At 43.9% G+C, this 64,260-nt stretch overlaps 4 protein-coding genes and 1 non-coding gene across 12 annotated transcripts; 2 read left to right on the top strand and 3 right to left on the bottom strand.

Moving 5' to 3' along the window:
• Nucleotides 1–5,976: 5,976 nt before the first annotated feature.
• LOC102456670 (uncharacterized) lies at nucleotides 5,977–20,902 on the bottom strand. Of its 5 annotated transcripts, none has more exons than XM_075921120.2 (6): nucleotides 20,779–20,902; nucleotides 19,850–20,234; nucleotides 16,406–16,577; nucleotides 10,992–11,170; nucleotides 7,918–8,014; nucleotides 5,977–7,071 (listed from the first exon to the last, which is right to left on the bottom strand). In XM_075921120.2, exons 2-6 carry the CDS (start codon nucleotides 20,229–20,231, stop codon nucleotides 6,918–6,920), a joined length of 984 nt encoding a protein of 327 aa, XP_075777235.2. In that variant the 5' UTR covers nucleotides 20,232–20,234; nucleotides 20,779–20,902; the 3' UTR covers nucleotides 5,977–6,917. The 5 variants fall into 5 exon arrangements, with proteins under 5 accessions (XP_075777235.2, XP_025045881.3, XP_025045880.3 ...); XM_025190096.3 differs by lacking the exon at nucleotides 20,779–20,902 and adding an exon at nucleotides 20,623–20,748; XM_025190095.3 differs by lacking the exon at nucleotides 20,779–20,902 and adding an exon at nucleotides 20,630–20,747.
• On the bottom strand, nucleotides 19,249–19,439 carry LOC149525312 (small nucleolar RNA SNORD17). The gene has a single exon (XR_016349001.1). It is a non-coding gene; the product is annotated as a small nucleolar RNA SNORD17 (small nucleolar RNA).
• Nucleotides 20,903–28,641: 7,739 nt separating the features above from the next.
• Nucleotides 28,642–31,094, top strand: LOC149525311 (uncharacterized). The gene has a single exon (XM_089776352.1). It carries the CDS (start codon nucleotides 29,178–29,180, stop codon nucleotides 30,606–30,608), a length of 1,431 nt encoding a protein of 476 aa, XP_089632478.1. The 5' UTR covers nucleotides 28,642–29,177; the 3' UTR covers nucleotides 30,609–31,094.
• Nucleotides 31,095–34,956: 3,862 nt separating this feature from the next.
• Nucleotides 34,957–48,763, bottom strand: LOC102453456 (uncharacterized). Of its 2 annotated transcripts, none has more exons than XM_006134015.4 (6): nucleotides 48,630–48,763; nucleotides 43,034–43,418; nucleotides 41,739–41,910; nucleotides 39,005–39,183; nucleotides 36,320–36,416; nucleotides 34,957–35,592 (listed from the first exon to the last, which is right to left on the bottom strand). In XM_006134015.4, exons 2-6 carry the CDS (start codon nucleotides 43,413–43,415, stop codon nucleotides 35,436–35,438), a joined length of 987 nt encoding a protein of 328 aa, XP_006134077.3. In that variant the 5' UTR covers nucleotides 43,416–43,418; nucleotides 48,630–48,763; the 3' UTR covers nucleotides 34,957–35,435. The 2 variants fall into 2 exon arrangements, with proteins under 2 accessions (XP_006134077.3, XP_006134076.3); XM_006134014.5 differs by lacking the exon at nucleotides 48,630–48,763 and adding an exon at nucleotides 48,451–48,611.
• TXNL4A (thioredoxin like 4A) lies at nucleotides 48,712–63,870 on the top strand. Of its 3 annotated transcripts, none has more exons than XM_075921116.2 (4): nucleotides 48,712–48,847; nucleotides 50,806–50,978; nucleotides 60,725–60,828; nucleotides 63,287–63,870. In XM_075921116.2, exons 2-4 carry the CDS (start codon nucleotides 50,826–50,828, stop codon nucleotides 63,456–63,458), a joined length of 429 nt encoding a protein of 142 aa, XP_075777231.1. In that variant the 5' UTR covers nucleotides 48,712–48,847; nucleotides 50,806–50,825; the 3' UTR covers nucleotides 63,459–63,870. The 3 variants fall into 3 exon arrangements, with proteins under 3 accessions (XP_075777231.1, XP_089632481.1, XP_014434470.1); XM_089776355.1 differs by having other exon boundaries at nucleotides 50,806–50,984; nucleotides 60,731–60,828; XM_014578984.4 differs by lacking the exons at nucleotides 48,712–48,847; nucleotides 50,806–50,978 and adding an exon at nucleotides 52,305–52,384.
• Nucleotides 63,871–64,260: the final 390 nt, after the last annotated feature.

The following is a 64,260-nucleotide window of genomic DNA, read 5'->3' as shown; positions in this document are numbered from 1 at the left end:
GTGTCAGGGCCAAGGAGGGGTGAGATCGTGAGGGTGAAGGTTGGCTGTATGGCACCATAGTAAAAACTGAAAAATGTTTCATGACCATTTTATTTGATTTAACTCATGTTTTAAAATCACTCAAATTAAAGTTGGCTACTCAAGCCTTCTATGAAGCACTACGTCTACATCCTTCTTGGTTTCTTGTTATAATTTGGCACAACTCTGTTAATGAACTTCTCGAATGCAATGCGTTGGTGGCTTCTCGTGTGTCCGGTACTTCCATTCCTTCAACTGATATGCTCATTAGTTCATTCACATGATCAGAAAGAAGGTGACTTCTTTCAGAACAAAATTCTATTCAATGATGAAAAAGAACACTCAACTGTAGCTGTTGTGACTGGGAGTAGCAAGAGATGAATTCCTACTTCTTTCATCCCAGGAAACATAGCACAAAGATCCGGTCGAGTGATGATAAAAAAGAACTTGAAGTCAAATCTTCATTCATTCATTGTACGATATTCCACTCTGTGTTCAAATTCTCTATTCTGTCCTGAGCACATGGCAGCCCCATTGCAGATAGTGCCTCACTCCACTTAACTCTCGGTGTTTTATAGGACAGGCATCTGTAAAAGCTACATAGAAGTTGAGTAGAATCTAGAAGTCGCTGTTGTAGATTTTTAAGAATCAAGTCTGTGTACTTTTTCAGTTTCTTAACAAACATTTCTTGTCCTCTTCACTTAAGGATTCAATATAAATGCCTCAATTAGTCAACTTCTGGACTGAAATCTTTGCTTCTTCCATTACTTTTTCAATGGATTGATCCAAATGTAGCTTCTAGTGTTGGACAAAGATCTACTACTGTTGTAGCAGATGCCTGGATGGCATTGTTTAATGACCCAAGTAGTTTCGACAGTAGATTTACGAGTGAGAGAATGGCAACAGTAGCAAAAGTAATCCACCAGCCTCATTACTTAGATCCATCCCATCTTGGTAGATACTTTCCAAAGCCAGTAATAATGGCTGACAAAACTTCTGTCGACAAAGAGCGTCTACACTACATTCAGTTCTGTCGACAAAGCAAGCTGCTTTGTCGACATGGTAGTGTAGACGCAAAGGTCAGTTTACATGCAATAACACCTTCTGTCGACAGAAACTCTGTCGACAGAAGGCGTTATGCCTCGTAAAATGAGGTTTACCAGCGTCGACAAAACTGCTGAGTTCTGTCAACGTTATGTCGACAGAACTCAGCAGTAGTGTAGACGCAGGTATAGTTTTGTTGACAAAAGTCCACTTTTGTCGACAAAACTCTGTAGTCTAGACACACCCTTTAAGACAACAGCCAAGGATAACTCATGAGAAAGCCAGCGGGTTTTCCCAGGTTGGATTAATTTGAACTTCAGTCCCAGTGTATCTTCTATATTTTCCAAGATATTCAGTCTTTTTGGAGTCTTGCTGAAGAAAGAATATAATGAAGACATTAAATGTATAGCTTTTTTAATGTCTTTTGAAGATTCTGCAGCTCGTACTAGTGCTAGTTGGAGTAGAGGGCCTCTGCAGTGTGTATAGGAGAGATTAGGGTTACACTTTTCTCTGAGCAAATCTTGTACTCCACCATATCTTCCAGAAAAGTTTGCAGCTCCATCAAATGCACAAGCAACCATCTGTTTGGGGTCCAATTGACAAGCGTTTAATTCTTCTAAGATGTGGGTTGTCATAGATGCAGCCGATGTGTTTTCTATAACTTGAACATCTAGAAATGCATCTACTGGCCTACCACTGACATCAAGATAACATACACAATGACTTATTTCTTGATGCCCGTTTGTATCAGTGCATTCATCAGCCATGTATGCACATTTTTTGAATGTGGTGAGAGAGTTCTTCACTTTTTCAACTGTTGAGTCTTTCACTGTTGCACCGCATGCTTCTAGCCAGTCAGTTGAGTTTCTTGCAGAAAGATAGTGAGCATTTGCTGGTCTTGTTCAGAACCAGTGTTCAACTTCAGGATGAACAAGTGACAATGCATTTTACATTGGCCTCCAGTTTGTAGTGTGTGGTATCTCTTGCTTAAATAGAAAGTATGATGCCACAGCCATGTTTGTTCGCATGAACTATGTTGTGTCTCCAGCATTCTTAACAGCTTCATTAAGTACTTCTAAAATTGTCTTTGAAAGTTGGCTTATAAGCAGGGCTCGACAAAGTAAGCAATCTACTCACCCGTGGCGAGTAGATTTTAGCCTGGTGGGGCCGCGCAGCGCAGTCAGTGTATGTGCAGTGCGGTCTGTGCATGCACAGCGTGCGCTTCCGCATGGATGGCAAGCAGGGCTCGCCGCCACTTGGCGAGCCCTGCTTATAAAGCTTTCTGCATCTTGATGCAGTCCAGAGGCCTGGTGTTTTGCTGCCTTTTCACATAGTTTGTCAGCATTGGCTTTGCTGATCGGTCTGACAAACCAAACTCCTCCACTTTTACCAGTTACAGCATTGGAAAGCTTTCCTTCTTCGTAAGCTTTTTTGCAAGGGGTGCACCCATAGCCATCTTTTGTAACTTCAATAAATGGAAACACTTTGATCAACAAACATCGGGAACTGCATTTAGGTTTTGGAGACACTGTTTCTTCCGTAGGTAGCTATATTTGTGCTTTGGACTGGTCGGATGTCAATACACCACTTGACCCTTCAGGTGACATGTTGATATATTCTTGGTTCTTGATGTGTTCTTCACCTCGGTTAGTTTTTGAGGCTTTTGAGTGGAAAAATTGTTGTATTGTTTTTTGTCTTTTCATTTTCTCTTTGACCTGCAACGTATAAAACAGATATGAATAAATTAAATGTTTGTTAGGGTAATACAAATTTAACAGAAGGATAATGCAAAATACACCAAAACACATAACAGAAAATATCATATTGCCTCCGTGTATGTGCGGATCTTGAATACTGTGTGGAGATCTGGTTACCCCATCCCCAAAACTATATATTGGGATTGGAAAAGGTACAGAGATGGGCAACTAAAATGATTTAGGGGTATGAAACAGGAGGAGAGATTAAAATGACTGGGAATTTTCATCTTAGAAAAGAGACGACTAAGGGGGGAATAGAATGGGGGGTCTATAAAATCTTGACTGGTGTGAAGAAAGTGAATAAGGAAATGTTATTTAATCCTTCACATAACACAAGAACTAGCAATCACCCAATGAAATTAATAGGCAGAAGGTTTTAAAAAAACAAAAGGAAGTACTTCTTCACACAACATAAAATCAACCCGTGGAACTCTTTGCCAGGGGATGCTGTGAAGACCAAAACTATAACAGGATTAAAAAAAGAACTAGATAAATTCCTGGAGAATAGGTCCATCAGTGGCTATTAGCCAGGATGGTGAGGGATGCAATACCATGCTCTGAGTGTCCCTAGCCTGTTGCCAGAAGCTGGGAATGGGCAACAGGGGATGGATCACTTGATTACCTGTTCTGTTCATTCCCTCTGAAGCACCTGACCTTGACCACTGTTGGAAGACAGGATGTCGGGCTATATGGACCACTGCTCTGACCCAGTATGACCATTCTTAGGTAAAAATTAATTATAATAATAAAAATGCTTAGTACAGAAGCTCCCCAATATAATGACCTCTCAAGATAGCAAAGATGTGGGATAACGACCTTGGCAAATAATGCATTTTAAAAATCTTGGCCTACTAGGAAACACATTTATATAAGTTTCCATTCCCAGTCACAAATCTAGCATTCTGGAGCAAAGTCACTAAAATATAGTCCAACAAACAAATGTTTATTTAACGTGCCCCTCATTTTTCCCTCCACCTCACCCCACTCACCGGTGTTGTCCTTGGTCAGTGGAGACTCAGAGTTCAGAGGTGCTTTCATGTGAGTACACCTCCCACGTGGGAGGCAAGAAGGCACTTTGCTTGTTCCTCCAGCTGCTCACTGTTTGCTCTGGCCACTGTTGTTCGTTGTGCCACCGTTCACTCCATCGCTCTGTTGCCAATGGCCCTGCACCGTCACCTTCTGCTGCCACCTGCCACTGTGACTTCTGCGAGTTGGTCTCTTGAGGTTCCACCCAGCTCTCAGTGATTTCAGCTGAGCTCTCAGTGGGAGAAACCTTGCTGCTAGTGCAATCTGGGCTGTCTCTTATAGAAAAACACTGTACCCACAGAGCAGTGGTGGCCCGTCAATACAGGAAACTAGGCAGTCGCTGAGGGTGCCAAGATAAATGGCCGTTGAAGGCTATGGAGGTGGGGACGCTGATCGCCTGCCAATCGCACGTTTTGCTTAGGGCGCCAGTTGCTGGCAGCTTGTCTAGGGCCACTCCTGCACAGGAACACTCTCCCCACAGCAAGACTGAGCACTTAGACCTGTTATCAGTGATTTCAGCTGTAGTGGTCACTTAACAAAACAAAAGACTATATATGGAGCCTAATCAGCTCTGTCTTTAAACAGTGGAGAGGGGCAGGTAAAATAGTACTTGTGACTCAGACAGACCATCAAGCAAAACACCTCTCCCCACCCTCTCTCTTGATGCCCTCAATCGGTACAGGTTAAGTACAGTTCTACTGCCCTTTACTCATACAATAAGAACAACAACATTTCATATTCCCTCCTCTCCCCCATTCAAGTGACTTGTAACCCAACCCCAGCCAAAATCTATCACTTGGGCAACACAGCTCTGTTTGCTGGATACCTAGGTAGATTAGGTGTGAATGTAAATATAATCTGGTCCTAAAGCCCTTCCTTGCAGTCCCCAGATCATCACTAGCTGTCAGGGAGAGCTCATTTTGACTTTGCTTACAAATCATAATGTGAAATTCTTTGGTTGGCCAACATGACCAAAATGAATGCACTGACATTGTCATAAAAAACAACAGCTGTATAAGGAAGCTAGTCTACATTCATACTTTTCAAATCTATTATACTTCTTCAGATACACATATCTTATCACACACTGTATATGCTTTTAAAGTGTGTATTAATGTTTCAATTTCAATTCAAATTTCCAAACAATCACTAAATTGGCATGTAACTAGTTCACAGAACTGGGGGGCCAAGGGGTTGGGGAAATTCAGGGGGGGTATACACCCCCATAGGGGAGGTGTCGGGAAATCCCTGCAAAAGACTCAAAATAAGTTGGACAGTTTCTGTTTTTACAGAAGCTGAAATCCTGCCCCCCTCCTGCAGCTACCGGGCCTGGGAATTGCCCTCCCCCACTGCTATGGGGGCGGGGTGATTTCCCACCCACTCCTCCTCCTAGGGAGGCCTGTACACTCCCCATCCCCCATCCCTCCTCATGGGCACATGGAGATACTCCTCTTCTGTGAGGCTCCTACAGGGCCTAGTGATTTCCCCTTCTCCCCACTTCACCTGGGCATGGGCATTCCCTTTACCACACAGGGCCTGGGGATTCCCCCCTCCCCTGTGGCTCTTCACAGGACCTAGGAATGCTCTCCTTCTTCTCTCCCCTTACTTCTCCTCTCAGGCCCTGGGGGTTCCCTTTCCCCCTCCTGCACGGCTTCTCATGGGGTCAGGCCATGCCCTCCTCCTCCCTTCCTCCCTCCACCTCTCCCCTGCACCACTCCGCCTCTGATTTCCCAACAAAACCCAACCAACCATTTCTTGAGTTACATATCCAAGCAACACCATGAAAAATCGGCTAGTGTTATATAACAGCCATTATTATTATGTATTTGCAAACCAAAATGAAGACTGAGGTTCATGTCAAAGATTTCACACCTCTGTAGTAACAAGCAGTGTTCCCTGTAAGCTGAGTGCTTGGGCGGCCACCCAGGAGAGGTTCAAATGCTGCCCAGCTTATTAGCAGAGCTCCCACAGTGCCCACAGCCAGCAGCATGTATTTCTATGGGTGGTGCGCATCTGCATATAGAATTAGACTCGCTCTGACTAGCTGTTAATGATCCCTGACCCAGATTCGTCTGGTAATCCATACCTCTATCACCGGCAGACTACTGATCCAATAATCAGGCAACACATGTTTTAGGGACAAATCATGTATTTTAGAAATATAAACAGCAAAACAAGAGCAATAAACACAACCTACCCTATCCCAAGATATAAAGAAGATTGAAAAGAACCCAATACAAAAAGGTGATACGTTACAAAATGTCAGGCGATCAGCGCCCGTGACCTTCTACTTCTTGGCTAATTGTAAGCCTCGAAGGAGGACCAGTGGAGAGATTCCCTCGATGCAGTATCCTCACCTTCTGGCCTAAGGCTGCTGGACGATCCTCGATCATTGGCTAGTGGTTCTCTCAGGATCCAGAAATGGATGGCCTATCGGCGAATCCGTCCGGTCCGGAAAGTGGGTGGTGATGACGGTTGATAAGTCCAAGACCAAAAGTAATGACTGTAGCCCAAAACTCTTACATGGGATGATTCCACACGTGAGTGGCACACAAGTCAAAACCAAAAGACTTTACCACAAAACCATTAATCCAATGATGTTCAATATGACAGGAACAAAAAAGGGTGTGGAACCTAAGGAACCCAAAGAGCAAGAGGGACTAAAGGAACTCGAACTCTCCTCAGCCCAGGCCTTTTATTGGCCTTGAGGCGGGAAAAGGGGTTGACGTGCTGAGTGCAACAACTGTGTGCAGATGATTAGAGGGATGAGTGCAGCTAACTAGAGGGCTGAGTGCAGCTTTGGTGAGGGGTGCAGCACTGTAGGGACAAGTGCACATGATGTTGAGATGAGTGCATAGGTAGAGTATCGTGTGCAACACCGCTCTTTTGGCGGGAAGCTACACTTGTGGTGATAAAGCCAACCCTTATACAAAAGGGATTCACAGACTCCATTTTGTGTACCCTTATTCATAGAGATTACACTCAGGGTAACAGTAACATGTCTTCATTCCTGTAAGGAGAGTTGTAGAATAATATTTTTTTATAGCTGTGATGCCCTTTAATATCTCCCAACTAAGGAAATACTTCATTGGGGATAGAGAGACCATTAAGAGCTGCCAGTATATTTGCAACTGCTTCCTCCGTTATCATGCGAGTGGCCTTGTCTGTTTTAACACCAAGATGAGGAGTTATGAGAATGTTCTTTAGTTTTAATAATGGATGATCTCTGAAAAAAAAAGAATAAAAAAAGCAAGGCATGGTTAAGACAACTACTGGCACACATCCTAATCAATAAAGGCCCTGTGTCAGCAAAGCCTTTAGGCTTGTTCTTAAATTTATGCACTTATTTAATCTCATTAATGTCAATGGTATGTAGATATCTGCTTAAGAGTCTGCTGCATCAAGTTCAGTTTGTTTTGGGTGCCAATGGAATGTTTTAAGATTTTTATACTTTCTTTCAGGGAAACACAAAAACTGATTTTCATAAACAGCAGTCTGTGCCGTGTGTTGAGGGGAAGGATTAACTCTATGTGATGATGGAGTCTTTATCTACCTAGCTTTGATAATCAACATCCCTGCCCATTTATTTAGTGCTCTAAAGTTTCATGGGACAATCTATTCCATGAGGCATAGCAGCTTTTAATTTTTTAGATGCTAAAGAGCATCCATGACCAAGAGACCTGTAAAACATCAGTAAAACTTGCAGCATTGTACTGAAGAGACAAGACTGACAAGGAAGGGGAGAAGTGAGGTTGCTAAATGTTGTCTGGACAACCGTGGCTCATACAATGTCTATCCATCGCCATCATTTCTATTGCCCTGGGACTGGTGTTTTCTCCCTTCAGATAGAATGTTTGGAACCACATCTGCTTCTGCTTCATGCTCTGATTCTTGGGTAGGCATGGGCCATAGAGTAGGTAGCCTGGCACATGCACTGCCCTCCTACTATTTACTGCAATATGTGCCTATCTCCAGCCTCTGGCACATCCCCACTGGCTGGGCCTTTTTGAGTCCTTATTTCTTGTTCTTTGTGACTTTAAATACTTTTTGATAAATACACACAGCTGTGTACCTGGGCAAAGGTTCAGGGTAAGTGACATCCAAAGCTGCAGCCTTGATAACACCATTCTGAAGAGCTTCCACCAGTGCATTTTGGTCTACCACTGGACCTGGGTTGAAATAAGAGGACACTTTCTTAATGCCATATATAAATAATGTCAGGATGAAAAGGAAAAAGTATAAAGGGAAAACTTAACTAATTGCTAATTTAGAAGAGAGATTTGTATTTTAATTTTTAATATGTTGGGGTCACTGGGCACGATCCTAGGTAACTCGGGGGAGTAGAAGATCACAAGGATCGATGAAGCCCCTCCGCTCTAGGCCCAATATTAAAATGGATTTACAGCTCAATCTCAAGAGCTCTTGGTTCAATGGGTAACAAACTAGTATTCAATATTTGTCATGTTTTTCTTCTTCAAAGTGCTTTGGAAATATTAATCAATCTTCCAATGACATATCTCAATGAAAACAAACAGTTAACAAAATTGTTTCAAATTGTTAATTTTGTTCTTATTTAGGGAGTCACATGTAGAGAGAGCCAGAATTTGAGGCACTAATTTTAAACAAAGAAGAGAGAAAAGTTTACCCTGTAAATGCAGAATATGAGTGATGTTGCCTGGATCTGGTCCCCCAAGGCTCAGGGCTCTCCCCTCCCTCAGCATTGGGGAGCCTGTGCTGGTGCTCCAGCCCCCTGGCCGCCTCCCCATGGGGCTGGAGCACACAGTCTATTAGCCTGGGCCCCTGTAGGCTCTGGTATAGGAGGGAATATGAGGAGTGTCTTTTTCCTTCTAAGTTGGGGGCCACGTCAGGATTTTATTTTTTGTTTTGCTTCTCACTTGGGTGCGGTCCCCGATTGATTTTTTTGGGGTGAGGGGGTCAGTGGTCCCTGACCCAAAAAAGGTTCCCCATCTCTAATGGACTAGAGTCAGGAAATTCTAAATTCTGGTTACCACAGTGACTGTAACCCTTACCCCACGGCACATACATACATATATAATAGTTTGTTTTATTATACATAGTTAATAGTATATATACACATCTATAATAGCACACTGTATAAATTTAAACACTGTAATATATTTCAGAAACTTCATTGTAAAAAGCTGTTAAGGTTTCTAGGTAAGAACATTGCTGTCTGTCACTCACCACATCATTTACAACACTTACGTGCTTAAAAATAAGGAAATGAATAGATACAACATAATAAAATGTATACTGCTCAGTTCATAACAACTGTATACATTAATCAACTCATATTCTTCACTGAGAACTACACATGTCACATTTACATATTTGAATCTAATGTAAATTATTGGGGTGTAAAACAGCTTTTTTTTTTAAAGCAGAAACATTTTCAATCACTTTAAAGAAAAAACAAAACAAAACTGCCAAATGGAGTTTTATCAGATTTAAAAAAAAAAAAATCTTTCTTGTGAAAGGGAAGAGAGAGAGACAGACAGTTGTTACTTATCACAGGAGCTTCAATTCCAGCAGCAGTGTTTTCCACCATTCCAGTTAGTTTTTACAGTTTTCCTAAGCAGTTCACCAGCGTCTCTGTTTTCAATCACTCTCCAGCACACACAAACCAAAAGTCCTTCAGTTCAACCCAAGGTTGAGTCCTTCAACCTTGTTGAAGACAGGAAAAATGCCTCTAGCAGCATGTCTACACTTATGAGAAGATTGACCCTCCAAAGGTCGATCTTCTAGTATTCGATGTAGCAGGTCTAGTATAGACCCCTACATTGAACGCTGAGGGCAGCCCCTGCCAGTGTCCAGTACTCCTCCTGCAAGGAGTAAGGGTAGCCGACAAGAACGTTTGCTCCCATCAGCCTCCTTCTGTGTGAACGCTGCCATGGCTCGGCTTAAGGTAAGTCGACTACAGCTATGCATTTTGCGTTGCTGGAGTTGAGTAACCTAAGCTGACCTGCCTGGTCTAGTACAGACCAGGCCCAGGGGTGTAAGCCCTGGGTATGAACTCAAGCTGAAGTTTAAACAGTTTTCTGTCTACACACAAATTGAGCTAACTCAGGACTTGGACCCAGGCTGGAGTACAAGACTCCAAGCCTGAATGAAGCCATGACCCAGGGTTCAAGCATCATTGCTTTGCAGTATATACACATTCCCACTGGACTCATGCTCTGAGATTGGCCAAAAGCATCCTAAAGTCCCATGGGCTGCCTTTCTTCATCCTCTGGACAGTCAAGTTTGGTGGACAGTCAGAGGCGGACTGGCAATCAAAATAGGGCCGGGAAATGGGTTGAGAATGACCGATTTTTTCACTTTTTCATGCACACTATCTTTGTTCATTTACACCATACTCGCGCTGTTGTCAGTTACGGAAAACCACGCAACCACAAAAACAGATGATAACAGAACTCATCCAACCACTGCGTACTCTCCACTCACCGGTCAAGACTCGAGCGACTCCATCACCGATTCTGCCGTTGCACAAAGCAGGCCTATGCATTGCTGTCATGCACCATCGTGCATTGCGCATCGCACGCCTGTTCTGTTGATTTCATCCGCAGAGAAGCGTGTGGAGGAGGGGTGACGGGGGCACTGTGGGAGTGGCCATGGAGGTGGGAGGAATGCTGGGGAAGGTGTGGGGGAGGGGCTACAGGCGGTGCCATGGAAGGGGCCATAAGGGGGTGTGCCGGGGGAGGGGCGGTTATGTTTTTTTATGAATTTTAATGGCCCCATTTGCACCACTTTGCCCTCACTGGTGGCAACACCAACATTGCACCATCCTCACTAAGGGTGTTAAGGACTAGTCAACTAGTTGATTCCTCCCCTCCCCTCTTGGAACCGCATAATGCAGTGTAAATGCTGGAGCTCTTGGTTTAGATCCAGGGTTCAGCAATTCTTAACCTGAGGTTTACAAAACAGTGTAGACTCTCCAGCCTTAAGTTAACAAACCCAGGTTCTGCTAACCTGAGTTGTACTAATCCTGGGCTTATATTGCCATATAGACATAGAGAGCCTGTTAGCCCAGTGTACTGTTATACTGCCCAGTGCAATTTTGGCACTACATTCTGGAGGACTGGGGTTGATCAGTATTGTGCAGTCAAACAATACACTGTACTCTACCTCTACTGATGTTAATGAGAGTAGCAGTGGGTTTCATCCACTCCAGTTCCCTTTTCCCAATCAGTTTACATGTCTGCGGTGTCAGGCTCACGACCAGCATCACAAAATCTGACTGCTGGAGCAAGTCTTCTATCTTTGTACAATAAGTGGCACCAACAGCCCGTTCCTCTTCCTCGGTTCTGATGAGAAAAAAGAATCGTGTTACAGTCAAGGAAGTTTGGGTCATGGAAAAGTTACTTTTCTACCTTATATTATTCCCACTGGTACTTTAGTTCTCAAACTACAACTAGGAAAGTATCTCTCCAGGATCACTGATGTGGTTTTAGCAGAGTGCTTGGTCCAAAAGGGGGAATAGATGTGACAGTCAGTTGTAGGCTTAATTTCCTCAGGAAGGTAAAACGCATGGCAAAGCAGGGGTAAAGGAAGTCTGCCTCCTCTAGGGTTGTTTCAATGGCACAGGTGCATTATGAGTGGTCCATCTCTTAACCATCCTTCAACAAGACTCTTTTTATGAAGGATGGAAGTGGCAAAGGAGTTCCTTTGGCAAGCAGGACTGTTCAGTGATGCTCTGATTCAGATATATAGATTTTTAGTTGAAAATGTTTACAATGCATAACTATTATATAATCACCAATCCTACTCTTAATAACCTTTCTCAGTTGTAGTTTAAGAACCAATAGGTAGATTTTCATAAGCACCTGTGAAAGTCCGGAACTCAAGTTCCATTGACTTTAAATGGGATTTGTGCTTCTAAATCCACTAGGTACTCTAGGAAAATGTTCCTTAAACTGTTGAATGAAGATGAAGAAGTAATAACTAAAGAGCCAGATAAAAATGTATCCTACAAAAATATTCTTGGGCAGAGACAAAACCCCATAACTGTGGCGTCATGGTTGATCATGTGTTTTTTCTCAAGCACAGATTAAATTATTTTCTCCTGCTGCCTAAGTCAACAACCAGGGAGCAAATGAAACAAGGCTTGAACAAAACTGCACTTAAATTTCCAGGATGCTTATTTGGCTCCCACCCAGCATAACTAAGAGCTATTTCAGGGGTGGCCAACCTGCGGCTCATGAGCCGCATACAGCTCTTCCCCCCCACTTAAAATGTCGCTCGCGAAGCCTCCCTCATGGCTTGTGTCCCCAGTGAGAATTGACCACTGCTCTTGTTTCACCACAGCCGCAGCACCTGGGACTGCAGGGCGCACCACCCCGCCTGCAACAGCCACCCGCACCCGGGCCAGCAGGCACACCTGCAACCTGGAGGATTACCACCGGCGGCACCTGTAGCTACAGGAGCAGCAGCTCCGCATCCAGGAGCACTGGGTCCGGGAGGACCTGCGGCTGTGGCAGCGGAGCTTGGAGGTGCTGAAGGAGCAGAGCCGTGCCCTAAGAGGTCACATCCAGACCCTGGTGGACAGGTTCCTGCCTCCTCCTGCTCCAGCCCCTGCGGCCGCCCCAGCTCTCGCTCCTCCTCCCACCCCTACTCCTCCTCCCACTTCCTCCTCACCCCCCATCCCTCCTGCCCCACTCTCCACACCCACTCCCCCCCGATGCCCCGACACCCGCAGTGCTGCAAGACGGTAGAGCCAGCAGGACCCCCAACCCTGAGCTTTCCCTTCCTCCTCTTTCACCCCCTTCCAGCTCCCTCCTCCCAGCTTTCCCCTTCCCCTCAACCACTCTCACTCCTCCCTCCCCCACCCCAGTTATGTACAATAAAGAGAGATTTTTGTTGGCAAAACAGGTGTGTATATTTTACATTAGGAAGGGGGGTTAGGGAGGGGAAAGGGGAAGGAGGGGAGAGTGGAAGAAGGCCCCAGAGGGGCATGCAGGGAGAGTTCAGTCCTCCTCCTCCACCTGGAAGCTCTCCTGCAGGGCTTCCCGGATCCGGACTGCCCCCCGCTGGGCCTCCTGGACGGCAGGTGGTGCGGGGCTGCACGCACTGGCCAGCCATGCGCTCAGCCTCAGCCATTCAGGCTGGCAGGAAAGCCTCCCCCTTCCACTCACATAAATTGTGCAGCACACAACATGCTGCCACCAGCCACGGGAGGGATATTGTGCTTGGCGAGGTCGAGGTGTGTGAGGAGCCATCGAAATTGGGCTTTCAGGCGTCCGAAGGCCCCCTCAACCACGATGCGGTCCCTGGTGAGCCTGGCATTGAAGGCCTGCCGGGAGGGGTTGAGGTGCCCCGTGTACGGCTTCATCAGCCAGGGCTGTAGGGGGTAGGCCGCATCCCCCACCAGGCAGACGGGCATGTCCATGTCCCTGACTCTGATGTGGCAGTCGGGGAAGAAGGTCCCAGCCTGCAGCCTCTGACACACAGAGGAGTTGCGGAACACCCTGGTGTCGTGTGCCTTGCTGGACCAGCCCACATTAATGTCCGTGAACTGGCCCCGGTGGTCACACATGGCCTGCATGAGGACGGAGAAGTACCCCTTGCGGCTGATGTACTGGGAGGCCTGGTGTTCCAGGGCACGGATGGGGATGTTTGTCCCGTTGATGGCCCCCCCCCCCCCCCCCACAGTTGGAGACCAACAAAGTTTTTCAGATTTTTTTTCTGCTTGTTCTTTTTTATGTTAGAATATTAGGAATGTCTCATATGGTCTTCTCTGGTTTTGTTGAAAGACTCTGGCCCTGTCTATCCTGGAATTTGCCTCGGTTACAGTAATCTGTGGCCTGGGCTGCCAACATCCTTGCCAGGCTCCTGGGTAAGGTTGGGGGAAGCCAGCTTCGTGCTGCTGAAGGGGTGGGGCCTCAGGCTGAAGGGGTGCAGTGCTGACCAAGGTGCACCTCGCTGTTCTCACTCCCTACAGCAAGCCCTGAGAGTCACCCAGAGAGTGTTACATGGTGCTCTGCAGCAATTTAAAGGGCTGAGGGCTCCAGCCACCACTAATCTTGTGGTAGTGGCCAGAGCCCCAGGCGCTCTTGAATTGCTGGGCCCCAGGGCAACTGCCCTCTAAGTCCCATTCCCAGCAGGCATGTCTGTGGCCACCTAATAGCATAGCTGTACTGCGGGAAATCCCTGCTATAGGCAGGCAAACCCCCATAGAGTGTAGTTTGCACCAGTGCAGCTTACTCCCATTTCAAATATGGATAAAGTTGCAGTGGTGAAAATCATGGATTATATAGCACTGCCGCTATATCACAAATACACTAGGGCTACGTCAACATTGCACATTCTTGTGCAAAACGATATGCAAATAAGGTGCGGCGATGAATACTTAATGAGCCACCATTTTTGCGCAAGGGGCTTTTGCGAAAGAAGGAGCTGTCTACACTGCTCCTTCTTGTGCAAAAACCCCCTCTTGCGCAAGAGCTGTTCCGCCACTTATTGTCAGGCAGAACGGCTCTTGAGCAAGAGGGGAGGTTTGCTCAATAAGGAGCTGTGTAGATGGCTCCTTCTTGTGCAAAAGCCCCTTGTGCAAAAATGGTGACTCATTAGATATGCAAATGAGGCACGGCGATATTCATCACAGTGCCTCATTTGCATATCTTCTTGCACAAGAATGCGCAATGTAGATGTAGCCTAGGGCTATGTCTACATTGGCGGCTTCTTGCGCAAGAAAATCTTGTGCAAGAAAATCTTGCACAAGGGTTCTTGCACAAGAAAACGTCCACACTGACATATGGGAGATGTGCTTTTGTGCAAGAGCATCGATGGCAGTGTGGATGCTCTATTGCACAAGAAAGCTATGATGGCCATTTTAGCCATAGGGCTTTCTTGCACAAGAAATCCCTGCAGAGGGTCCACACTGCCCTCTTGAGCAAGAGCTCCTTCGCAAGAGGGCTTACGCTGTTAAAAAAGAGCGTAGCTCTTGCGCAAGAAGCCCTCTCTTACCACGACGTACTGTAAATTTCCTTGCGCAATAGCAGGCAGGCAGTGTGGACTCTCTGCGGATTCTTGCGCAAGAATGGCCATATTTGTGCAAGAAGCCGCGAGTGTAGACATAGCCTAGGTGTTTACACAGTTACTGGTCACTGATGACTGAAATCCCAGTGTAGACAAGATCTTAGAGGTCTGCAATGTGTGTTGTACAGTCTCACCCTGTAGCTAAAGGGACAGAAGTGCTGAATTTTAATAACAAAGACCTCCTTCCTCCCATGTTTCTCTCAGGCATTTGAGTTAAATAGTGTTACAAAGAAAGGGTGAAATCCTGACCCAACTAAAGTCAATAGCAAAATATTCACTAACGTCAATGGGACCACAATTTTACTGAAAGGCTACGTCTACACTGGCATGATTTTCCGGAAATGCTTTTAACGGAAAAGCACTTTTTCCGGAAAAGCGTCCGTGGCCAATCTAGACGCGCTTTTCCGCAAAAAAGCCCCGATCGTCATTTTCGCGATCGGGGCTTTTTTGCGGAAAACACTACTGTGCTTTCTACACTGGCCCTTTTCCGCAACAGTTTTCCGGAAAAAGACTTTTGCCCAAACGGGAGCAGCATAGTTTTTCTGGAAAAGCACTGATGATTTTACATTAGATCGTCAGTGCTTTTCCGGAAATTCAAGCGGCCAGTGTATATATCTGGCAAGTTTTTCTGGAAAAGTGGCTGATTTTCCGGAATAACTTGCCAGTTTAGACACAGCCAAAGGGTTTTAAAGAAACTGTCTAAAATCACCTCTCAGTTATTCAGCTTTCATTTTCTTGTAATGCCACAATCCTCCTATTTCTCTAGTTATCCACAGAATTTCAGGGAATAAGAGCTGAATTTCCAATTAAAAAATATCAGCTTAAAAATGGAAAAAAAGCTTTCAGGCCTTTCTACAGCATAAACAATCACAAACAGGTACAACTCCCTGTTTTAACTCTGCTGTCCACCCTGGAGCAAGCTACCAACAAAGCCAAGATTTTTTAAAATCTCTAAGTCCACTTTTGGATATTTACACATGATTTCAGAAGCTGACATAAGGCAATTTTTTTTCAAAATCTTGGTCTCTCCCCTTCACATCCCAATTCTTTGCTATAATCACAGATTATCTGTTCTCTCTCGGACTATAACACAGCAGTGTTATTTTGGTATAACTGACGTTATTCCAAAATAAAGAGTGTGTCTACACAGCAAGCCGTTATTTTGAAATCATGGAGAGCTGGAGGACTTCTTACTCCAACTCCTGTAACCCTCATTTCATGAAGAGTAAGAGAAGTCAAAGGAAGAGTGTTCTTCCTTTGACTTCCTGCAGTGTAGACAGCACCAAAAGCCAAATTAAGATATTTCGACTTCAGCTATGCAATTGACGTAGCTCAAGTTGTGTAGCTTAATTCAAGTTTTGCCCTTTTGTGTAGACATACCCTAAATGAAAAATACCTCAACTACACCCATCCTAGGAAAAGGATGTGCTGTTTTTAAAACATTATTAATTATATAAAGAAGTGAAAAATGGAGTCTGCTTTAATGGGGATCAAGATACTTTTACCTCCGGTTCCTGTTGTGATACAGAATTTTCATTTCAAAAGCTTTGGCCCTCCGTGCAATCTTATACCCAATCCTGCCCATTCCAATGATACCAAGAGTAGCCCCAGTGACTTCATCTCCCAGCCAGTCAGCAGGAAAACATTCAGTGTCTGGGGAAACTGCAATCTGACAACCTAAAATAAAAATACTGACTCAGAAATGGATTTGTTTCAAGATGGAACAATAAGATGCTAGAATGTGGCCTTTAGGCATCACTAAAACATAAATGTTAAAATAATCATTATTAAGAATAGAAAAACACTGTTTTTAATTACTGGGCTTTGCTCTTTCTCCCTTTCCTTCCCATTATCCTATTATAATGTTGAAAATAACGGCTTTCCCTCCTGATTCTCCAGTTAACACAGAAAGTCTGTTGCCTCTTAGGAAGTCTTTCCCAGACTTTAACTTGCAAATGCCCTTGCAAACAATGTAATATAGTGTTCTACAGCCCAGGTCAGAATAGTATAGTGCACAATAGTGCCAATTCAGGATTTAGTGAACTTAATGGAGAATAATATCGGATGTTTTTGTTATTTAAAACAAGGACAGTTTGTCATGTCCACCTCTCCTGTTCTCTCTGAAAAGGAGATTGATTTCCTTTTAGAGCATTTGTCAGTTATTTACCCAGATTCCTAGATAATCAATTAAACTCTAATTCTGGTTAAAGAATAAACCAAAGAGATCTTTATTTGCAGAACACAGAAAATAGTGACTGTCGCACACACTGCTTGCTAGCTTGCCAGCTTGCCAACAGGGCAAGAGGGCCTTGTGATAAAAATCTATTGTCCAGACATTCCCAACTCTCCCAAATCCATAAGCTGTGCATTGTAAAGCCTGTAGTGCAACGGCCCATGCCTACGAATAAAATCTCAATTGTGCGAGATTCACATGCCAGCTACGTCTACATTGGCACCCTTTTCCGGAAATACTTAAAATGGAACAGTTTTCCGTTATAAGTATTTCCGGAAAAAGTGCGTCTACATTGGCAGGATGCTTTTCCGGAAAAGCACTTTTTCCGAAAAAGCGTCCGTGCCAATGTAGACGCGCTTTTCCGCAAAAAAGCCCCGATCGTCATTTTCGTGATTGGGGCTTTTTTGCGGAAAAGACTACTGGGCTGTCTACACTGGCCCCTTTCCGGAATAGTTTTTCCAGAAAAGGACTTTTGCCCGAACGGGAGCAGCATAGTTTTTCCGGAAAAACAATGACGATTTTACATTAGATTATCATTGTTTTTCCGGAAAAGCAAGCAGCTAGTGTAGACAGCTGGCAAGTTATTCCAGAAAAGTGGCCAGTGTAGACACAGCCGCCATGTTTTGTGCAGCTCCATGTAATACAAAGGAAAATATCACAGATCTCTCCCACATGGTCTCTCTGCTCCCTAAGCTGTGGGAGCAGGTCTCAGGGGCAAGAGTTCATCTCCCTGGAGCCCCTAAGAAAATGGGAAGCAGAGGTGGCTTAAGAGAATCAGGTGAAAGTGGGAGAGGGAGTATCAGAGGCAGCAAAAGTGGAGCAGGGAAGCAGGACTGGTTTTGGGAGAGCTGGCTTAAAAGCCAGTTCCCCCCAGCACTGGCTCTGTGGTGCATGAGAGGGAACAAGAGGCAGGGGAAGTAGAGCTGCAGCGTTCCTGGAGCTGGCACAAGCCTGCTCAGTCCCGGCTTGCATTGGCACCGGGAATGCTGCGGCTCTGCATTTTAAATGTAGTAAGAGCCCAGCAGCTCTTATTACATTTACAATGCAGAGCCACAGTGCAGATGGCTCCCAGAGCCGGTGCAAACTGGGAATGCTCAGTCCTGGCTCGTGCCAGTTCCGGGAGCTATCCCCGCTGTGGCTCTGCAGAGCCTCCCCTTATTGAATAATCATATAGTCAAATCAAATTCTATCAACTACATGATTAGCCAATTACCTGCTCCTTAACATCCTTGGGGGGGACTGTTCTCCAGTTGATGCCAGCTACTCTTCTCATCTTTGTGGAGTACCAGCAACAACTCGAGAGCTCTAGGAGATTAATTTATTGCATCTAAGGAAATGGGATAAATTGATAGCCAGTGAATCGATCACTGCAGTGTCACTCCCCAGTGCAGTAGAGACAATCTCTTAATGTTAGACCAGTGCTGCCTAGACATGTTGTGGGAATAGGCCATAAGTTATGAGCTCCTTCTGCAGGTGCTGAACAAAAACATGGCTGGTGTCACGTAATAATCATGGCCAATTTTTTATTTGTGTGATGAAGTGGCGGATTAAAATAAAAAAAGATATTTCTGGCTCTGTAGGAAGGTTTGACATTCTATGACAGTAGTTTTAAGGGAGGTAAAAGTTAAGAGTTTAAAATTAATGGACCAGATTTTAAATGGCCTAACTTGAGACACCTTAAAGGATTCTGATTTTCAGAAAGTGGTGAGGATGTGGCCTCTGTATATCAGGCCCTTTAAAATTTCTCCTATAGGGAATCCAAAATCACTAGTTACTTTTGGTCAAGAACACCACATCTTGAAATAAATCCCTTACCCAAAAACATCAGACAACTTAAAATATTGTCAAGTGTTGAAAATACATTGTGGGGAAACAGCATGAAATCTATGTCCATACTTGTTCTGGAGATGGAAATTTAGGTTCTAGTGTGAGTAGTAAGCCCCTTCTATACATTACAAATTGACAATGGAATCACTTAGGGTACATCTAAACTACATGGCTCCGTCGACGGAGCCATGTAGATTTGTTGTTTTGGCAAAGTCAAATGAAGCCGCGATTTAAATGATCGCGGCTTCATTTAAATTTACATGGCTGCAGCGCTGAGCCGACAAACAGCTGATCAGCTGTTTGTCCGCTCAGTTCGCTAGTCTGGACGCTCCCCTGCCGACATCAAAGACCTTTGTCGGCAGCCCCGGTAAACCTCATCCCACGAGGAATAACGGGGCTGCCGACAAAGGGCTTTGATGTCGGCAGGGGAGCGTCCAGACTAGCGCACTGAGCGGACAAACAGCTGATCAGCTGTTTGTCGGCTCAGCGCGGCAGCCATGTAAATTTAAATGAAGCCGCGATCATTTAAATCGTGACTTCATTTGACTTTGCCTATGTGTCTAATCTACATGCCTCTGACGACAGTGGCATGTAGTCTAGACACAGCCTTAACCTGAACCTTAACAAAACCTAGGGATATTTTTCTCGAAGATTTTTCAACATAGTTTCAACTAGATAATGTGCTATAGACATATATAAAATATGGCAAACTATGTTAAAGACAATGAGGCTTAGTATTTTAAACACTTTTGTTTATCATTCAAATACCTTTTCTGAAGCTTAAACTTTCACAGTTTATTACAATGGGACTAATTCCAGGAAACTTCAAGTTAGCAGAAGCTACAGCTCATACGATTTCAGGAAATATACAAAAAGATGTAAATGTTACCTTCCACTAGTCTTTTAGCAGATGCCAGCAGCAGGGCCATTCCAGTGTCTGCTGTGGAGCTGGAAACAGCATTTGGGGCATTAGCCATTTTCACTCCAAAGCTAGAGATTAGTTTCAAATCCAAGTGATCAATTCCGACACCTGAATTTGCAATCACCTTCAAGTTGGGCAGACTCTCGAGGAGTTCTCGGTCAATGATGGGTTTTTGCCACCACACATAAATAGCTTGGACCTTTTTGCTCAAATGGTTTTTGTTTTTGAGAAATTTCTTCATGGTGATAAGGTGAAAGTATTTCTTCAGGAAGTCCACATGGGCCTCCAGCACACCAAGTACACCCCCCACTTCATTAACCAGAAGCCCAGGCAGCTCTCGCTGTTCCATGATCTGTAAGAGGAAAGAAAACAAATATTGCTAACAAATGTCAAAACATTTTTAAGAATTGTCCACCAGGGTCTGTATCATTGCTTTGCTTTTCCAAATCGTGACCGTTACAGAAAGAGAACATGTATATAAAATACCTGGATAGTGGGATAAACAAACCAGGTCGATTCAATTGCTCTTTTTAATCATTTATCAGCTGTTTCCAGAACTGAAACATTCACAAAACTAAATCTGAACAAATTCTGTTCCTTTTGGCCTTTAGGCTGTCACATCAGAGCCATAATGCTCATGACACAATGTCCAAAGTCATTGATGTTGGATGTCTTAATTTCAGACCATCCAGAAAGCATTTATTTTAAAAACCAAACAAACTCAAATCTAAATAATTGACCTCTTACTGGATCAAATGTGATCCCTGTAAATAATATTCAGAGCATACTCGCGGACTTTGAACACTGGAGTTATCAAATCCTTTTTAAACAGTTCACTGCTGAGGTTATTTGCAGCTACCCGTACTGAAGAAATGTGAGAGAAGCAAGTTAGTAACCTTTTATAAAGTTGTCCTTTGAGGTATGTTGCAAATTGCCATTCCATTCTTGGCTGTGCGCATGCAATGTGCACTGTCATTGGAAACTTTTCAGTCAGTGGCACTCAGACAACCCATGCCTGCTTATGGGGGGAGGGGCAGAGAGGGCAGCCAGCATCAGCGGTGTTACTGAGCATGCTCAGTCTGTGTATGTTCAGTAAATCTGTAAGGGGGGCACGTGACCCTGCATTGTCACATCTTCTTGAGTGACATCTGCTTGAGTGCTCGTTGGTTGAGTGCTCACTGCTTCAGCACACTGGCAATGCTAGAAAGGGCCCAGCTGACCCTGAGCCATTTCAATTCTTTTTTTTTTTTCAGAAACTCCAACAGAGAGGGATAAGACATGAGTCATGGAATAGTCATGTGCAACACATCTGAAATAAAAGGAAGTTACTCATCTTGGTGCAGTAAAGACAGTTCTTCGAGATGTGTGTCCCCATGGGTGCTCCACTTTAGGTATCGGGCTTCTCCCAGTGCCACAGATTGAAGATTCGTCAGCAGTGGTCTGCTTGAATGCTCATGCGCGTGAGGTGCCTCGTGCTGTTCATGCCGTTTCTTAGAGCACGTGGTCCGGCTCCCACCAGTTCCTCCTAATCGCTGAGTATCTGAGGGTATGTCTATACTACCACCCTAGTTCGAACTAGGGTGGTAATGTAGGCAACCGGAGTTGCAAATGAAGCCCGGGATTTGAATTTCCCGGGCTTCATTTTCGTAAAGCTGGGTGCCGCCATTTTTAAATGTCCGCTAGTGCGGACTCCGTGGCACGGACTAGGTAGTTCGGACTAGGAAGACTAGTTTCGAGGAGTAACGGACACTATCGGACATTTAAAAATGTCGGCCCCCGGCTTTATGCAAATGAAGCCCGGGAAATTCAAATCCCGGGCTTCATTTGTAACTCCGGTTGCCTACATTACCACCCTAGTTCGAACTAGGGTGGTAGTGTAGACATATCCTGAAAAACATAAAGGTGAAATTCCAAAGTGGGGAGGAGGTTGGGTAGTGGAGCACCCATGGGGACACACATCTCGAAGAACCATTGTTACTGCACCTAGGTGAGTCACTTCCTCTTCTTCAAGTGGTGTCCCTGTGGGTGCTCCACTATAGGTGACTTTGTAGCACTGGCCCAACATAAGGAGGCGGGATTCGAAGTTAAGGTTTCGGCTGCTGTGGACAGCACTACAGAGGCAACTGCTGAGTCACTAATGAAGTTGTTGGGAATAGCGTAATGTTTCGCAAAGGTGTAATTTGAGGAGTCCGAGCGATAGCAGCAAGATGACCCCCAATGGGAATGATGCGATGAGAGGGAATGATGTCTAGGGTGACGGCATTCATAATAGTTATGACCATAGTGACAACTAGAATGACGTCTGACAGGCGATGAATGCCTGTAGGAATACCTGCTCCTACGGCTGTCATGGTAGCGGGTGTAAACTGAGATTGTGGGCGATCTAGGAGACCGGGATCTGTGGCTTGTGTACACCGGAAATAGGGACGTGTGCCAGTGCTGGTACTAACAGTGGGGTGAAAGAGAACTGTGTGCCGAGAGCCCTGGTATTCAATGGTGGATCAATGTTGTGGTGGGTCCGCTGATGGAGGTGGTGAAGGAGAGAGAGGCTCTGGTGAAAACAAGATATGTTCCGGACTGGGGGAAGGAGCGATGACCCTGTGTGACTTATGGTGTGCATTCGCCAGTGCCGAGGATTGCTCTAATGCTGACTGAATTGTAGGCTTCACATGAGGTGTAGTCAGCAACGGTGCTTGCTGCGGTGCCAATGTTTGCTGCACCAGCGCTGCCGATCATGCCGACTGCACCAGAGGTGCCATTTTAGGTGCCAAATCTGGCCCCGAGACCGATAGCAGTGCCGCAAGTGGCGTTGGTGCTGCTGACGCCAATTCTTTTGGTAGACTTGGCCCTGATGCCAACATGCTATGGGTTAGTTTCTCTTTCTCTGGGTGGTGAGTAAGAGCCATTCCTGAAGTGCCTGGCTTATCTCCGACACTAACTCGTGTTGGTGGCAACAAGCAAGTTCGAGAGGCACTCTTTTTGGTAGCACTACGGGGCCCAGGTGAGAGAGCCTGGCACTTGTTGGCTCTAAGAGAGTCCAGTCGGGGTGGGGAGAGGTCAGTCTGTGGAGGCTGTAATGCCTTGTTGAATAAAAGCATTTTAAGCCTCATCCCCCTGTCTTGTCTTGCTCGTGCTGTTAACTTGGAGCAGTGAGGGCATTTTTGTGGGATATGCCCCTCATCTAGGGAGCTAATGCAGCGGGAGTACCCGTCTGATGTGAGCATCAGTTCCCGGCAAGTGCCGCATTTTTTAAACTGGGTGATCCTTTGTCCTTGTTAAAGACACAGTATTGTGTCAATTCTTTCTCTCTCTCTCTTTTTTTTTTGTAACAACAATAAAACTAGCGATAATACTAAGCAAACTACAGCTATTAACTCTACAACTAACTATCTAATGATTAACTAACAACTATCTAATTGTTAGTTAGACAATGAAAGGATCTGACGAGAGGGAGCTCCCTCCGTCTGCTACTGAGGATGGTTAGGAGAAACTGGTAGGATCCGGACCACGTGCTCTAAGAAACGTTGTGAACGGCACAAGGCGCCTAATGCGCATGTGCGGTCTGGCAGACCACTGCTGACGAATCTCCAATCTGCAGCACCGGAACAAGCCCCGACACCTACCGTGTAGCACCCATGGGGACACTACTCAAAGAAGAATAACTGTTACAAAAGATAAATGAGAATGTTTTTTCTTCTTTGAATGATTATACATGTACATTTGATGCTTGGTGACTCCCAAGCAGTGATATAGGTGGAGGGATCAGAGTTCATCTATACACAGACTGTACAGTAGCACAGTTCAACCAAATCTGGCTTCATCTTTAGAATATTGGGTGATGGCATAATGGGAAGTAAAAATGTTCACCATTTTACTTTAGATAGAATACTCATGTATGTTATATATGAGGATATATGTTATCTTTAAAGAAATCTGTATGCTGTGATTTGGAAATACCATAATGCAGTCTTTTAATCATGAAAATGCAATTTACAGATGTAGAATTTTCTTTATTTTTCTTTCAACATAACTGCACTCAACATCAAGACAACATCAAACTTTAGAACCTACAAGTCGAAGCATGAAGGGACATACGAATGTTTTAGCATATCGGGCATGTAAATACCTTGAAAAGCAAGCTGCAATTGTGCCATGTGTGAAAGTAGAAAGAATTATACTGTAAGAAAAAGATGAATTGTGCTGTAATAATGGAATAAGTTGAAGGAATTCTGTTTGTCTTTTTAAGAGGAAGAAGAAAAGTATGTTAATGTTGATTGTAGGTATGCAGATCAAGGTGCTAGCCAATTTGGGCCTGAGTTTAACAGGAAAAGAAACATTAGGTGTTAGACAGGAAACAATTCCAGATAATCAGGGAGATATAGCCAGGAGATTGCTGTGTGCTTAATATTGAAATGAAGAGTACTTGAGTAGCCTCACACTAATTATGTGAAGTTTTGCCCCCCTTTTAATCCTGTTAATTTTGGCTTTCTTTTGACTGTATAAATCAAGAGGTTTGAACCTTGTATGGTACTCACATTTCCTCCATGCATTCTAGCAAAGCTTTGCAGAATAAACAGAGCAGTCTGCCAAATCTGTGAGTCCTGTCTGACTTTGACAATTTGGAGGTTCTACTGAGATGGCAACCGTCTTCGCTGAGGCTGTGTGATCCCTGACTGTCTTGCAGGATGACCGTGGTAGCCGGCACCTGGGCATTTGGCCTGAGCGGTCCTCTGCCAGAATGGAAAGGTGCACAGCCACAGCGAAGTCTACGCCATCGAACCTGTTGGTTCCTGCTCTGTTCTGGTAGGGATCCCGGGATCTAACATCAGGACTCTGGTCAGGTAATTATTTTGTCCGGACTGAGGACTGTCTTGTCTCTGTGTCTATCCGTCTTCCCTGTGGTGTGAGTGAGTCTGGGAGCCATCCCTGTCCAGGGACTGGCCGACCAAGGGGCTCCTGTCCCCGCGGTCTGTGTGACTGGAATCTGCACAATCGCAGCCGCACCGCACCTTGGATAAAATCCTTGGAGTGAACGCAAGGGCGATTGAGGCAGTAGCCTGTGGGCTTCTTTTGTGTGTTGCACTGGGCACCGCTCTGACGAACCCGAATTTCCTCCTGGTGTGATTGGTGTGTGAAGTCCTCCTGTATGGGTAACCAGACGTCTAAGCAAGGGCAGTTCCCTAAAGGGACCCTGGCTCAGTTTATATATTTTAGAAAGGGTCCGGACTCCTGTAAATTTCTGGAAAAATGATCTAGATTGACTCTGGGGGGATCCCAAAACTCAGTGGCCACTGTTAGGATCTTGGAACAAAGACCAAGTGGACGTCTTAAAAGACAAACTTGGCCTTCCCAAAAACTAAATTGGCTAGAGGAGAGGTAGATTGCTTCATGCAGTGGTGGGATGAGGCACATCTTAAATGAACTGAATCGAAGCTCACCTCCCTTAAAAATTCTAATTATAAGAAAAAAAAAAAAAAAGCTTTATTGGAAACCTCCTCTCCCACCACCAGACCAAGCGCTTCCCTTTACCCCGTCCTCCAAGAAGACTCAGACCGGTCCCACTTGAAGCTATAAACCCTGGACCCACACGGAGCTCCACTCGATTTTAAAAGGTTTTCCAAAGCCCCAGGAAAACCCTACCAAATTTGCAGAGGAATTTTGCTAGTGTGCAATGCCTATGAACCCTCTGAAGCAGACCTGCTGCAACTGTGTAAGCTACTTATAACCCCGTAAACAGCAACAAAGAAAAAAAAAAACCCGGGCAACTATCACACAGACTGACTGATGGTTTTTGTTTGTTTGTTTGGTTTTTTGGGGTACAGCAACCAGGTAAAAATGGACAGGGCGCCCTGGCGCATGCGTTTGTTAATAGCCTCTTATCTGCTATTAGCAGTATGTTAAAGCAAATAAGTGTTGGATGGGAGGCCAAGACCATGGACAAATTGCAAGCAGTGGCAGAGCATTGCCACTGCATTCTAAAAGGAAAGAGAAGCAGTCCTCACAAAAGTTGATAGCTCTGCAAATACAGCATTATTCAGGGCAGGGCAGACAGTACTGGGAACGGGGAGGGTACCAAGAATGGGGATAAGGTCGGAGAAGGGGTTGTGGCACCCAGTTTTTGGGATTTAGAGGTTTCAGCTCCGGTCATATCCACCCTGTGGGAACAAGGCATTATTGTCCCCTATTCCAGCCCCTGTAACACTCCTATCCTCCCAGTTCGAAAAGCTGATGGTAAATCATGGCGGTTTGTTCAAGCTATTAACTGCATTGTTGTACCCACCTTTCCTGTAGTCCCTAACCCAGCTACGATTCTGGCTTCTATCCCGCCAGATGCAACTCATTTTACTGTTGTGGATTTGTGCTCTGCTTTCTTTTCTGTCCCGGTTCACCCTAAGTCCCAGTATCTTTTTGCCTTTTCTTACAAGGGGCAGCAGTACACATGGACCACACTTCCCCAGGGGTATACAGAAAGCCCGTCTTACTTTTCCCAAGCATTAGCCAGAGACCTCGCCGACCTGGTTTTCCCAGCAGGGTCCACACTGGTCCAATATGTAGATGACCTACTCCTCTGTTCCCCTTCATTATCTGCCTCAGAAACTGACTCTTTACTGCTTCTCACTTCCCTAGCAAACAAAGGCCACAAGGCTTCTCGCTCTAAGCTACAGCTCTGCCAAGTCTCTGTCACATACCTTGGCTTTCTTCTTTCCCAGGGTTCCCGTACGCTTTCTCCCACCCGCATCCAAGCCATCCTTAGCTTTCCCCGACCTCGCTCCCCACGCCAAGTCAGAAAATTTTTGGGCATGGCGGGTTTTTGTAGACAATGGGTTGCCCAATGTTCTTCTCTCGCTAAACCGCTCCAAGAACTCACTCGGTTCTCTGTACCTGACCCTATGCCATGGCCCCCAGAGGCCGAATCTGCTTTTATTTCTCTCAAACAGAGTTTGGCTTCTGCCCCCGCCTTAGGGTTACCTGACTATTGTAAGCCCTTTACCCTTTTCTGCCACGAGCAATCTGGGTGTGCACTTGGGGTTCTTACTCAGGAGCATGGTGGCAAAAATCGTCCAGTAGCTTATTTCTCTGCCACCTTGGATCCTGTTGCCCAAGGTCTACCCCCCTGTCTGCGAGCTGTGGCTGCCGCAGCACGCCTGATTGAAATGTCTGAGTCCCTTGTCCTCCGCTCTCCTGTTTCTCTCATGGTCCCTCACTCTGTAGAAACTCTCCTGCTACAACGTAATACAGCTCACCTTTCCTCTGCCCGCCTCACTTTTACTGCTTTCAGCTTCGCATATCACCATAAAGCGCTGTTCTCAACTGAACCCTGCCACTCTCCTTCCTCTGTCTAATGACGGTGAACCCCATGACTGCCTTGCAACTGTCTCTGCTGTCACCGTCCCGCGCCCCGACCTTTCTGATGTCCCTGTCTCTAACTCCGACCTTGTGTTATTCTCTGACGGTTCCTGCTTTAGAGATAGCCAAGGTCGTCTCCTCGCAGGATACGCTGTGGTATCACCCTCTGAAACCCTAGAAGCTGCGCCTTTACCTTCTGTGACCTCACCACAAGTTGCTGAACTAGTTGCCCTAACCTGCGCTTGCTTTCTGGCTGAGGGATGCTCCGCCACCATTTATACTGATTCTCGATATGCTTTTGGGGTTGTACATGACTTTGGCACCCTCTGGCAAGCTCAGGGTTTCCTTACCTCTGCTGGTACCCCTATCAAGAATGGCCCCTACATTTCTGCTCTCCTGTATGCAGTTTTACTCCCATCTGCCTTAGCTATTGTTAAGTGCCCTGGCCACTCCACAGCAGATACTGATGTTGCTAAGGGTAATGCATTTGCTGATGCAGCTGCTAAACATGCTGCTGCCATAGAACCTTCCCCAGATGCGTTTCTCGGTTCCCTTTCTGTTTCTGTACCATCCCTTTCCAAACTCACCCTGCTCCAAGACTCTGCCCCAGAAACAGAAAAAGACTCCTGGGTCGCCCAGGGTTGCTCTCTACACCCTGATTCCCTTTGGCGCTCGCCTAGTGGTGCCTTTGTGGCCCCCTTCTCGCTCTACCCAGCTTTGGCCGCCCTGCTACACGGCGTTTCGCATGTCGGAAAGGAGGGTATGATCTCTGCTGTAACTAAGGCAGGATGGTGGGCCCCCCATTTCAGCTCTTTTGCAGCTCGCCACTGTGCCGCCTGTACCACTTGCCAAAGCTACAATGTTGGCAAACCTGTAAAGGTAGCTCAAGGGTTCCGAGGCCTGCCCCAGGCACCGTTCTTGCATTGGCAGCTTGATTTTGTACAAATGCCTAAGTGTCAACGCTATGAATTCATTCTGGTTATGGTATGCTTATTTTCGGGCTGGATTGAAGCCTTTCCTTGTCGCAAAGCTGATTCACTGTCTGTTGCCAAATGTTTGTTAAATCATATTATGCCTGCCAAAGGAATTCCTGCCACTTTGTCCAGTGACCGGGGTACACATTTTACTGGACAACTTGTTCAGCACCTGGATCGTGTATTACATGTCACGCACTTGCTGCACTGTCCCTACCACCCACAGAGCGCAGGTGCAGTTGAAAGACGAAATGGCATGCTAAAAAATAAGCTTGCAAAAATTTGTGACTCTACAGGGTTAAGCTGGCCAGCAGCCTTACCATTGGCCCTTATGGAAATTCGATCCACCCCATCCCAGAGACATAAATTAAGTCCTTTTGAAATTGTTATGGGGCGCCCTATGTGAACAATGGCTACCATTACTCCAGTCTCAGACTTGAACTTGACTCACAGTACACTCCTTCAGTACTGCAAGGGACTAATGCAAGCTGTAAGTCACTTCCATTCACAGGTTCGAGCCGCCTGGCCAACCGAACCCACCTCTGACGCCTGCCACACCCTCGAGACAGGTGATTGGGTCTACATACGACACCACCAACGAAAACACGCCTTGGAACCCCGGTGGAAGGGCCCACATCAGGTGCTGCTCACTACCCAGACGGCTGTTAAGCTATCCGGCATAGCAGCATGGATACATGCTTCTCAGTGTAAGAAGGCACCACCCCCAGCAGACCAGCCATCGCCTCAGGACCACGCAGAGTCAATTTTGACTCCAGAAGAAGACGTAGAGGAACAGCTTGCAATACCTTACAACCTACGTTCACGTAAGGGTTGCCTGAAGCAGACGACAACCAAAAGCAAGGCCCAAGAAGAAGCAGCAGTGAGCCTAGCGCCTGCTGCCTGGCGGACATAAAACCGTGACTGCGGTTCCCTCAGCTGAGGTTGTCAGAACCAAAAAGGGTCTTGCCTCCAGCATGTGCCTCTGGTGGGGCCTGTTCCTCGGCTACTGGTGTCTTAAGGTCTGGGGAATCCACAATGACAATGACAATTCTTTTATCCACCAGCAAGTATGGATCGCTCAGACCCTTAATATCTCTAATTGCTGGGTCTGCAGCCACATCCCAGCCCACTCACAAGCTGGTGTTCCTGTCTTGGCAATCCCACTTAATTCCCCAGGCCTCACCGGAGGACCTCATCCGTTTAACAAGACATGGAACAGTAATGACACTTGGGAAGCAGTAGGAATAAATGTATCTAAATGGATAAGCGTGGTGGAGGGAAAAGGTCACTGGTGTTGGGTGTGTAATGGGACGGGGCTGAATCTGGGGAGGAGCAGTTGTCTTCAGCATATTGTAACCAATGGTGTATGGGATTATTCAAACAAGATTGAAAAATGGAGGACCGGGTATGGGGATATGAATTTTTTCTCAACCTGGGATCAAACAGGGAAATCACTCTCCTGCTCCCGCTACAGCCACCCTAGTGAGAACAGTACACTCTTTCAATGCCATGCAAATAACACCACTCCCCGTAAGGAGAATCACCGTGTGCCCTTCGGGGGATATTACTCCTCCTTTGTAGACACCTATATGGCAAAGGGGTGCAACCGACCCTTCCCGGCTTTGATAGGGCATCATTGGGTCTGTGGGACAAAGGCCTATACCACATTACCAGTTAACTGGTCAGGTATCTGTTATCCCGCCCAACTCTTCCCACAATTCCGAGTGTTAGAGTCCTTCCCACGAGAACGCCTCCGTAATTTTAGGCGAAAAAGAAGGGACCTGTCGGATGCCCAATGGTATGTGAATCACATAAGCCCTTTAACTTGGGAAGAGGCTATTGGTGGTTCCTTTATCCCACTTGGGGGAGTAATACATCATGCAAAAAGGCTTCTGAGGTTACAAGCAGTAGTTGAAATCATGGCAAATGAAACTGGAGAAAGTTTAAGGGCCCTGGCCAAAGAAACGGGAGCGATCAGACAAGTGGTCCTCCAAAACCGTCAAGCATTGGATATAGTGCTGGCAGCAAAAGGAGGCACCTGTGCTCTCATTGGCAAAGAATGTTGTGTATATATACCAGACAACACCAATGATGTAATAGATCGCGCTAACTACTTAGAGAAGATTGCATATCTTCCTCACGAAGAGCCAAGTTCCCTGTGGAAATGGCTGAGTAACTTGTTCAATTTCTCTGGCATAGGAAACTGGTTGTTTCAGGGAGCCCTGACTATCCTATTTGGGATCTTAATGATTTTTGTATGTTTTCAGTTAATCTCCTGTTGTATCCAAAACTGTGCAAAACATATCACACAGCTAGCTACCCCTCACCAGAGTGCTAATCTGATGATTTTAAATATCACTGATGAACAGAGAGACAAAGAACGGTTAATGCAAGGAACCCAGTAATTGTTGGTCATAGGCGAAGCTTGACCAAAAGGAGGGATTGTGAAAGTAGAAAGAATTATACTGTAAGAAAAAGATGAATTGTGCTGTAATAATGGAATAAGTTGAAGGAATTCTGTTTGTCTTTTTAAGAGGAAGAAGAAAAGTATGTTAATGTTGATTGTAGGTATGCAGATCAAGGTGCTAGCCAATTTGGGCCTGAGTTTAACAGGAAAAGAAACATTAGGTGTTAGACAGGAAACAATTCCAGATAATCAGGGAGATATAGCCAGGAGATTGCTGTGTGCTTAATATTGAAATGAAGAGTACTTGAGTAGCCTCACACTAATTATGTGAAGTTTTGCCCCCCTTTTAATCCTGTTAATTTTGGCTTTCTTTTGACTGTATAAATCAAGAGGTTTGAACCTTGTATGGTACTCACATTTCCTCCATGCATTCTAGCAAAGCTTTGCAGAATAAACAGAGCAGTCTGCCAAATCTGTGAGTCCTGTCTGACTTTGACACATGCAAACGCCTGTTTTCACTTTCAGTTGATGCTATAAATAAAAAGTGGGCAGCATTATCTCCCCTAAATGTAAACAAATATATTTGTCTTAGTGATTGGCTAAAAAGAAGCATGACTAAGTGCACTTGCATGAGGTGAATTGAACAATACTATTTCCTATGTTTATCTTTTTCACAGTACAAATATTAATAAAAAATAATATAAAATGAGACCTGTACACTTTGTATTTTGTACTTATAATTTTCAATTACACTTTGTAATTGAAATCATCATTTAACTATAGAAAATACTATTATTGTTTAACCTTATGGTTACAGTGGTGATTATTTTGTTTAATCTACTTAATTTGTGTTAATCTGTTGCACTGTGATTGACAGCCCTAAATAAAATACAAGAGTACTCAGTCCACTCACCACACTTGCAAAAGCAAAATGAGCAGCTTCAGCAACTGCCATGGGAAATAAGAAAGAACTAAGAGGCCTCTGGCAGGGATATTTATACCGGTGCCACCAGCTCTTGCCACCGTGACAGATACTACTGAGAAGAAAATTTCTGGTGCCTGTAGATGGGGTGCACACACACAAGAGGGGAATGCACATGTGCATACCCTAAGCAAATGTATATCTTGGTGCCAAGGCAATATTTTTAGGAACTGCCTGAAGTTAAACTAGGGATGTAAGCGACTACTTGACTATCCGATAAGCATAAGCTAATTGGATAGTTGAGTAGTCACTTGACTAGTTGCTTCACCACCACCCCTCCCCTGCTTGCTGCCTCTATCAGAGAGAGATAGCAAGGGGGAGGAGCAGGAGCTGAAAGGTTGGCTGTTCCCTCTGGGCGGGTGCTGCATGGGGAGCGCGGGGCCCAAACGGCCACTTGCACCGCTTGCTCTCATGAGGCGGCCCGACTGAGCAGCACAGAAGTCAGCCGAGTGCCACGGTGGGAGGCAACAGCGCCACCCAGAGGGAACAGCCAGGGGGCAGGGCCTGGACGAGCGTGCGTCTCTGCTGTCAGTAAAGGGTGCCAAATTCAAAAGGAGGAAAGCGGAGCAGACACAGAGGGTGCGGAGGAGACAGAGAGGAGAACAGAGGACAGAGAGAGAGTGAGACAGATGCAGCAGGAAGAGGAGAAGAGAAATACAGAGTGAGAGGCGGGAGGGGGAGAAGAGAAAGAGAGAGAGAAGGAGAGGCAAGAGGCAGACGAGGGCTGAGAGAGAGAGAGGGAGAGGCAGTAGGAGGAGAAGAGAGAGAGAAGCCGTTTACGCTACTTGCTCCCATGCGGCGGCCCGGCTGAGTGGCTCAGAAGCCAGCCGAGTGCCATGGCTGGAGGTGAAGGGGGGGGGGGTGGTGATGTACATGCCCGGGGGCAGGGCCTGGATGATCATGCATCCCTGATGGAGACAGAGGAGAGCGGAGAAAGAGTGAGAGGCAGGAGGGGGAGAAGGGAAAGAGAGAGACGGAGCGAGCGGCAGAAGGCAGAGGAGAGAGAGATGGAGCAAGAGACGGGAGGCTCAGGAGAGAAGACCGACGTGGAGGAGAGACCTGAAAATCCCATCTTATGACGGGCTAATTGGCTAGTATTTGTAATAAAAAATGATATAAAGTGAGCACCCTACATTTTGTATTCTCTTTTGTAATTGAAATCAATATAATTGAAAATGTAGAAGAATCTCATCCAAAAGTATTTACTTTCAATTGGTATTCTATTGTTTAAAGATGTTATTTAAACTGAGATTCTTTTTTTTAATCCTGATTAGTTTTTTGAGTTAATCGCATGAGTTAACTGCAATTAATTGACAGCCCTAGACTGAAAATTATCAGAGTTGTCTACAACTGCTCCGTTAACAGCTTTGGAATAATTGACGTTATTAGTTCACTAGAAGACTTACCCAGCATTGGTCGGGTCCTTCAAGACAGGTGCCTGGGGTAGTGGGGGTGAGGTGGAGAAGTCAGAACAGGAGGCTAAGGATGTGTGTTGCGGGGGGTGCGGGGGTGTCTAGGAGTCAGGACTGGGAGTGAGGAGAGGCTCAGGGCATGGGGCTTGGTGTCTGGGGTAGTGCAGGAGTCATAGTTGGGGGTGAGGAAGATCTCAGGGCAGGAGGTGGAAGGTGCAGGAGTCAGGGCAGGGGACTGGGAAGCTTAGGGCAGAGAGTGGGGCAGCTGCTGGCTTCTCCCTGGGACTCGCCCGGAGTGTCAGGAGCTGCATGGGCTGCCTGTCAGCTTCTCCCTGGGGCAGCAGAGGCTGCATAACAAGATTGGTGGCTTCTCCCCAGGGCAGCAGGAGCCAAGCTGCTAGGCAGCCACTGCTCCCTGGGGTTGGGGCACTTGCTGCCCCACTGTGGTCATTCTGAGATATAATTGTCCCCTGGGATTGCTGCCCTACTGTGATCATTTGTGAGTATAATTGTCCCTGCAATTATACCCCTCTCTTTCCGTTTGATGAGAAACAATCTCATTCCAAGCACATGCTATTGTCCTGGCACAACCAAACTCTGACCTTGCTTTAAGTTATGATAAGAGGAAGCTGCCTACTAAATTTGGTGGTTCTAACTCTTACTCTTTAGGGATATAGCAGGCAGACACAAACAGACTCCCTGCCTGCCCACCTCTCCTCCTCCCCCCACACAACTCAGAATCAGAAAAGTAGCTGCCAGGTCATTTGTCTTTCAACAGCTGTGGGGAGGAGAGGAGAGGCTTCATGCGCTACCCCCACCCCAAGCACAATCCATGAACTGCCTGTTTGAAGCACAGGCTGTGCATGAAGTACCACTCTCCCTCCCCTCAGGCTCATAGGTATTCACAGGCCACATGGCCCCTGCCATGGCCATCATGCTAATGAAGCTTCAGATATTTAAATCCCCTCTTAATTAGCAATTTCGGTTGCCTACATTTGCATCCCTAGCTCAAACTAGGCAGGTAGGCAGGGAGGGAGGCTGCCTGAGAAACATGCGAGGCTACTTGCTGGGAGTTACCTAGTTAAGTCTCCCACCCAGAGCCTGTCCTTGGCACCCCAGATCCTCTCTCCCCGACGCCTTACCCCTCTACTCCTGCCCCTTAACCCACATACCTCAAACCCTCTGCCCCCTCCAGCACCCATACTCGCACCCCAATTCTCTGCCTCAAGTCACAAGGCAACCCCCTGCATCCCAGGCCCCTGTACCCCAGTCATAACCGCCTCCTTCACCCAAACTCCCTCGCAGATCCCACACTCCTCCTACACCCCAAGCTCCCGCTGTACCCAACCTCCATCCCAGCCCTCCCACCTCCTCCATTAATACCATGGAAGAGTGGAGCTCTTGGCCACTTTCTAAATTCTTGGAGTGGCCTCCATCAAAAATAATGCCCACCCTTGGTTCAGGAAGAGGAGTTGTTGAACAGAAGGACTCTCAGACGGATGGACAGACAGATGCACAAAGTTTTTAAAATATATAGTAAAACGATTTAAAAAAACAACACTGGTCCTATCGCACCTTAGGGTACATCTACACTTGCTCCCTAGGTCGAGCTAAGGATGCAAATGTAGGCGACCGAAATTGCTAATGAAGCAGGGATTTAAATATCCCAAGCTTCATTAGCATGATCTCACTGGCACGTTACCCCACTCAACAGCTGATTCGAAAGTGAAAGTGAGCGCCGGGACGCAGTAGTTCGAACCAAACCCCTTGGTTCGAATTAACATTACATTTTTTGAGGAGTAACATTAGTTCGAACCAAGGGGTTTAGTTCAAACTAACACATCCTGGCACGCACTTTCAATTTCGAATCAGCTGGTGAGCAGAGTAACGCGCCGGCGAGATCATGCTAATGAAGCTTGGGATATTTCAATCCCCTCTTCATTAGCAATTTTGGTCACCTACATTTGCATCCCTAGCTCAAACTAAGAAGCAAGTGTAAACGTACCCTTAGAGACTAACAAAAATATAAATAGTATCATGAGCTTTCATGGGCACAACCCACTTCTTCATATGACAAATATGGGGCAAGGGGCACAGATTATATATTTGTCATCTGAAGTGGGCTGTGCCCACGAAAGCTCATGATACTATTAATATTTTTGTTAGTCTCTAAGGTGCTACAAGACCAGTGTTGTTTTTTTAGTTACAGACTAACACGGCTACCCCCTGAGTAAAAAGATTGTTATTATTCAGATTATCACATGATTAGAGTACAATTATAGGCATTAGGTGGTGCCATAAATGTGACATCAATGTACAGGAACATGTTTGCTTTTCATTAGTCAGCGTTACACTGAGAAATTATTGTAGAAGTCAGTAGAATAAAGTCCTATAACAGATATGCCAATGCATACGTATGTTCTCTGAAACATCATATAGGGATTACTTCACTAGGAATGGTAAGACCATTGAGAACAGCCAGGATGTTTGCTACTGCTTCTTCTGTCATCTTCCGAGTGGCTTGGACTGTAGCAGTTCCAATGTGAGGAGTTATGATAATGTTCTTTAATTTTAATAATGAATGATCTCTGCAAGAAAAAGAAAGAATAATTAGAGGTGAATTTTACATTGTTGTTGTCATATTCACTAGAACAGAAAAGCGCCAAATTGTAGAGCAGCAGTAACTGGCAAAGTTTTGCATGTGGATTGCCAGTTTTCCTGACCAGATGGACTGGACACCAGTTGTGGCAATGGCATCTGGTCTGTCCTGTTGGGAACACTGGCAGCCCTACGTGAGGAAGAAGGACAGTGATACACAGAGGGTTGTACAGAGCAGGGAGTAAATTTGCCCACTTCTGCACAGGCCTTTATGTCACTCAGGCTGCTACAGAGCTGCAATATGAGACAATAAAGATCTATTTGCACCACTTGTGCATAACAACCTGAGGATTTGGCCTCCAACAGCTTATAGGCATTTGTAGATGATGGATACTGACATTGCAAATATATTTTTTGCTTTCTCTCATATGCATGCATGAAGAGTTTAAAACGTTGGACATAAGCAACTGGCCACTGATGCCAAAAGAATCAGGATTGGAATTCAGGAGTTGCTGACTCCTAATCTTGTACCTAATGTATCAGAATAAAACTCTCCTGCAAAAATATGAAAACAGCTATGTAAAATGTGATTTAGATTTGAAGATTGTGTCTAACATATTCAAATAATTGTGAAGAGCTTTGAAAGAATTTAAGAATGATTTCCAGTATTTGTAATCCACATAATTTATGATCCATAGAAAGAAAACAGTTTTCTACCTTGGCAGAGGTTCAGGGTATGTCACATCCAAAGCTGCAGCCTTAATAGTCCCATTTTGGAGAGCTTCCACCAATGCATCCTGATCAACTACTGCACCTGTATTAAAAAGATAGTGTCTTTTTGCCATATCCAGATACAGTACAGAAGAAAACTAATCTTCAGATAAATTCCATCTCTTTAACTCAGAGGAAAGGTCCCATAGTACAATTTAATATTTTATTGGATTTACAGCTCATTATAAAAACAAGACCGCTTTCTAGTAACCAAACAAAGTAAAAAAAAAAAAAAATTTTTTTTAGCACATACCATGGTCCAGCGGACAGGGCACTGGATGGGGATTCAGGAGACTTGGTTTTATTCCTGATTATGCCATTGACCTGCTCTGTGATTTCTCTCTGTTGCTATATCTTCTTCATCCCTTTATCTACATTGTCTATTGAGACTGAAATCTCCTTGGGGCAAAGACTGTCTCTTACAGATATATATAGATTTAAAAGCCAGAAGGGACCACTGTAATCTTCTAATCTGACCTTCTCTGTAACAGAGGCCATAGCAATTTCCTGAATTAATTCCTGTTTGAAAAGACATGAACTCTCTTAGAAAAAACATCCAATCTTGATTTTAAAATTGCCTGCCTAACCCTGGGTAAGTTGTTCCACTGGTTAATTACCCTCATTATTGAAAAGTTTCACCTTATTTCCACGTCTGAATTAGTCTAGCTTTATTTACACCACTCCTTTTTCTGATAGTTTGAAGAGCCCATTATCAAATATTTGTTCCCCATGGAGGTATTTATAGATGGCAGTCAAGCCATCCTTAATCTTTTCTTTATTAAGAGAAATAGATTGTGCTACTTGAGTCTATTGCTGTAAGGTACATTTTCTAATCCTTCAATCGTTCTTGTGGCTCTTCTCTGAATCCTCTCCAATTTATCAACACCCTTTTTGAATTGTGGATACTAGAACTGGACACAATATTCCATCACCAGTTGCATCAGTACAGAGGTAAAATAACCTGTCTCCTCCTTGTGGAGGCTGCCCTCTTTATGTCTCTAGGATCACATTAGCCCTTTTGCTACAGAGTTGCACAGCAAGTTGGTTCATAGGGCTGAGCCCCAGTTAAAGAATCAGAATTACCCTTTAATGAGATTTACCACTCCACATTACCTCAGTTTCCCCAACCAAACGTGCTGAAGGCACCTGTGATGAGGTGGACTGAGCTCTGAGGCTCCCTACTAGAGGCCTTGGGGTCATGCCACACCCTGCCCCAGAGAAGTCATAGAGAAGTCCACCAAATAGGCGAGAGTGACTGTAGAGGAAGCAGCCAATCAGGGGATAAGAAGCTCCTACAAAAGAAACTGAAAGACCATACACCAGTCTGTGCCTCTGTAGTCCTGGAGGCTGGTGGGTTGAGAGGCAACGCTATGGACAGCTCCATGTGAAGAGCTACTGGAGACTGCTGGACTGTGATGGGCCTTGAGATTAGATACAGTATTGTCTCCAGGAGGGGAAGCCCTAGTGGAACCATTCTCTCAGTTCCACAAAAGCCTCCACAACTCCTTTTGAGAGGCATAACAGGATGGCTTATCCCTTAAGGGCTGGAGGCCTGAGACTAGCTAATTCTGATTACTGAAGACACTGCTGTAGCCTATCTACGCCACACTAACGGCCTTGATGGCGCATGATAGAGGAGAGATGACTCACCAGCACCAGGGCAGACAGGGGACCATGACCCCACATTTTAACAAAAGAAATAGAAGTACAGAATGTATGTCCCCTGCAGGATTTTTCTCCCAGCAAAATAATAGATTCTGTTGAGGATATGCTGCAATTATACCTTTTGCCCATCAGGAGCCACTATATTTCCAAAAGAAAGTGCATCTGGCTCATCCCAGGAGCAGCCAGACATGGAGAAAGTGGGAACACTTTGGCTTTGCCCCTACTCTACCAAACTTCTTGCCCCCTTGAGCTTAGTGCCTTATAAAGGGCAGAAGAAAGCTACAAAGAAGGAAAGTAGAGGGAGCGAGAGAGGTTGCTGCAGGGAAAATTCTTACATTAAGGAAGCTTGTAGGCTAGAAGCCAGGAAGCTGGAGGCATTTGTGAAGAAACCTAGATGGGGTTTTGGTATAAAAGTTTGGGCCTAAAGGCCAGTGACAGAAGGCTGAGCTCCAGCGAAGCAGCACTGGAAAATGGGCTTTGAGAATAGATTGGCACAGAAGAAGAGCTCTGGCTGTCAGAGAAGATACCAAAGCTAAGTATGGACTCTTATGTGGTGACAGACTGTACATGGGACCTTGTGGACTGTTATGAACTATTTCTGTGATTAAACTGACCCCCAGCAGAGGTGATGGTAACACAAAGAGAAGCCCTTGTGCTGTCCTTCAGCAGCCCTGACAACAGGGAAACAAGCAGCTATTGTAGAGGGCTTCTGGCCATAAGGAGTGCTCAGGAGGCTGCCAAGAGCCAACCCTGTGATGGGAAGTGTGGATGTTCAGCATGAATCAGCATCTGGGCTATGATTCATTCATTACTTATTACTAGTTAATTATTGCCAGCTATTTTGTGTTCTGAACAAAACATGGAGGAAGACACAGACCTTGGCCGAGGGAGCCTTTTGATGCAAAAAGACAATGTTCAATTCAGCCTTAACTATAAAGCCACAACCAGGGATTCCATCACACCTACCTCTGCTGATATTAATGAGAGTAGCAGAGGGTTTCATCAGCTCTAACTCCCTTTTCCCAATGAATCTGAATGTTTGAGGTGTTAGGTTCACGACCAGCATCACGAAGTCAGATTGCTGGAGCAAGTCTTCCATCTTTTCACAGTAGCAGGCACCAACAGCCTTTTCCTCTTCTTCTTTTCTGAGTCAAAAACACCAAAATTAGCTTCTATTCATAAAAATGAAAACCATGCTGCTGTTTCTACTATTACTACTCCACTCCTATGGAGGATGGAAAGAGCAAATAGTTGCTATAAACCAATGTCAGTGCAATTATAGAAATATAAAATGGGGAGTTCAGGATTTGGCACACAGCTTGGTAACAGCTTCAGAGTATAAAATATAAAAATGGTGTGCAATTGGCTAGCATGCATTTGTGACATTGCCTTCTCCGAATGGAGTCAGAACTTTTCAAATAGATAGGGTTATCTCCCTGTAGGTATACTTGATCCTGCCTTAGTGCACAAGGTGATGCCTTAAGGTCCCTTCCAGTCCTATGATTCTAGCGGACAGTCAGAAGATCTAAGCTCTACAGCTGCTTATGCAGATTCTCCTTAGCTGAAATGGGAGTGCTGTGTTTAGGAGCTGAAATTCTTCAGTTCTTTCTGATGCTGTATATGTAGAGTTTGACTGAGGTATTTTTATAGTAAACGATTCATTACAGGTGGTAAAAAAAGACAGTGAACAAAGACAATTTCAGTGGTCACTGCAGACAGGAACATTGGGCTCTGGTGTTGAAGATTGCTGTACCTCAAAGAAGGCCCTGTAAATTAAATGTCACTTTTTATATAACATTTTCTGGTTCTAATATGGCTGATTAAATCCACTTTCTGCTGCTGCAACATGGGAGAACCAATGAAAAAAAATTATCCACTAGAAGACTTACCCAGCATTGCTTAGGTCTTTAACTCAATTTTTTTTTGAAAATCAAATGAATGGCCTGCAGGCTGTCCATAGAGGGGAGAGGAGGCTCTGGGGGCCAGTTCCAGCCTCCAGTGCCTCCCCTCTCCCCACCATGGCCTGCAGGTCTACAGCCTGCCTGGGGACAGATGGTTCCCAGCCCTCGCCTCTCTTGGGGGGGGGGAATGAATCCTGGGTGAGGCCAGGGGTCCCGGTCTGGGGGGTGTTGGTACCAGGGTGAGGGGTTTATCTCCCCAGCATTATTTTGGGGCAGTAGAGCCACTTATCCATTCTGTTGCAGAGTCCCACCCCCAGCTAGCCACTCTTTTACTGGTGTGCCTCCCCCTGTGGTCACTCTACCTTATAGCTCTCCCCTGCACTCACTGCCCCCAGTGGTGACTGTGATTATCACGTCTCTACTCTCTCTGCCCCCTTCCTTACCATGCTCTGAAAAACAGTCCCATTCCCAGCACTTCCCATTTTCCTGGTACAATCAAACCCTGACCTTGCTTTAAGTTAGGGAATGAAGAGGAGTTCTTGAGCAAATTAACTCTCAGATACACACACACACACGCAACTTACATGGTGTTGCCTGATCCTTCAGAGCAGGGAGCTGACAGTGTTGCGGGGTTGTGGGTGCAGGCCTTAGGGCAGGGCTTTGGGGATGTGTGTGTGGGGGGGAGAGAATGCAGGAGGCTGGGGGTGGGAAAGTGAGAGTTGGGGGGCGAGGAGGAGCTCAGGAAGGGGGGGGGGGTCCCATCCAGCAAGGGCCTTTTTTCTCCCCCTAGCTGCCAGGGCTTTTCTTCTCTCTCCTCCCTCCTCCAAGTGCTGTGGCCAAGGGTCAGGAGGGGAGGAAAGGGTTTGAGGCAGGGGAGCTACTTATTTGGTGTGCTGGCAGGCAAGATGATGAAGCCCCAGCCCCACTGGCCACTCTGCACAATAGCTCTTCCCTGTGGGCTCACTGCCCCCAGTGGCCACTTTCATATCGTGTCTCTCTGAACAGTAGCCCCTTCCTTTGCATGTTATGGAAAACAGTCCTTTTCCCAAGGCTTCTGGTTGTCCCACCACAACCAAACCCTGACTTTGCTTTAAGTTAGGAGAGGAGAAAGCTGCATACCAAATTTGGTGGCCCTAGCTCATACCATTTAGGAGGTATTCTTGAACAAATGGACAGACAGACAGACAGACTCTGATATAGATAGATCAATAGATAAAAACAGTAAGGAAGTTTGTGTTAAACAAAACTGGGCCAGTTCCTCAACTCTTAAAATAGGAGGTAGTGGAGGTGAGGGGAACCCACCTTCTAAAGATGCTATATATTAACGACCCTTTCTCTCCTGATAAAGATATTTAAATTGTGCTTAAAAATCATGCTAAATATATTATACTAACCTGTTCTGTTGCTGGCCAACATTTTCAAACGTGGCTGGTCAAAAAGTTAGGCGTCAAAATTCATATTTAAGAAATGAGTGACCTGATTTTCAGAAGTGCTGAGTACTCACAGCTCCCTCTGAAATCAATGGGAACTGTGATTGCTCAAGACACTCGAAAATCAGAGTGCTCATTGAATTACAGTATATAAATATGGATTAAGGGACCTAACATGTGGCAACCGCATTTGAAAATTTTGACCCCCAACAATGATGGCAAGTCTCACTGGAAAGAGGCAAGGAAGCTTTGGTATAAAGAGATTCTTTGGGCAGGTTTTGTAAAAAAAAGTAAAAATAATCGATGTCCAACTTTTAAAAGAATTTAAAAAGCCAACCCTGTTCTAGTTTGCATCAGATGCACATTTACCTCTGGTTCCTGTTGTGATACAGAATTTTCATTTCAAAAGCTTTGGCCCTCTTGGCTACCTTATACCCAATGCTGCCCATGCCGATGATACCGAGAGTAGCACCCGTGACTTCATCTCCCAGCCAGTCAGCAGCAAAATGTTCAGTTTGTGGAGAAACTGAAATCTGACAGCCTAAAAATAAAAAACGCAGTGTGAGAAATGGATACTTGATGGATGAATGCTTCCATGTTTGCAATATTCTCTTTGAAGCTTGAAAATAACGTCTCTTTTCCTGCCAGTTCAGACATTTTCCATTAGGCAAACTTTGATTTCCCTCGCCTCCTTTTCTAACAGGGTAAATCCCACCATTCTCTTCGTGAAGATACCAAGATATAGCTGAAATAGTATAGTTTTTTTGCAGGAACAGTGATGCAAGATTTATGAAGTCCATTTAGATGACAGAATCCTCTGTTGCACTGTAGAGGCCAGCTAACAGGGACCCTCTGAATCCTGTTGAGATGGCAACTTAGGGCAAGGTAGAGTGAGGGAAGAGTGGGACAGAGCCCAGGGAAATGAGAGAACTGCTGTGTTTCCATGGAGAAAAGGGAGATTCCGTCTTCCCAGCCTCCATACATTCTCCTCTGCACCAGGACACAGCTTACACTTCAGCTATACACTGTGCAGAAAGGAGTTGCCCCTTAGAGCATAAATTAACAATGGCAACACAGTAAAGATACTTTTGTTAAAAGTATCATCACTGATTCTAAGATTATTCTGGAAACAGGATTTATTAGTGTGAGTTCTTTGCTGTAGCAGGAGTGCAAAGCAAAGTTGTTCAGTGGGTTTCACAGCAAAATACCTGCTGAGGTGATGGAGACCCAAGGTCTGATATCCATGGCCTTGCACCCTTGTTCAGTCATTTACATTGATGCCAAGAGCATATTAATGAATGGAGAATTTTAATTCACTTTCATTTTTCATTCACTTTGGATAGGTATAAAGAACTACACAAGGTACAGGCAGATTCTAGTCCAGACAGTAGGACCTGTACAGAAATTAAAGCACCTAATGTAGATAGAAGCTTTAATTATCTTGTTTTTGCTTTCAGTAGAAGCTGGATTAGACTCAGAATATGGGAAACAATATAGAAAAAGCAGAGCCACTTGAAAAACTGAATGTCTGGAGCTTTTCTTCCTGTAAGTATTCTTAAACATTATTTCAATCAGATAACCTGTGACACACTAAAAATTAAATATGCTACAAATATAGCTGTCATGATTTATGGAAATATCAGCAAAGGAATGTAAAAAGTCACCTTCCACTAGCCTTCTGGCAGATGCTAGCATCAAGGCCATCCCTATATCTGCAGTAGAGTCAGAAACAGCATGTGGAGTATTGGTCACTTTAATGCCAAAGCTAGCGATCAGTTTCAAGTCCAGGTGATCCACTCCTACCCCAGAGTTTGCAATCACCTTTAAGTGAGGCAGGCTCTGGAGGAGCTCCCGGTCAATGACTGGTTTGCACTCATGTATAAAAACAGATTTGATCTTTTCATTCAGTCTTTTCTTGTTTTCAAGAAATTCCTTCATGGTGATAAGATGAAAATGTTTCTTCAAGAGCTCCACATGCCCTTCCAGGACACCATCTACACCCCCTATTTCATGGATCAGAAGTCCAGGCTGTTCTTGCTTTGCCATGACCTGCAAAAAGAATTAAAAGAAATACGCCCTTGAATATGGGAAAAGAGCATATTTGTAAAAATACCATTCAGTCGGTATGATAGGGTGTACCTATCCCGCACCAGTGTAGCAGGGGTTAACCACATAGAATCATAGAATAATAGGACTGGAAGGGACCTCAAGAGGTCATCGAGTCCAGCCCCCCGCCCTCAAGGCAGGACCAAGCTCCGTCTACACCATCCCTGACAGATGTCTATCCAACCTGTTCTTAAATATCTCCAGAGAGGGAGATTCCACCACCTCCCTTGGCAATTTATTCCAATATTTGACCACCCTGACAGTTAGGAATTTTTTCCTAATGTCCAATCTAAACCTCCCCTGCTGCACTTTAAGCCCATTACTCCTTGTCCTGTCTTCAGAAACCAAGAGGAACAAATTTTCTCCTTCCTCCTTGTGACACCCTTTTAGATATTTGAAAACAGCTATCATGTCCCCCCTTAAACTTCTTTTTTCCAAACTAAACAAGCCCAGTTCATGAAGCCTGGCTTCATAGGTCATGTTCTCTAAACCTTTAATCATTCTTGTCGCTCTTCTCTGTACCCTTTCCAATTTCTCCACATCTTTCTTGAAATGTGGCGCCCAGAACTGGACACAGTACTCCAGCTGAGGCCTAACTAGCGCAGAGTAGAGCGGCAGAATGACTTCACAAGTTTTGCTTACAACACACCTGTTGATACAACCTAGAATCATATTTGCTTTTTTTGCAACAGCATCACACTGTTGACTCATATTCAACTTGTGGTCCACTATGACCCCTAGATCCCTTTCCGCCATGCTCCTTCCTAGACAGTCGCTTCCCATCTTGTATGTATGGAACTGATTGTTCCTTCCTAAGTGGAGCACTTTGCATTTCTCTTTATTAAACCTCATCCTGTTTACCTCTGACCATTTCTCTAACTTGCTAAGGTCATTTTGAATTATGTCCCTATCCTCCAAAGAAGTCGCAACCCCACCCAGTTTGGTATCATCTGCAAACTTAATAAGCGTACTCTCTATCCCAATATCTACATCATTGATGAAGATATTGAACAGTACGGGTCCCAAAACAGACCCTTGAGGAACTCCACTTGTTATCCCTTTCCAGCAGGATTTAGAACCGTTAACAACAACTCTCTGACTACGGTTATCCAGCCAATTATGCACCCACCTTATCGTGGCCCTATCTAAGTTATATTTGCCTAGTTTATCAATAAGAATATCATGCGAGACCGTATCAAATGCCTTACTAAAGTCTAGGTATATGACATCCACCGCTTCTCCCTTATCCACAAGACTCGTTATCTTATCAAAGAAAGCTATCAGATTAGTTTGGCATGACTTGTTCTTCACAAACCCATGCTGGCTATTCCCTATCACTTTATTACCTTCCAAGTGTTTGCCATGGGCCGAGGAAGCTGCACCCTCTGCACTTTGCTAGGAATGCTTTAACTAGAATCAGAGTATAAAAGAGAGTCTGAGCTAGGCACCAATGAGAACACATGTGTGGCAGGCTCTAGTCAGGGGGCTGTAAGAGCTCCAGAAGCCAGTTGGGCTGAGACGCCCGTGGAACCCCCGCCAATATGGAGGAGAGACAGCAGACACCATGTGGCTACCAGCATTGGTAGGAAATGGCCCAGGGAACTGAACTGTATTAATGGGTGACCAAGACTGATTATAAAGATGTACTGGTTCCCTACAGCCCTGTGTTGGGACTTGGTGGAGAAGGGTGAGCCGGGTTCCCCCATCCCAGCTGCCAGTCAACACCCAGAAGGATGAACTCTGTCACAGAAAGACAACCTTACTGACTCTGGTCTTTTAGCCCTATTGCCATGAGCTGCAGGGCTACTGCATAGAACCAGGCCACTTGAGCCATCAACTATCCACTTGGATAACGCCCCAGTACTCTGACAGGCTGAGATGGGCTGTACCTATCCCCTGACAGTAAGGATCATTTAAATCACCATTTGTAAATTTGTACTTAGTGGTGCTATATACTTCCCTCAATGACAAATGCAAATCCAAAATTACTAACTTGAAGTCAATGGAGTTAATCTGGATTTACACTGACGTGAAGGCCTGATCCAGCCAATGGAATAATTGGAATCAATGGAATCATACCAGTGACTTCAATGAGTACAGGATCAGGCCATGACAGAGCAGATCCTCATCAGGCCTTGTGTCGGTAGGGATACTTTGAGGTATAATAGTGAATTATTCCTCATAGGGATGTAAGCGAGTAGTCGAGTACCCGATAAGCCTAAGCTTTAAATATAGTAGAAGCTGGGCTGCCTGCGCACCCAGTTCTACTACAGTTAAACTGCAGAGCCACAGCAGGTGTAGCTCCTGGACTGGCACAAGCCGAGACAGAGGGGCTTCCCTTATCGCCTAATCGTGTAGTCGATACAAATTGTATCGACTACACAATTAGTCAATTACCCACCTCTTCACATCCTTAATCCCTCAATTCCAAATACATCATTCATTTTAGTCCCAAAGTTATTTCCATTCCACACAATTTGGCAACCCTGCATTTTTATTCCTGAAAATTATTTATCTCTGTAATAAGGGATGAAGAAAGATAGATTATTAAAAGATCATTTTAAATTGTCTGTGTGATCATTATCGGTTGTCTGTTCTTCATTTCAGGTCTGTCAGGATCCAAATCTGGATGTAGAGATCGAGAAGTATGCTAAAAAGAATCAGAGCCTGTAATCCTCAACAGGATTCTGACCAGTCCATGTTAGAAGTACCAGAGCTAAGAGGGCATTCCTTGTGGATTCACCCTGTTGCACATCTATTTAGGGGATTATGCAGAATCCGGGCATGTAACAAACTATCGGTTGATTCTACCAAACAATCTTCTGGTCTCCCACACAAACGAGGCCTTGTTTACACTACATCTTGTTTCCCTAAAATTCCCATTACAGCTACCAATGGGAACCCTAATCTAGACCTGCTGGAAGCCATATTGTTGATAATGTGGCTCACTTTGTAATTGCTATTGTTACTTTGGCTAGAACGGACCTAGGTCCAATGTCCGAAGACATGCCCCTACAAAATAAAATATTATACAGACAGTTTAACAAGCATACATTTAAACCATTTCTTAGAAGAAATAATTCAGATCTTTGTTGACTAAAGAAGATTCCCTGTAAATAATAAATAGATTTTGTTAAGGGTCTATGGGCACTGGAGTTAAAAAGTTACTTTTTAACTAAAATTGCAGAGCATGAGCACTCCGTAAGGAAAAAACCTTTATAATTTTCATATGCCAATGCTTTGCAGCCAATTTGTCTCCCCATGCCCAATCAGCTGATCATGCATTTTAATATAAAGGACAGTAACTGACCAGAACAAGATCAAGAAAATCAAGTAATTTAATGAACAAAGTAATAATGTTAGTACAGTGAAAAAGTCCAATCTATTCTTAGGTGTGGCTGCTGTCAACTGACAAGACTTTTGAACTCTGCAATTCACACTGTTGCAAACCTTATTAGAGTCTACTCTAACCACATGCAGACATTAGAATTCTTAAAGCATCATGCAGCACAACCTCCTAATCAAGGAAAATTAGATTAATCATCCAGGATAAAATCTCTTCACTGACTGTCTTTAGAATGAAAAAGAAAATAGTGGAATTACACTTTTTGTTCTTAGTGCATTAACCTTCCTTCACACTCAGATCTGTACTTATTTTAGAAATACTTTCTCTACATTCATAAGCAGAAGTTAAAACCCCACTATTTTTGCAGACAGTAACTCCTCACCCTACTCTTAATACAATGCTCTGATGCTGGGTATATCTACAAAGCAACTGGGATAACAGATACAAGCAAGCATATCTGAGCTAGCTCTAACTGAGCTAACTCACTAAAAATAGCAGACTAGCCACAGGAGTTCAGGCAGCAGTACAAGCTAGCTCAAGTCCATACCTGTGGTCCTAGGAGTACGTATCCCATTCTGCTATCTATGCTGCTGCAACTACATTACAATTTTTCAGCAAGTTAGTTTTGATAACTTTTGATAAAGCTAACTCAGCCAGGAATGCCTATGTATAGTATAACTGAACTGCCTGATTGCAGTGTAGACACACTCACAATGGTCCAGTGACAGAGATGTAGCCATGTTAGTCTGATCTTGCTAAAAGAAAAGGAAAAACTATGTAGCACCTTAAAGACTAACAAGATGGTTTATTAGGTGATGAGCTTTCGTGGGCCAAACCCACTTCCTCAGATCAAAATCTGGAAGAGAATTTGCATGAACATACATACCAAAGGAATACAATGGAAAAAAAAAGTGAACACATTATAAAACTGACAATAATGTGTTCACTTTTTTTTCATTGTAACACATTATTGTCAGTTTTATAATGTGTTCACTTTTTTTTTCCATTGTATTCCTTTGGTATGTATGTTCATGCAAATTCTCTTCCAGATTTTGATCTGAGGAAGTGGGTTTGGCCCACGAAAGCTCATCACCTAATAAACCATCTTGTTAGTCTTTAAAGTGCTGCATAGTCCCCACAATGGTCCAGTTCCCCACATTTTGGGGAGTCACATTAGAACGAAGGCTGTGTGTCTAGACTGCAGGGACTTTTCAAAAAAAGTAGCCTTTTTTTCCTAAAAAACTTCACTTGCGTCTAGACTGCAGCCGTGTTCTTTCGAAATTAAACCGAAAGCAGGCGGCTTTTCTTTCGACGGCGGTACCCCTCATTTCACGAGGAAGAACGCCTTTTTTCAAAAATGCTCTTTCGAAAAAAGGCGTTCTTGAATGCAAACAGGGCTTTTTCGAAAGAGAGCATCCAGACTGCCGGGGTGCGCTCTGTGGAAAAAGCGGCTTGCTTTTCCGAAAGAAGAGGTTGCAGTCTAGACGCTCTCTTTCGAAAGAGACGCACCCAAAGGGGGTGCAAAATGCATCCACTTTGTGCGTGGGCAGGGCTGTACAAAGAACTGCGCAAGCAATGGCGAAATATTGCCTGGAGCAGCAGGACGTACACAGGGAAGTATTTACATACGTGATTCGCTGGATCTCTCCATTGGGGCATCAGGCGGTGAGATATCTTGTTACAACTAACATGAGAAACTAAGAGTTTAAACGCCTATTTAATGATCCCCCCCCGCCGTTTTAGGGAGTTGGTTTGCTCCACCTCTCCACGTTCGTACAGGGACCCGTCAGAAAACAGCAAAAACTCACCCCCTGAAGGGAAGCCCTCAAGCAAGATGGCGAGACCACTCCTTCCGCCCGTGGCGGTGTTCTGCCGGGGCACGCACTCCGTCACTTCCGGCGCCCTCTCCGGGAGCTCGTCAAGCGCTGCGCATGGGAGTGCGCCCCCGGCTGGTCCCCGAGGGGCTCGCGGCGCGGTCGGGCCGTTGTGGCGCGTGGTGTCAGCAGCGGCGGTTGCTCTGTGGGAGGTGGGTGCCCCGGGGGTCGCAGGGCGGGCTGCGCGCGGACTGTTCTGGGAGGGGAGCCGCATGAACCTCCCTCCGGGCCGCTGCTGTGAGGGCAGCACGAAGGGCAGTAGGGAGGGGCCGTGGGGGGCCTGTATGAGAGGGGCCCTGGGGAACGGTGTGGGGGCCCTGGGAGAGGCTGTGGGGGTGGGGAGGGGGCGCTGAGGGGAGGGGGAGAGGCGAAGGCGGGACCTTGGGAAGCGTGTGGGGGAGGGGTGACGGGGGCACTGTGGGACTGGCCATGGAGGTGGGAGGGACGCTGGGGGAGGGGCTACAGGCGGTGCCATGGAAGGGGCCATAAGGGGGTGTGCCGGGGGAGGGGCTGTTATGTTTTTTTATGAATTTTAATAGCCCCATGTCATTGGCCCCATTTGCACCACTTTGCCCTCACTGGTGGCAACACCAACATCGCACCATCCCCCGCTAAGGGTGTTGAGGACTAGTCAACTAGTTGATTCCTCCCCTCCCCTGTACTGCCTCCATAAGATAGAGGCAGCAAAGGGGGGGAAGGGGTATTTCAAAGCCACAGCTCCGCACAGCTGAGCCAGGGATCAGCTGTGCGGTACTGCCTGCAGCCCCAGTACAGCTGATTCACAGCTCAGCTGTGCAGCGCTGCCCTTTCAAAATGCCCAAAGTCAGCTGGGGACTCTGCTGCCTCCATGTTTCAAAGGGGGAGCCACGGAGCCTGGGGTTAGCTGGGGAGTCCCCAGCTGGCACAGCATTTCCCCAGAAGCCAGGGTCAGCTGGGGAGGCCCCAGCTGATCCTGGGTTCCACTGAAATGCTGTGTGGAACTGGGGTCAGCAGTGAAGCAGGGGAGCTGACCCCGGACTCCAAGTGGCATGCAGCACAGCATGGAGTCCCGGGTCAGCGGGGGACTTATAGTCCCCCACTGACCCGGGGCTCCATGGCTTTGAAATGCACAAGAGCCTCCCACTGGGGACTCTTGTACATTTCAAACAGGCACCTGTGGAGTTCCATGTTCCTCCTTTGAAATGTACAAGAGCCCCAGCGGGGTCTCTTGTACAGTTTGAAGGATGAATGCGGAAGTGCCTGTCAAGTAATCGGTGGAAATTTCATTGACTTACTCAACTAGTCAGTTAACCGCATTTTAATATCCCTAATCCCCACCATGCAGAGGTTTATAGTAATCTTCGGTCCTGGAACTAGCAGTGCTAGGGCTGCTTCCATACCCCTTGGCTTGCCGTGGTTTCCATTATGCACATGTTTTACAATTTGATTCAATGGTTCTTGGCAGCACCCCTGGTAGTAACAACTCATTTAAAAATGGTGAATTTCGGAGAAAATTTGTTAGATCTCTGAATGTGGTACAGTACATCTGACTTGACTGCTGATATTGCTGGGCCTATTGGTAAAAGACTGAAAATAAGGGAATGGAGATCATGAGGGTTGAAAGAGTTTCTCTCCGTTCTTCCCATTCCTGGACAGGAGATCTTTCTGGACTGGCTGATGGTTGTCATGTGAACCCTGGTCCTGATCCATACTGAGCATTTCATTAAACATCTCCCACCACTACTTTAATGCCAGTGGTAGCACTTGTGTAGAGAGGTCACAGTGTAAATAACTAACATGTCATTGAGGGCTGTTCTGACAGGCTAGGAGGTCACACAATAGTAAAAATGCTCACTGTCATTCTATACTAGAAAATACTGGTGATGAAGCTGCAATGGTGGGAAATACTAAGAAAAAGCACAGTATAGACACAGGATTAGGAAAATTGGGTAGTCTTTATCAGAATTATTTCACTATCAATAATATTTGGGGGGGTGTTTTAAAAGGAATAAGTTAGGTCTGGGTACATGTACATGAGTTTAAATAGAATTGACAGGTGTTTATAATTAAAGTTAAGTAGATATCAGGAAGTAGAATTGTAAGTTCTTAGATGGTTTCTGTCCTTTTCCAGGTGTTACATAAAGTTTAAAGATGTCGTATATGCTTCCTCACTTACACAATGGCTGGCAAGTAGACCAGGCCATTCTTTCAGAAGAAGACCGTGTGGTGGTCATCCGGTTTGGACATGACTGGGATCCAACTTGTATGAAAATGGATGAAGTTTTATATAGTATTGCTGAGAAGGTAAATGTTGATTGTCATTTGAGATAATTATATGTTTCTGTTCAGCATCTGAAATTATTTGTTTTTTTTTAGTCTAAGGCAGTTTCTAAGGGTCTAGGCAATACATCCCACTTCTTCTGTTTCCTAAAAGAACTATATCTACATTGAATGAATGTGAAACAACTATCTACTTCCATAGTCACATGAAATAATTACCCACCATGTTGTTTAATATTTAACTGAATGGAAGCAGTACTACAAAATTCTAAAATTGAGCATCAGTCCTTGAGAATATTTTTCTTTTCTGACTGCTGGTAACTTAACATCTAATAGTCTAGGCCGTTGAAAGGGAAACTAGTTTCATTAATAGAACTGGTATGAACATTACAGGTAAGACTGAGCCATCATAGTCACTTGATACTCAGAATGTGTAATATTAATACACTAGCAACTTCACAGTTCTTTGGAATAGCTTTAAAAGTTTAGATGTTTTGGTATATATAGTTTTATTTTTAAAAGGTAAATTTTGAAATGCATGGAAAGAAATGTACTGAAACTCTATATTCAGGCTTGGCTGAAATTGATGCCACTCCTTTGACTTAGGGCATGCCCTTAGTTATACAAGGTCTGAAATGAATTTTAATCTGTACATATTGAGCCAGTCTCTTGAAGCTGTCTCAGATTGCAGTGATATTCTGTGACAAACCAATCACCCATTTAAGCATCTTAGATATTGAGAAAAAAAATTGAAGTATTGTTTACATAAGTTTGCGATTGGATATATTTTATCCTTTCATGTCCTCTTGGATAATGTTCTTGCATAATAGTGCAACTATACAGAATTCTTAGCAAATTATTTGTTAAACCTCATAAGAAAAAAAAAAAAGCAAACTGAAATGAAACAAGAACCTAGTCAGAAAGTCTGCTGTGAATTCACCTTAGTCAACAATTGCTTCCAAAATCATTTGTACAATTCTCTATACGTACAATTCGCTGTGTGCTCCAAATGTGAGGCTGTTTCTTGGCAGTCCTTTCTTGTCTATGGTAGTCTTAAAAAATTGTATTTCTCTTGATCATCTGGTTGTTGAAGCCTTCTGATAATTCTATTGTGTACATATCAAATATTGAGAAATGCAGGATTTAAGTTAAGACATTTCTTTAGCACAGATTCTTTACATTCTGTCTTTATTTATTTTTAATGTTGTGGAAATTGATGGAATATGTATAGGAATAGACTATTATCTACCTTTGGCAGGATTCTTGGCAATTTGGCAAACATACTGGCATTTCAGTTTTTGAGGGGAAAAAGAACAATGTAACTTTTTATTTAAAAATCTCCCTCTGCAGAAATGGCAGGTTAAAGGGGGAGATCCTTCCTCATCCTCTTGCTTACGAGCCATGTTTGGATCTCGCAGCTGTTTTAAAGAGTGAGTAAAAGTTCCAATTGTACAGGTGATTGTAATATAGAGCATAGTACAAAATGTTGCCATGCTAGCTGCCTGCTACACTTGAAGAAAATGTAGGTCTATTTCACTCAGTACTGAGGCAGGACTTTTTAAATTTTCAGTGCATTTTTAGGAAGTAGTAAGGAAGTACTTTATAATCACTGTGCAGTTGAATTTTATTGACCCGACTTTTCTATTTTGGCAAAAGAAACAAGAACAACAAGAACAAATTGCCAAAATGTAAAGTAGATTGTTACTGCTACTGTATCCTTGTTTACAGTTGAAATAAGCATTCATTTCAGTACAATGCATACTGAAATATTGCATACTTTAGAAAGTTTAACAAAAAGTATTGTTGTGTGAAGGGTTTCCATTTTTTTCAAGAGAAAAATGGAAGACTCGTGTATTTATAAAATATCATGGAAATATTTCAAATTATTTTTTGCAGCACAGTACACTCTTTCAGAGTGGGCTGCTGATTCCTGGAAACTCGTCCCTAGGGATACAAAGCTTTGGGTGCTAACTTTTTATATAATAAAAATATTTAAACAATATTTACGTAAAAAGCTAAGACTTGTCTGAAAGTAAATATCAAAACTCAAGGACCTCAAACCAGAAACTTTTTTTGTATTCATGACATTTGGTAGAGAATCACTTGGTCTCTGGCAAGTGATAGAATGAAATGAGTATCCATTGCTTTGCATCTGCTTAATGGTTGAAGGACAGACTAGCAATGGCATCTACTCAAGAAATTCCCACTTGTCCTTGTATTTCAATTTAGAGGCAAAAGCTGTAACAAGCGTTAACATGCAGGGTAGGAAGGTTAGAAAAATGTAGCTGCTATTAAAGCTGTTGATGTTAACCAATCATAAGCATAATGCTTTTAAATCACTTAGTAATTTTAAAGCCAAGAAAACACCGATTTTTTTTAAGCCCCTTCATCTGTTAATATATTGTTTAATTCAAAGGCATATTCCTCACCATAAAAACACTTCCTTGGGTCTCCTTCTCCCTTGCATCTTGATACACGTATTTGTTGCTACTAGTACTTCCTCCACTTCTTTTAGGATTGTGCAACAATTCCCTTTAAATCCTGTCCATCCCCCTTCTCTACCTCCTACAAATTACCCTGTATACCTCTTTGACTATCACTCAAGCTCTGAGAGAAACTTCCAACCCTCTTTGGCCTAATTGTACAGTTCCTGAGGTTTCCATTATACTTGTATGAAAACCACGTAACTTAACAGGTATTTTAAAAAGTTTCCAGCTAAAACAGTTTAACTGGTCAGTACAGAGGACGTAAAACTTAACTCACAGTGCAATCAAGATTTTTATAATATATTTGATATCCCAACAAGAAAGCAGTTATGTAAGTATAAAGTCTTATTTACAACTATCAGAAGTGGAGTGAAAGTAAATGTAGACTCATTCAACTTTGTTTTGCAGTTGTATTTCAACTTTGAAGGAGTACCATTTTTTTTTCTGGAGAAGTATTGTAAAGGGCATTAGGAGGAAAGACCTTGGAAGGAATAAGGAATTTGCTTTTTCTTATGCCTGATGTAAAGCCTTAAGCTAGTAAATGGGAAATAATATTATACAGATGAACATTAATTTTGCTGGGTTATATGAGGGGAAGTAAGTGGGAAAATATGTATTACGCTAATAACATTTGATATTGTGGAATGCAAGGGAATGACCCCCCCCCCTTTTTTTTTTAAACCCCTGGTCGGGGATCAATTCTAAAATGTGGCTTAGTACTGGTTTACCAAATATTTCTAGCCCTGAGAAGTATTAAAATGTTAACCATTTTTAAAGTCCATCATTTAACACTAAACTTCTTTGGATATGTATATCAAATACTGTAGAACTACATTAGCTTCGCAAAATGTATGTAAATATAATTATTTACTTCTGACTGGGTTCCCTCGCAACAGGTGTGATAGGCTTTTAGGATATATGTTGCTGCTTTATTCAACAGGAGCTTCAATCGGCCATTGAAGTTAAGTGAAGCAATTTCCAACTTTTTTATTTTCTTGGTCCACATATGCTTCACTCAATTTCATTGGTGTCAGCTTTTCTTGAATATGGAAGAAGAAACCATATTCCATTACAGTGTTGGACTTGGATGGTCTCTCAGTCTTTGAGGAAGGAAACATAACAGAGGTGTAGATATTATCAGTGGAATTGTTGAAGTTCTGCATAGAACTTAAAGAACAAAAATACCAAAAACATTGAGAAACACAATCATAATAGCCATGCTTCCCCGCGTAGTCTCCATCTCTTCCATTTCAACATATTAGTGTGCAGTACTCCTATTAACTTATGAGCTTAGAATGAATGCTTATACTTTTTTAAATCAATATTCAGGTGGTATGAAGCATTGGTTCTAGTGCTAACAGTTCCTTATAAGCAGCTATTAAAATCAGACTGGAATGAAAAGTTAAGTGGAGGAAGATAGGTTGGCAGCAATAAGTGATACTTGTGGTCTGACACCTTGCAAATATTCTGTCCAATAACATTCTTTTTTCCAATTTCAGAATAAGGTAATATTTAGTCTGAGAGTGCTAAAAGAATGTTTTTCTGAAAGTCTCATTGATTTAACTGATTTACTGCAAAGATTTTTACATATTCAGTCACATTTTTATAGGTGCCTTCATTTTACATTTGTAAAATGTAAATGATTCATTTATCATATTTGTACTTCCCTTGAAAAAGTAAATGTTTAGAAAACTATTTAATACAATACCTGTGTCCGATTGTAGATTCAAACAAACATGATTCTGGAATGCATTAACAGGAGTGTTGTGAGCAGGACACAAAAAGTCATTCTTCTGCTCTACTCTGCGCTGATTAAGCCTCAATTAGAGTATTGTGTCCACATCTTTCTTGAAATGTGTTGTCCAGAATTGGAGAAATTGGAGAAGGTCCAGAGAAGAGCAACAAAAATGACTTAAAGGTCTAGAAAACATGACCTATGATGGAAGACTGAAAGAATTGAGCTTGTTTAGTTAGAAAAAGAGAAGACTAAGAGGGGACATGATAGCAGTTTTCAAGTATCTAAAAGGGTGTTACAAGGAGGAGGGAGAAAAATTGTTCTCCTTGGCCTTTGAGGATCGGACAGGAAGCAATGGGCTTAATCTGCAGCAAGGGAGGTTTAGTAGGTTGGACATTAGGAAAAATTGCCGAACTGTCAGGGTGGTTAAACACTGGAATAAATTGTCTAGGGGGGTTGTGGAATCTTCATCACTGGAGATATTTAAGACAGACATTTATCGGGGATGACCTAGACAGTGCTTGGTCCTGCCTTGAGTGTGGGGGACTGGACTCGATGACCTCTCAAGGTCCCCTTCCAGTTCTATGATTCTAATTTCAGTGGAATTATAACTGTGCCTGCTGCAGTTGTCTTTAAGTATATTTGTAGCTGACTGGGTACTATCATGATTTGCTTTTTTCAGTATTTTATTTTCTTCTCTGGTTTGAAGTAGGGATGTAAGTGACTAGTCGACTACCTGATGATAGGGATGCTAAATTTTAATTAATCAACTAATCAAGTAGTTGTTGGATTAGTCGATTGGGGGGGCACTTCCTATCTAGCTGTGCCTCTCCCTTTGAAATGTACGAGTCACCCACAGGGACTGCTTAGGTCCCTGCTCCTGTGCCTCTCCTTTTGAAATGTACAAGAGCCACGGGTCATTTCAAAGGGAGAAGCACAGCAGTTGGGACGTCTCTGCCTCCTGCAGAGACAGTGCTGGGGGAAATTGGCTTTTAAGCTGGCTCCCCCCCAGCACTGGCTCCTGTTCTCCTTCACTCCTTGCTGCCTCTCTCTGATAGAGGCAGCAAGGGTGAGAAAGTGACTAGTTGAGTGACCACTCAACTATCCGATAAGCTAATGCTTTTCAGGTCGTCACTAGTCGAGTCACTACTTGACTAGTTGCTTTCCCCCTTTTGCTGTCTCTGCATCAGAAGCAGCAAGGGGTGGGAGTAGGAGCCAGTGCTGTAGGGAGCTGGCTTAAATTGGGTTCCCCCCAGCACTGTCTCCTCAGAGGGACAAGGGAAGCAGAGGCGCAACGGGAAATCTGGGGCAAGCTGGGACTCAAACAGTCTCCACTCACACCAGGTTCCTACTGCTGAGCCTCTGCTTTTTTAAATGTAGTAAGAGCCATGGGCAGCTCTTACTACATTTAAAAGGCAGAGGCGCAGTATAGCAAGTGCTCTTCCTGTCAACTACTCGATTGGCTGATTAATTGAAATTTAACATCCCTAGTTTGCAGTACCTGTATTAAAGTTACTGTTCAGTGTCTTGTTACCACATCTGACTTCTAGATAGAAGCTGCTATTCTGAAATGTTATGGAACTAGTTTTATTCACTAAGCAGTGGCCGCAAACTGGACATGCCCATGGGGGGGGGGGTGCAGAGGAACTTACGGGGTGGCATGCAGCAGGCTCTGGGAATGGGAAAGGGAGTGCCACCCACCCCATCTCTGCCACCAGACCAACTATGACCCCCAGCCACAGCTCTGGCCTCAGCAGTGGCAGCTTTGGTTTCCCTCCTGTTCTGCCTTAATTTCCGCCCCCCCCCCCCCCCCCCCCAGCTAGTTCTGCCTTAATTTCCACTTTGTCTCAGGTGAGATCTGCCGCTAGCCCAGGGGTGGGTAAGAGAGCATAAGAACAGCCATACTGGGTCAGACCAAAGGTCCATATAGCCCAGTATCCTGTCTGTCGACAATGGCCAATACCAGATGCCCCAGAGGGATGGATCACAACAGGTAATCCTCATGTGATCCCTTCCCGTCACACCTCCAGAGTAAGTGGTTTGATCCAGTCCACAGATGCCCTGCCACTCCCCTGCCCCTAGGCCAAGTCTCCTCCCCTGCCTTGCAAGGGATGCATGATACTTGGAATACAGCTGATGGCTCACTCTTAAGCGCCACACGTCCCTTGCATGGTGGGAGGAGACTTTGTCCACATCCTCTGCCCCCAGGCCAATCATGGCCCAGGGGTAGGGGAGTATAGAAGTGTTCTGGCCTGCCTGGTGTCCCTTCTGCCTGAAGCCCCCTCCACCCCCTTTCCAGAGCAGCTTAGGGCCACTTCAGAAATGTATGAAGTGGCCCGCTTTCTAAAATTATTGCCCACCCTTGCTCTATCCCAGGCTCTTCACTCATCCCTCAGTAGTGGCTACTTTAGTATTTCTTGCACTAAGTAAAAATAATTTCTCTAAGGAAAAATATTTTACTTACTTCTTCATATATATTTTTTTATATTCTTTTGTGCTTCAAAAATAGAAATGTTTGTGCTTTGGTTCATCACACATTCTTCCTTTTGCAATAATGCTCTTTCATGAAACAAAGTATATTTTTAAAACTGGAGAATGTAATCTCAAGGTTAGTCACAAGCTAATTTTATTCAAGGATTAAATTTAGTGTCAAAGAATTTTAGGTTTTTGCTGACAAATGTGCAAAAGGAAAATTGCATCTTAGTGCTTGGTGTTGTACGTGTCAATCACCTGGTAGTTCTTCCAGGAGAAACAGAAAAGTGAAAATAATACTGTCTTAGTTTCACTGTGCTGATGAAGTCGTTTCCTCCAAAATCAACTTGGAAGTAATCAATTACTTCAGAAGATTATCTAATTTGATCCTTTCATACAGTAACTTTATGGGTAATGTGAACTCTGTCCTTGGGAAATAAGTATTGTGATGCTTGCAACACTATAAAGTGAAAATTGCATCAGATTACCACAAACATTATAAACTACAATAAAAGCTATTTTAGCTGGCACTTCACCATCCAGAAAGATGTATAAACCAGCATTTCTGATATTAATTGAAAGTCCATTTTTTACATCATTTAGTGCAGGGCCGGCAGACTCCTTACCTGGCTTTGTGTGGCTCCCCGGAAGTGGTGATATGTCCCTGCTACTCCTAGGCAGAAGAACAGCAGACTCGGCCACTTCCCTTGGCTGGGAATCATGGCTAGCGGGAGGTGTGGGGGTGGTGCCTACAGGCAAGGGCAGTGTGCAGAGCTACCTAGCCAGGCATCTGCCTAGGAGTAACATGGATATACCATTTTTTTGCTTGGTAAGTGCTGCTTGGATTTGGCTTGGCACCCCTTCTTTTCATGCATCAGCCCCTACCCCAAGGCCCTTTCTATACCGACTCCTTACCAGCGCTCGCATTTTGCACTCCCTCTCCTACGCGGCCCTTGAGTCCCCATTTGACTTACCAGCATTCCCCCAACATGATGGATAATAAAACTTGTACTGTATTTTGACTTTGTAAAGGTACAGAAATTTTTACCAAATTTTAGTTTTATTGTTATTAAATGTGTACAAACTTTGAGGTTTGATACTGTGTCCAAATATAAACTTAATGTTTTTGGCAGACATTTAGATTATGATGTATACCAATTGGCTTTGTCACTTTGTAAACAAATAAAAAATCAAGATACGTTCTTAAAGTACCTACTATTGTATATGCATTTGCAGACTTTTAAAATGACTAATTGCTATTTACACTGGACAAAACAAGTGCTTGCCTGATATTGTATAATTCCATATTGATTTTTTTAATGTTATGTAATATTTGTTTAATCATATTTTGTTTTTGGTTATTCTTGTGTTTTACTTTAGAGTGCTAATTTTCCTAGTTAACCATTTAAAAAGGGTGTGCAGTACCGTAACTCTTTGCTGTTACACATGTGTTATAGAAGTGAGCAAGTATAATCACATAAACATTTCTCAACTGGTTTTTTTTGTTTTTGTTTCTGAAACTTAGATACACAGGTGCAATATTATTGAAAATATCCATGTATACAAGAATTAATGATGTCCAGTATGCTTAGTGACCTACATCTTCATATCAGTTCTTTTTTACAGATTTTAATAATTTGCTCCTATGCCTGTGGGCTTTACATTTTATTTGCACTGGCAGTATAGCTTATTCAGCAAATTAGGAAATTAACCATAAATTTAGTAAAACCCTCTTCTAAATGTACTCTGCATGTACCAAGTGCAATCTTCAGTGCATAATAACTCTATAAAATTAAATCCTATTTTTGTCAGCACTCTCAAAAGTACTCCTCAATGAGGAATATTTCTGTGCCAAATTAAAACTTTTTGGCTTGACATTTGGACTTCATAGCCAGGGCTTGACAAACCATGGCGAAATCTACTTGCCAGCCCTGCACTGCGCATGCGCCAGTCCCGCATTGTGCATGTGCATGCCGCCGGTGAACGGGGGCGATCAACTGAAATCTACTTGACATGGGCAAGTAGATTCACTGATTTGTCGAGCCCTGTTCATAACTATCCGAAAAACAGAAGGTTTTTTTTTTTAATTCTGAGATTATTGAGGTTTTTCCTACTGTTCTGTTCAATAATAGCTAACCTAACTTTGTTCAAACTTTTCTTAAATTTTCTGCTTTGACACTGACAAAATATGGAAAACTTCATCTTTATGGATGAAAGTTTTAGGAAGTCATAAACTGAAAATTGACTATATACATTTTAATCCTTCAACAACCTTAATGATAGCATTTACTAGCTCTTTTATCTTAAAAATATTTAGGGTCAGGCATAGAATTGAGATGAAGACTCAACAGAGTTTGTCCTTACTTACTTCTGGTACGTCTACCCTTGCACGCTAGTTCAAACTAAGGATGCAAATGTAGGCATTCGAAATAGTCAATGAAGCGGGGATTTAAATATCCCACGCTTCATTAGCATGATCTCGCCGGCGTGTTACTCCAATCAACAGCTGTTTCAAAAGTGAAAGTGCGCGCTGGGACACGCGCTGAGACCAAACCCCTTGGTTCGAACTAACGTTACTCCTGAGGAACCAAAGGGTTTGGTTCAAACTAACGCATCCCGGCACGCACTTTCACTTTCGAAACAGCTGTTGATCGGAGTAGCATGCTGATGAGATCATGCTAATGAAGTGTGGGATAGTTAAATCCCCGCTTCATTGACTATTTTGAATGCCTACATTTGCATCCCTACTTCGAATTAGGGTGCAAGTGTAGATATGCCCTTGTTTAATACATACCATTTTCTGCTACTGGATATGAATTTCTTATCTCTCTAAAATTAATGTTTTGCTTTTATTGTGTTAAATATATTTATCTTTCAAACGTTTAAAAACAGTTAGAAATGGCAAAAGGAAATAAATATTTGTGTGACTGTTAATGAACATCTTGCAGTTATTACTGCCAAACTTAGGCATGGTTTTTCTAAAATCTATCATATATATTTTGGATAAATAAACATCTTGCTACAGTATTTTGCTCTCTTTAAAATTTTGTCTTTTTTTAAATTTTGTTCTCCTGCAGGTAAAGAATTTTGCTGTTATTTATCTTGTGGATATTACAGAAGTACCTGACTTCAATAAGATGTATGAGTTATATGATCCCTGTACAGTAATGTTTTTCTTTAGGTATGTTTTGCCCTTAATTATAATCCACAATATATTATATGCATCTTATATATGCTTGTGTATTTTTAAAAACACTGAAGAGGGTATTATGCTTATGTACAAGTAAGTGCATTCAAGTTCAGCGTGGCTCTTTCTCCCATTAATCTAAACCCTATGAGTACGTCTAGACTGCAAGGCTATTTCAGGGATATTGGAGGTATCCCGGGATAGCTACCCCGCATCTAAGGAATGCGTCTGCTATTTCAAAATAATTTATGAAATAACGGATGTGCTATTTCAGCATCCCTGTAAACCTCGTTCCACGAGGAATAAAGGATGTCTCGAAATAGCGTTTTCATGCCGTGTAGATGTAACAAATTTCAAAATAGCCTATTTCAAAATAAGATACGCAATTTGCATATTGCAAATTGCATATCTTATTTCAATTTTAGAGTGCAGTCTAGATCAGTGGTCCCCAACTTTTAGAGGCACCCGGGGGTGGGGCCACTGCCGCGCCGGGTGCACGGGGGCGGGGCCGCGTGTCCTGGGGCATGCCAGGGGCGGGGATGCCCTTGCACTCGGCGCCGGCATGTACCCCGGGGCCGGGGCCGCCCAAGCGCCTTGTGCCGTGGGCCCGGGGCCGGCGCCGCCGCGCGTCTGGGGCCGGCACAGGCGCCATGCGCCCGCATGTGCCCAAGGGCTGGGGCCGCCCGAGAGCTACGCGCCTGGGGCCGGCGCCTCCAGTGTGCTGCGCTCTGGGGGCGGGGCCAGCCCAGGTTGTCGGCAGGCGCACACAAATGCCCCGGCGGGCGCCATGGCGGGGACGACTGGTCTAGATGTTCCCATAAAGCTTAACACCGTGTACCAATTCTTCAATAATGCTGATCCTGTGACCCGTTGCCACTTAGCACCGAATGATAAAAACAGTACTACCATGTAGAATAGTGATAGAAATGTAGCCGTGTTAGTCTGGTGTAGCTGAAATAAAATACAGGACGCTGTAGCACTTTAAAGACTAACAAGATGGTTTATTAGATGACCTGGGGATCTGAGGAAGTGGGTCTGGCCCACGAAAGCTCATCATCTAATAAACCATCTTGTTAGTCTTTAAAGTGCTACATAGTCCTGTATTTTGTTTCAGTACTACCATGAACCAAGATGCTGCTGCAAATAAAGCCTGGCCTACACTAAGAACTGTAGTTCATGATTGTGAAAAATCCACACCTCAAACAACATAGTCAAACCCACCTAACCCCCATTGTAGACAGTGCTAAGTAGACAAAAGCATTATCTGATTGACCTAGATAACACCTCTCAGGGGAGGTGGATTGCCTATCCTGACAGAAGAACATCTCATCAGCATAGATAGTGTCTTCACTGAAGTGCTACAGCAGATGCTGCTGCAGCATTTTAAGTTAAGATAAACCCTGAGTTCCTGACTGTGGGCTGAATTTTTATTCTAGGGCCATCTTCATCTCTGAGTACAGTGAGAAGTTAAATGGCAGTGATTTAAATCTAAGTATTCTAAATGCAATATTTTATCATTGGCATTTTATGTTAATTTATGCCATGTGGCTTAAATCAGTCTGGTAATTTTCCTCACATTGGACTCATTGAAGTCAATGGAGAATTTCAATTGGAAGAGGCCCACTGCACACAGGAAGTATTACTATATATATTCATCTCCATGCAGAGTTTTAAAAAAGTTTTCTTCATTTTCTTCTTTCGTGCTGTCTGGCTGCAGACAACACTGTAACTATTAAAATTAGCTATTTTGCATGTTTGAGTATGCGCAGTGGCTGATTTTTAGAAGTTAGAATCATAGAATAATAGGACTGGAAGGGACCTCAAGAGGTCATCGAGACCAGCCCCCCTCCCTCAAGGCAGGACCAAGCTCCACCTACACCATCCCTGACAGATGTCTATCTAACCTGTTCTTAAATATCTCCAGAGAGGGAGATTCCACCACCTCCCTTGGCAATTTATTCCAATATTTAACTATTAAGTTAAAGATATACAGATACGAGCCCTAAATGTATTTATGAATTTATACATTTAATATGTAAATGTTAATATCTATATCTTAGTTGAAATGTCTTTCATTTTCTAGAGTAGTAGTACTGCTGAACTTCTTGCATTTGTTCTTCAAAATATCAAGCAAATACAAAAGTGTGGCTACATTTAAAAGGATTTTGCCAACATAAAATTAAATCTTTACTGTAATTCAATGTTCCCTTTAAGTTTTTCCATATATGTGCATAATACATTTTGTTTTGTGCACCGAGGCATGTCCAAATGTGCACCACCAATAGAAACACATGCTTCTGCTGATAATATTCTGCCATTTAGTGTAATACTTATTTATTGCTCTACATTTATATGTTAGAGCTACATGTTGCAGAGCTCTTGAGACCTGTGAAATATTATGAGACAGAATAATGTATCATACTGACCCGTATTTTTCTTTTTCTTCTTAAAGGAATAAACACATCATGATTGATTTAGGTACAGGTAACAACAACAAGATTAACTGGGCGATGGAAGATAAGCAAGAAATGATCGACATTATAGAAACAGTTTATAGAGGAGCTCGTAAAGGTAGAGGTCTCGTGGTGTCGCCAAAAGACTATTCTACCAAATACAGATATTGAGATTTTGTGAGATTTGCTTTCTCTTTTCATCCACTTCCAAATACACACAATTATCCTTTGTATATAAAAGTTGACTTACGTATTTTTTTATGAACATGTTTTGAAATCTTATTTAAAAACTTAGTCAAGTCTCATTTGAAAAAATAGAAGACATGAAGTCTGGAACCATTTGATTTCAGAAGTAAAATAGGTGGATTATTCCTTTTGAATGAAAGGACTTCAACTCTCCAAATGCTGACACCTCAGTGTAATATATTTTTAACGCAAATCTGTTCTTAGAAAAAATTGTAAAAAATGTGACAAGTTGCAACAAATGTACATGGAAAACTTTGAAGCCTTTTAATGGAAAAAAGTACTGCTGTTGTGTGTTTGCCTTTAGTTATCTTTAATAATAAAAGTATTTGTCTTTTAAGGTACATCTCCTGAAGTTAATGACTTATCACTTGTGCAATATCCTCATGTTCATTGTCTTTTGTTCATGTCTGGAAATAAAGCCAGAAACCACAGAGTGTGAAATACTAGGCTGGTCTGCGCTAGAAGTTCAGGTCAAATTTAGCCTCATTCGGTTGATTTATTTTGTTTAAACAATGAGTCCATACTACCAACCCTGTTCCACCAACTTAAAGGGTCACTAAACTCTATTTTGAATAGTGATAGAGATGCAGCCCTGTCTTTTGTTTCAGTTAAACTCTATTTCGGTACTCCTGCTTTTCATAAGTGACAGTAAATTCAGCCTTGCATAGTCTACTTTATGGTAGTGCAGATGCAGCCCTGTGGATGTCAACATTCTTGGCCTCCGGGA

This window comes from Pelodiscus sinensis, chromosome 2 (assembly GCF_052426305.1).
Source record: "Pelodiscus sinensis isolate ZL-2025 chromosome 2, ASM5242630v1, whole genome shotgun sequence".
Taxonomy (NCBI): Eukaryota; Metazoa; Chordata; order Testudines; family Trionychidae; genus Pelodiscus; species Pelodiscus sinensis.
This window is presented reverse-complemented; position numbering and strand designations above follow the sequence as displayed.

Coding starts and splice junctions, on each gene's coding strand:
- LOC102456670 (XM_075921120.2), bottom strand. CDS start 20,231: ATGGAACAGCGAGAGCTGCCTGGGCTTCTGGTTAATGAAGTGGGGGGT. Junction 8,015..10,991: donor TCTCATTAACATCAGTAGAG/GTAGAGTACAGT, acceptor ATTTCAACCCAG/GTCCAGTGGTAGACCAAAAT. Junction 7,072..7,917: donor TACCCTGAACCTTTGCCCAG/GTACACAGCTGT, acceptor TTTTTTTTTCAG/AGATCATCCATTATTAAAAC.
- LOC149525311 (XM_089776352.1), top strand. CDS start 29,178: ATGTGCCTCTGGTGGGGCCTGTTCCTCGGCTACTGGTGTCTTAAGGTC.
- LOC102453456 (XM_006134014.5), bottom strand. CDS start 48,480: ATGCCCCAATGGAGAGATCCAGCGAATCAC. Junction 43,419..48,450: donor GGAGAGATCCAGCGAATCAC/GTATGTAAATAC, acceptor TTCTTTTTGCAG/GTCATGGCAAAGCAAGAACA. Junction 35,593..36,319: donor TACCCTGAACCTCTGCCAAG/GTAGAAAACTGT, acceptor TTTTTCTTGCAG/AGATCATTCATTATTAAAAT.
- TXNL4A (XM_075921116.2), top strand. CDS start 50,826: ATGTCGTATATGCTTCCTCACTTACACAATGGCTGGCAAGTAGACCAG. Junction 50,979..60,724: donor TATATAGTATTGCTGAGAAG/GTAAATGTTGAT, acceptor GTTCTCCTGCAG/GTAAAGAATTTTGCTGTTAT. Junction 60,829..63,286: donor ACAGTAATGTTTTTCTTTAG/GTATGTTTTGCC, acceptor TTCTTCTTAAAG/GAATAAACACATCATGATTG.